Source organism: Punica granatum, chromosome 8 (assembly GCF_007655135.1).
Source record: "Punica granatum isolate Tunisia-2019 chromosome 8, ASM765513v2, whole genome shotgun sequence".
NCBI classification, from domain to species: Eukaryota; Viridiplantae; Streptophyta; class Magnoliopsida; order Myrtales; family Lythraceae; genus Punica; species Punica granatum.
In genome coordinates, this window is record NC_045134.1 from 11033495 (window position 1) to 11105583 (window position 72089).

The 72089-nt window shown below is 35.8% G+C and overlaps 4 protein-coding genes and 1 pseudogene across 4 annotated transcripts; 4 read left to right on the forward strand and 1 right to left on the reverse strand.

The window, feature by feature from the left end:
- Nucleotides 1-4110: 4110 nt before the first annotated feature.
- LOC116188087 (NADPH--cytochrome P450 reductase 2) lies at nt 4111-9807 on the forward strand. The gene is made up of 18 exons (XM_031517224.1): nt 4111-4627; nt 4759-4818; nt 4952-5028; nt 5137-5194; nt 5283-5366; nt 5515-5551; nt 5977-6046; nt 6151-6339; nt 6466-6558; nt 6675-6900; nt 7023-7106; nt 7214-7365; nt 7541-7637; nt 7821-7970; nt 8059-8136; nt 8229-8351; nt 8464-8577; nt 9271-9807. The coding sequence occupies exons 1-18, from the start codon at nt 4280-4282 to the stop codon at nt 9349-9351; spliced, it is 2121 nt and encodes a 706-aa protein (XP_031373084.1). The 5' UTR covers nt 4111-4279; the 3' UTR covers nt 9352-9807.
- A 20991-nt stretch (nt 9808-30798) lies between these two features.
- Nucleotides 30799-38095, forward strand: LOC116189601 (annotated as a pseudogene).
- A 4817-nt stretch (nt 38096-42912) lies between these two features.
- Nucleotides 42913-45236, forward strand: LOC116189046 (tryptophan aminotransferase-related protein 3-like). Its single transcript, XM_031518540.1, has 5 exons — nt 42913-43260; nt 43507-43813; nt 43937-44229; nt 44329-44609; nt 44743-45236. Exons 1-5 carry the CDS (start codon nt 42959-42961, stop codon nt 45054-45056), a joined length of 1497 nt encoding a protein of 498 aa, XP_031374400.1. The 5' UTR covers nt 42913-42958; the 3' UTR covers nt 45057-45236.
- Nucleotides 45237-51237: 6001 nt separating this feature from the next.
- LOC116189291 (carboxypeptidase SOL1) lies at nt 51238-56711 on the reverse strand. Its single transcript, XM_031518889.1, has 15 exons — nt 56284-56711; nt 55940-56003; nt 55740-55835; nt 55518-55548; nt 55369-55425; nt 54977-55072; nt 54768-54890; nt 54329-54433; nt 54105-54151; nt 53452-53577; nt 53158-53260; nt 52461-52523; nt 52189-52272; nt 52005-52068; nt 51238-51725 (listed from the first exon to the last, which is right to left on the reverse strand). The coding sequence occupies exons 1-15, from the start codon at nt 56393-56395 to the stop codon at nt 51400-51402; spliced, it is 1497 nt and encodes a 498-aa protein (XP_031374749.1). The 5' UTR covers nt 56396-56711; the 3' UTR covers nt 51238-51399.
- A 9206-nt stretch (nt 56712-65917) lies between these two features.
- On the forward strand, nt 65918-67765 carry LOC116189225 (40S ribosomal protein S18-like). Its single transcript, XM_031518792.1, has 4 exons — nt 65918-66085; nt 66223-66383; nt 66728-66916; nt 67404-67765. Exons 1-4 carry the CDS (start codon nt 65933-65935, stop codon nt 67507-67509), a joined length of 609 nt encoding a protein of 202 aa, XP_031374652.1. The 5' UTR covers nt 65918-65932; the 3' UTR covers nt 67510-67765.
- Nucleotides 67766-72089: the final 4324 nt, after the last annotated feature.

Sequence of the window (72089 nt, forward strand, 5' to 3'; positions counted from 1 at the left end):
TCATCCTTATACATGCGTGCTAGTATTTCAGAAACCTGGTGTCCAGCAGGGCCATTCGGGCAACAACGGGCAAGCCTTTCTTGTTATAGTAGCTGAGGGCAAGTCTGATTGCGTTGACGTGAAGGTGAGTGTAATCTTGAGAGATCAATTGTCGAGGAAAATCCATAGGGATCTGGAGGGAAACGAGCTTTTCAGCCTCGGAGGCCTAAATCGGTGCTGATCAAATCTCATCAATTGAACGTACTCTTTCACATAGTGAGGGGATTGACGGATTAGATGTTGAATGCTTCTTATGGGAGAGAAAGAAGTCGGTTTAGAAAAGGTAGTGTATGGGTTTATGAGGGATAGGTCAGTGGCGAAATCTTATCGTTCTCATTGAGATAGGAAACCTCATAGAGGGCGTCTTCTGTCCAAGGATTTTCGGAACATGGTTTCAACAAAAAGGTAACATTAGAAGTTTGAGGAGTTTCAGTAGGGGTATTCATGGCGAAGGAATTATGGGCATCAGAGGAGGAATCCTTCAGTAATTCTAATAACAACTAGGCTCTGATACCAATCTTAGGTGAGGCTAGAGAAGTACAATAGAACTAACAAACCTAGGGCTATAAGAAGCCAATACCATACTCTTTAGTGAGCTCTACAGCCTTCCTTCAGCCAATACTCAAGCACGAGCTCTGTATCATCTTCCTAGGCCCAATATAATTAGTACTACTAATTCCCTAGAATCACTTCAGATTGCATCTGAGCAACCTATAAAGTTTGTCTAAGGTTCAGTAAATTATTCAATGATAATATTCAATTTGGTAGTTTTATACGTAACGAGGGCTTATGTGAAAATGAAAACAAAAGAAAGAGAGAAAGTATTGATAACAAAAAGTAGGAGGAGGAAATAAAATATGAGTTTATCATGCAACAAATAGAAGGAAAAAAGAAAAAAAAAGATTAAAGACTATAAAAAAGGAAAACAATAATAAAAAGGGTAAATTACAAAAAAAAATCCAAGTTTTATAAAATGTCTCAATTTTGTCCTAAATTTTGTTTTGTAATAAAAAAAATATAAGTTTTCTAAAATGTCTCAAAAATGATTTTCGTTATAACTTTCGTCAATTTTTGCTGCTGATGGTGGGTCCCTTTAACAGTCCACGTAGGTCACACGTAGGCTAGTGGGTCCCTTTAACAGTCCACGTAGGTCACACGTAGGCAAAAATTGACGGAAGTTATAACGGAGGTCATTTTTGAGACATTTTAGAAAACTTATGGTTTTTTTTGTTACAAAACAAAATTTAGGACAAAACTGAAACATTTTACAAAATTTGAATTTTTTTTGTAATTTGCCCTAATAAAAATGACAAAAGTTGATTGGAGAGTTTTGAATACCAAACAGTGAACACCATTAGACATACCGCTACAACATCAATAAACTTATGCTCATTTTTTACTTACTATAAATTTTTTAATTACGTTTGGGGCTTAAAAACTAAATGCATGAATATGAAGAATTCATTGTTGAGATTCTTAAACGTGTGAAATTGATGATGTGGTAAAATATTTTTGCACGAATTGGGGCTTCTTACTGCAAAATTAAGAGCCGAAATTAAATATCTATTAGATAGACTTATCATAACGTACAGCTTCTACTTGCACAGCTCATTAATCAGGAGGACCGTCAATTATTTATTGCCCAAGATCATACGACGGGATGGGCTCTCCTTCATATTATTATACTAAACAGTTTCTCGTAGTCTCCAGCAAAAAGAAGAAAACAGTTTTTCGTAGTACAAGTTTTTTAATCAATTGAAAATTAATTAATATTCAGAAAAAAACCTTAATTAAAACCCATTATTTAGGTTTATATAATATTCTTTTTTTTTTTCGGTTATAAGGGAAAGTCACGGGCCTAATATAACAAAGTAGTAATCCTAATAGCTAATAAAAGAGCGAGTAGTCATATTGAATATCGAACCTGAAAACTCTCGATTAACAAACGAGGACGTGTGCTACTGCGTTATTTTCTCTTTGATAGATTATATTTTATACATATATATTGTCACTCTTATTACGAAGAAAATTTTAGATAATTATATCTCATGGTAACTAATTAGAGATGAAGAAATATATTATACAGAATTAGGGTCCATTACCTGCATATTAAAAAACATATATTAAATCATGGAGGATGACGCATTTGGCAAATTAATTCTTTCTGAGGCGAAATTTATATCGTTCAAAATAATAAAAGCAACCAAAACTTAGCCCGAGTAGTATGAAAATAAGGCTAAATTTAGTAGCCTCTTCTGTCATTTCCCAAGGTAAAATCACTGATGAGATTTTTTTTCTTAATTTGGAATTGAAATGAAATCTCATCCTTTGAAGTTAATTCAATTATATTCTCATAAGCATCCTAAGATTTCAACTGAAAATATGATCGACAAATAATGGTTGTCTTCATATATATTTCGCGTACTACAATATATTCGTATGTGAAGAAGATATCTTAATCATTTCATAGTAATGTTGTCTGCATACATAAACCTCGTAACAACTGAGTTTATCAATAATAAGTTCAAATACCGAGCGTGAATATGTCGAAGAAAAAAAGAAATTATAAAAGAAAAGAGGGAAAAATAAAATAAATGAGTTGAAACAAACGCCAAAAATGAGTAAAAAACGGAAAGGGCAAAAAAAAAGCGTCAAATCCAAAATGACGTAATAAAAGGATGTTTCACATTGAAAATGAGAAACTTTAATGGGGGCAACTCATTATTGACTCATACAGCCCACAGATTTCATGCTTTGGACTATTGCCAGAATGAGAAGAACCATTCTTGACCTTCAAATTGAACGCGCCAAAGACAGAGACACGGATTCATCATTCATTCATTCATTCATTCCCATTTTCATTACACTATTATTATTGCATTGGTTAGGTTAGCTAGCTCCATGTCAACATTGATTTCCCTACTTTCCCCCCACCCTCTCTACTTGTGCCGACTCAACAAGGACATAAACGAGCATCTTCCTCCAAACATTGTACCTCCTAAACAAAAAAACGATGTGAAGAATTAGAGGTAATCGATTCCACGGAAACCTAAGCATTTGCCGTAATGAGATTCTCGGTGAAAAACATGAAAAATTATTCGACTATGTGTTTTCACATTGAGTGTTTAGGAATGATTATCGTAGGAGAAACGTCGACATTTGGCTCTAAGTGCGGTTAACTGATTATCCAGTAGCTCCAGTTTTCTCGGTGAATGAGAGCAAGCATGATGCTCATTAGAAGCACCGTGTGGTGTTACTTGACAAAGTCATTGTCCCGAGTCTGTTTTCGATGAATTACAACCAGGGAAAGGCCCGCAGGCGTGTTTGGTAAATGGTGAGGACACATTCAATTTTCATGGGCATAAAATGGCAATCCAGCGTGAGCTCGGTGATGCATAATCATCCGACCTTGACAATGGACCTTTGACGAAGTAGATCCCAACCATCATGTGAGCGGAGAGAACAATGCTCAGTACCAAGTCAAAATAGCAAATTTGGGGGCATATGGTTCAAGATTGTTAAACTAAAAAAAAGTGAAGATTATAATTTAATCATCGAATCATTCTTGATTGTAAGTCGAAATGTGACATTGTTATATTTGGTAAATATATTATATCACTTATAATATATATATAATTTATTTTTATAGAAATAATAATTGAATCCCACAATTGTAATCTGAGAATTCCACATGTATCAAATGCAAAGTCTTTATTGATCACGATTAAATTTTAACTCGAAAAAGTGATTACATTCAAACTACGTAAAATACGATACAAACCCCATAAAATCCCAATTTTACATCGGATCGAAAACTGCCTTAATTATTTTTTCTAAGAAAATATTTTTTATTGAAAAAATGCACGACTAAATTAAGACATCAATAAAATAACAAAATAGTTGGTTTTATTTTATTTTTAATATATTTTTTTGGGTAAAAACATGTTGTGGGAATCTAACCATGGTTAAGCGAGGAGGGAGTAGGTGGGTTTGTTTGACTGGTCGAGTTTGGTAGGCGTTTGTTCGTTCGCCGGTCTCTTCCCCCCACCCCCGCCTTATAAACTTCCCCTCCTCTCTCTCTCTCCTCTCCTCAGTCTCTCTCTCTGTCCGACCAAACACCTACTTCCCCCTACAGCAGAGAGAGACTTGCCCCTTCCCTCCTCTTCCCTCCTCAGTTCTCCTCACCTACTTCCATTCCACCGTCGCCGGAATCCATCTCCGACCGCCCCGCTCCGATCTTATGGACTCCCAGTCCTCCTCGAACTCCATCTCGGCGCTCGACCTCATGTCCGCCCTTATCAAGGGGAAGATCGACCTCTCCAACTCCTCGTCCGAGTCCGCCAGCGAGCTCGCCTCCATCATCCTCGAGAACCGCGAGCTCGCCGCCATCCTCGCCACCTCCATCGCCGTCCTCATCGGCTGCGTCGTCATCCTCGTCTGGCGCCGATCCGGCTCTCCCAAGTCCAAGGCCGTCCAGCCCCCCAAGCCTCTCATCCTCAAGGAGCCCGAGCCCGAGGTCGACGATGGCAAGAAGAAGGTCACCATCCTCTTCGGCACCCAGACCGGTACTGCTGAAGGCTTTGCCAAGGTCTGTTAAAGTTAATTCAGCTCCTCCTCCAGCTTGCTTGAATTCCCTCCCTCCATTTGAAATCAAATGATCCGATTCAGTCTGGCAATGACCGTGTTTGACTTATGGATGGTTGATGTTTCTTACTTTAGGCTCTAGCTGAGGAGGCGAAAGCGAGATACGAGAAGGCAACGTTTAAAGTTGTCGATATGGTACGCTCTGTTCCGCGTTCTCTTTGATTCCCCTTCCCTCTCCCGCCTTTTCTGGATACTTTTGATTTGAATTGTAGTTGATATGCATGTGAATGATGTGTTGACCGGTTGAATCTGCTGGAAAATTGACCAGGACGACTATGCCGGCGACGACGAAGAGTACGAGGAGAAATTGAAGAAAGAGAACTTGGCCTTTTTCTTTTTGGCAACGTGAGTGTCAATTCTTTAATTTTCCTCGAGCGACTTTAGATTTTCGTATCTTACATCTGGTTATTGTTGGATCGTTTGTTTTATTTGGTGCTTGTCGTGTGCCCGTAGATATGGAGATGGTGAACCGACAGATAATGCCGCGAGGTTCTATAAATGGTTTACCGAGGTAATTCGTTAGCTAGATATAATAGCGGGTGGTTCAGCATTTTTTCAGCATGAAATGTAGAGATTGATTTGTTTATTGCTGTGACCAGGGGAATGAGAGAGGGGAGTGGCTTCAAAATTTGCAGTATGGTGTGTTTGGCCTTGGCAACAGACAATACGAGCATTTTAACAAGGTCATTCATCACTACCTTCTTTCTCATTTTCGTAGATTTGAATCAAGATGTGTATAGCATTTGCCCATCTGAAGATCTCTTTCTGGTGCATTGTTAATCTTGCCACACTATGTTTAATTTGAATTTTCTGCTTTTTCTTGTTAAACAGGTGGCTAAGGTGGTAGATGATCTTCTTGCTGAGCAAGGTGGGTTGTGCAATCCCAGTCTGATACCTTTTAAAGATTCAATTTTTTTTTTCTTTGAAGATTTGTACTGGTTAAATTGTTGTTTAAACGAATGTAGGATTATTTTTTCTACTCTTGTTTGCAAATCCTACTTAAAGTTTGACGCAAAATGCGCAGTAATCTATTTTGTGGAATTTCATCTGCTGCCTCTTTCATACTGCTTTATTTAATTAGTTCTGAAAGCCATAATAAGCGAAAAATGGACCTATATCTCTGGGTTTGTTTTGTCAATTCTACAATATATTCCTTCCTTTATAATTATTTTATAGACATATTGGGTGAAGTAGAACTAGCATAATGATTACTACACGGAAATGATGTACTCTTACTCAGTCATTTTCATTTTGGTTGTGATGTATCATATTACATATTTGTCTCATCTCCAGGTGGGAAGCGCCTAGTGCCGGTGGGTCTTGGAGATGATGATCAGTGCATTGAAGATGACTTCACTGCCTGGTATTAAGAAGGCTAAACTTTCTTTATGCTCAGCAACTCTCTAGTTATATGCAGTTGTGATGCTTCTTGGAAAATCTAATGGTTTATACTCTTCATGATTGAAGGCGAGAACTGCTTTGGCCAGAATTAGACCAGCTGCTTCGGGATGAGGATGATATGACAACTGTGTCTACACCTTATACTGCTGCTGTTCTGGAATATCGGGTCGTATTCCATGACCCTGCCGATGCACCAATTGAAGAGAAGCACCTCTCCAATGGTCATGCAGTTATCGATGCTCAACATCCATGCAGGTAACAAAGAATTGAGTTCTTTTTTAAGTGCTATGTACAAGAGTGGATTTCTCTTCCTTTTTTTTATTATATATATATATATATATATATTTTGCCTGTGTATTCTGATTACTTATTCTCCTGAAGGTCTAATGTTGCTGTAAGAAAAGAGCTCCATACTCCTGCATCTGATCGTTCATGCACCCATTTGGAATTTGACATTTCTGGCACTGGACTTACGTAAGTTGTTCAGTTGGCTTTTAATTTCGAATTGTGACGGAGAAAGTTTACTAGTATTCTATATGCTTTGCTGCTAGGGGCAAAATAAATTTCACTAAACCATCGGTTTCTTTCAGATATGAGACTGGAGATCATGTCGGTGTGTACTGCGAGAACCTTATTGAAACTGTGGAGGAAGCGTTGGGCTTGTTAGGTTTATCACCAGATACTTACTTCTCCGTCCATACTGATAAGGAGGATGGAACACCACTTAGTGGAGGCTCCTTGCCGCCACCATTCCCACCTTGTACTTTGAGAACAGCCTTGACTAAATACGCTGATCTTCTGAGTTCTCCCAAGAAGGTGGGTCCTCTACCTAGAGGGATTCCCTTAGTTGTTTAATTTGGAAATCTCACTTCATTTTGTTAGTAATTAGTTAGTTAACTTTCTTCCTAACTTAATTGACTTGTTCAAATGTTTCGCAGTCTGCTTTGCTTGCCTTGGCCGCTCATGCCTCAGACCCTATTGAAGCTGACAAACTAAGGCATCTTGCATCGCCTGCTGGAAAGGTTGTGAATAATCAATTGATAATTTTTCTTTTATTCCTATATTTTATATATTTGTTAGAGTACTTAATGTGAATTCAATGTTAATATGTGTAAATATATGTTTACAGGATGAATATGCGCAATGGGTCATCGCAAGTCAGAGGAGCCTTCTCGAAGTGATGGCTGAGTTTCCTTCCGCCAAGCCCCCACTCGGTGTCTTCTTTGCGGCAGTTGCTCCTCGTTTGCAACCCAGATACTATTCAATCTCATCTTCCCCCAAGTAAGTTTTCTGTTATGCCTTCATATCTGTTTTCCTAGGCTTGGGCAAATTATGAAATGAGCAGCCTCAAATGCTTTAATTTCAAAATAAATAAAGAATCCAATATGGTGCATCATAATATCTTGCTCTTTTCCATACGTTGCCATTACATATGAGTTTCACGTGTATTCCCCAGGATGGCTCCATCCACAATCCATGTGACTTGTGCACTGGTTTATGAGAAAATGCCAACAGGAAGGATTCACAAAGGAGTCTGTTCAACCTGGATCAAGGTATTTCTTCTTTATGATATGTTCGCTTACTCCTGGACCTTCCCTTGCCGATACCCTTGAAAATACTAAGTGAAAAATTGTGAAGAAAGAATGGCCCATTTTCATCCTTAATGAAATGGGATTGAGAGAAGGTGCTTACCACTTCAAGCCCACTTTTCTTTTCTTTCTATGCTTGTTCTGCAGAATGCTGTTCCTTTGAGCAAGAGCCAGGATTGCAGTTGGGCACCCATTTTCGTGAGGCAATCAAACTTCAAGCTTCCTGCAGATACTACAGTTCCAATCATTATGATCGGCCCTGGCACTGGATTGGCACCTTTTAGGGGTTTCCTACAGGTTTATATAAGCAGAGTCTTGTATACTTTCTCTAATCTGCATATCTTCATGTATTCAAATACTGATAGATTTCTTTCCACTTTTCCAGGAAAGGTTTGCTCTGAAAGAAGCTGGTGCAGAGTTGGGACCTTCCTTGCTGTTCTTTGGGTGCAGGAATCGCAAAATGGTTAGTAAACTCCCTTGGCACACATCCTCTTCCTATGCTGGCAGAATTCCAATGGAGGAACTGGTCTGAATATATATTCATTAAATTTGCAGGATTTTATCTATGAAGACGAGTTGAACAACTTTGTCGAAGCCGGTGCTCTATCTGAGCTAATCGTCGCTTTTTCACGGGAGGGGCCAACGAAGGAATACGTGCAACATAAAATGATGGAAAAGGTAATGTCTGTTCAACTCCACCTAACCCAGTTTTTGTCACCCGCAATTTTTTCTTGTTTTGGTTGAAACTATCAGCTGATAAAATCTCTTTATTTATTTGTCCTTTGTGTAGGCCTCGGAGATATGGGACCTGATATCTCAGGGAGCCTACATTTACGTCTGTGGTGATGCTAAAGGAATGGCCAGGGACGTCCACCGAACCCTTCACACAATCGCGCAGGAACAGGTAATATCCACATCAGTGAGTTTCAAATGTCTAATTACCTACCAGATTGTGATACTTATGGCCAACCTTTTCATTTTTTGATCGATGACTATATGATAAAATGGGTGGTTTTGATTGGTAGGAATGTGTTGATAAGTTTTGTTTTGATTGGTAGGAATGTGTTGCTGTTGTCATCATTTTTTTTTTAATAAATATAAATAATTTGGTGGATATGAATATGTTGCTTGAACCAGCGTGGTTTGTGTCCACAAGTTTCTTTCTTTCTATTTGTCATGTTTTAGGCCAAGTGATTTAAGATGGTTTACTTTCTCAATCATTTTCCTTACCTAAGCCGGCATGTCATTGCTTGTTTGCTATCTCTTTTGAGTTATTGTGATATTTTTCAATCTTTGGCAACTGCTAGCAAAATATTTGTTCTTCCTTATGCTCTTTATTCTTTAATTAAAAAAAAAATTGGATTCTCTAAAATCTCTTCCGTGTTTCTAAATTCAGGAAGGCATTGCTTTTTAATTTGTCTTTTCCTTGTGGGTCTTCTATAGACGATCCATCTATTGTCCTCTTACCATACGTATTGTCTTTATATCTTTCCTTGTCTTCTATTACATGTTTGCTTTGCTAAAATCTAGCAGAAGTTAATTCAGAGCTGACTATCAATATGAGTAAGTAATATTTTCGTGCTTTGTTTCACCTCAGGGATCTCTCGACAGCTCGAAGGCAGAGAGCCTGGTGAAGAATTTGCAAATGAGTGGGAGGTATCTTCGCGATGTGTGGTAACGAACCCTAAAAGATTCATGGGGCCTATTGAAGGACAAGTAGAAGTTTCTGTAAAATTGCTGAGGCAACGAGTATCAGATAAATACCCGAAGGGAGAAGGAAGAAATTTACGGGGAGGATCGTTCTTGTAATACCTCCCTTTAGCTCTACAGCCTGCAAAGAAGGAAGCAAGCCCGGCTGCAAGTGTGTGGTATTATAGTTAGCCTGATTATATAATTCATTCTTCTTCTTTTTTTATCCTTTTTTTTCTTCTCCTCTTGGTTTTTGGCTTTATCTGCTGAACATGGAAGATAAATTTTTTGGTTCTTGTAATTTATATGTACTCACACTTCTATAATTATATCAATAATTGTGATGTAGCCTATGATGGAAAGAGACTGGAAATTTTCCCTTTGTATGATTGAAGCCTGAAAGAAAGGTCCAAATGACAATATAAACAGGTTCTTCTTCATCGTTCTTCTGTGATTGCTTACATTTATTTATGTCACCACGCCCAACTTCTCGAGCCAAGCTTTTCTGCATTGTACGTATTTAGAACTCGAAAGATGCACAAGACAGCCAGAATCATTTTCATCCGGATAGAAGATCTTATTGCAATCCATGTAAAGTAGGGTGCGGGGCGGGGAGGCCATGGTAACACACGTGAGGTATAAACTGCACCGAGTAGGCTAAAGCCGCTATCATCACTGACAAAGATCGGTGTCTATCCGGTCTCCATTCTCATATCAGGAGATTTCTTCCATCCTTCCTTGGGCCTCAAGTTGTGCTCGATTGATGGCAAAAGGCGAAACTAAATGTTGTAAAGTTCATTGAAGTATTGCATGAGTGAACGCCATATATCAGGAAAATATGTCAATCTACGGACTTTTTCCGTATGGAAAGGTCTCTTGCTTCATTGTACTGCATTAGTACAAGCGCCTGACGCTCAGTTCACCATTGATTCCGATTCTAACCAGGTCGGGTCTTGCCTTTTCAACTGTTTTCGGAAAACTCTCCACAAGAGAAAATCTTCGAACACATACATCCGCAGAGCAATTATCGACTACTAAAATGGGGCAGAACATCGTAACTTCGCTATGTCACCCTATAATGGGTACATCGGGTAGATATAAAACTGAATTTTTCCCGTTTCGAAGGTAAACACATCTTAATCCCAGCTTGCTGCAGGACGCACGCTCCCTTGAACTCAAGAATACGGTTAATCGTCTGCGAGAATGATTCTTGGTCTACGGTTTCACTGGAATCTTCTCGATCGATCGGGAAAGTGACAGAATGTTTCATTCAGCTAGCGACCGCACATCATGTTCCGATCTGTCGATGGTGGAAGCAGAATTGACAGAGTTAAACGTGGTCAGGATAATAATAAAGCAATGAACGGAAGCATTAATTTGTTGGTGGGATGGGGTGGGGTGAGGTTGGGGTTGGGTCCACACACTACAATCTCACATCACATTTGGAGATGTGATTCATTGCAACTGTCACTGGAGAAGTGCGGTGGGTAGGTGAGAACGTGAGGAAACTAATGCTTTTGGTTAAACACCGATCCCGAGCATCTCACGCAATCAAACCGAACCGGCCGCGGTTAAAATATATATCAACCACAACGTCAATTTTAGATATTCTAATTGTGATCAGTTTCTTGCATAGTGTCGTTTACGATCAAGGAGAACTAATAGTTTGGTGGTAGCCGGAGAAAATGACTCCTAAATAATCTACTTGGGAGGTCTTTTCAATGCACACTTTGGTGATTTCATATTTCACATTTTTATTTGTTATTATTATTTGTAGTAATTAATAAAGTTTGTGGCCTCCTGTTGCTCTTCCTCTTAAAGATTTGGTGTAATAATTGAGATCAGTTTACTTGTATAATTTCTAATATTTTATATCGTATATCTTATATCTTATATCTTATACTATAATCATTACTATTGAGATCAGTTTCCTTGTACGATTTCTAATATCTTCTATATTATATTTTGTATTATTATAATTACTATTATTATTAAAGAAAATTCCTCATATCATAACTTTTTTTTTTATAGTTTTATCTTATTATATAAATCTTCTCTAATATATTCTCCTACTATATATATAAAAAAATCCTATATAAGCAGCAAGAGCTACCATCCCACTTTTCTTGCTTTCGTAGCCAATCTATATATATGAAAATAAAACCCGAGCCGAATTCTCATGCCGCCACATCATTAAAAATATAAACGGAGCACTGCCACATCATCGCCTATAGATTAAGGAAATTTTTTATATTCTTATATCATGAAAATATTCTCATATATAAATTGTTCTAATTGAATATATTCATAATATTTTCTTATTTAATTATATAATGGAAGATATAAATTATATCCAAATATAGTCGGTCGGATTATATATAGAGTATAATTCAATCAACGGTTATAATATATAAATAAATATGATGACATTTACATTATAATATAATAGAAGCCGTTTATATTTATATACATTATAATATATTCTCCTAGAGAAATCTTAGATATGCATATTATATATTAAACTAAGAGGAGGACTTCTTCCATCGTGTGGGTTTGGGCAAGTACAACGGGGGTCAATATGGAGGGTTACGACTGGGTCACAAACAACAAGGCCAGTTATTTTGAACATTGATTTGATTGAACAAATTTAGAGTTTGTAATTGACTTCGATACCGATCTTCTTCTCGCAAGATATAACTCTAATGCTTCTTTGTTATGATAAGGTGATTGCGATTTTGGAATGGTAAGTCATTTATTTGCTTATTGGGCTTAATTCAAAAGCAACAATATTTTATCTCTTTTCTCTATTTTATTTTTAAATTCTTTTTTAACATTCATTTTATTGAATAAATTTAGAGTCTATAATTGACTTCGATATCGATCTTCTTTTGACAGACTTCGATACTAATCTTCTTCTAGCAAGATAGAACTCTAATAAATCTTTATTCTGATAAGGTGATTGAGGTTTTGGAATGGTAAAAAATTTATTTGCTTATTGGACTTAATTCAAAAGCAACAATATTATATCTCTTTTTTCTCTTTTTTTAAATTCTTTTTTAACATTGATTTGATTGAATAAATTTGGAGACTGTAATTGAGTTGGATACCGATTTTCTTGTGATAGGATATAACTCTAATACCTCTTTGTTCTAATAAGGTGACAGCAGTTTGGGAATGGTGAGTTCAAGATTTTTACCTTCAAGTTCCTTAGTAATTTTGTCCGCGCAACGCGCAGATTTTCATCTAATTTTTCATTAAAAGTAGGTAAAAAGAAAAAGACAGTTCTCCATGGCAAGCGGGAAAAAAAAAGAAATAAAAATATCAATATTATCAATTATCACGAGGGTTGCAAAATAAATATTGGAAGACCGAAAGATATAGCATGTGCAAAATGAATGAATTCGAGATTTCAATTTACTAAAATACGAAAGGAATTCCGCATGCACGGCGGAGGACCAGTGTGTGTGTATATACCTACGAAAGAAAACCAAATCATAATTATATCTTGAGTTCCTTCTATGTGAAAGATGTCATTGAATTCTATACAACACTACATGCAAAAACCTACCTTTTCTGGCTCTGCCTTCTTCTTTTTTGGTTTTTGTCAGGTTTCGACTCCCCAGTGCCGATCGTTGATTTGAATTGATCAAGAAAGCCTAGCTACTTTAATTTGATTATTCTAGAGATTGAGTTGTTTAGGGTTAGGTTGATTGAGTTAGTCTAAAGGTTATGGTCTGTAAAAGGTTCATGCTTTGGATACCGGTTCAAGACTCCTCTTGACTCTGCTCCTTTGTTTTCACTTAGTAACAATCTCTGTATAGATTACGTATAATTCTGCTTCTTAGTTTCACTGGGTCCATACAAAGTGTAGTTGCAAGACGTCAAGAACATATCTACAATAACTGGAATTATTTTTGCAATTGTATCTGTGCTTATTTGATGTGCTTTTATCACATTATATTTTTCATTTCAGTAATCTAGGTGGATTTGCTCTATTTTATTCCGTCCCTGTAAATATTTCTCTCGGTCTTTTTACGTAGCGCCCGTCTTTATCATCAATGGGTATTCATTAACTACCAAGAAAAAAAATCATTCAATTCTATCTCCTTTATATATATATATATATATAATCAACTGGAGTACATTCAAAAAATTGTCATCATTGTTCCGTATGATTAGCGCATATTTAATATGTAGTAAAATTTCTCTTGAATGAGACCCGACTGAATCAAGAAATTTTGAATTCAATTCTCATCAGTGAGACTTGAATTTTATTTATTTCGCTTAATTTTATATTCTTGTATTAGGTCATGGACTTCCCCTACAACAAAAAAAATAAATAAAAAATCTCTTGAATAAAATATAATATAATTCCAACTCAGTAACTTAAAATTTTCTTATTATAATATGCACAAAATAAGCTCAAACCATCGAGGACCTAGATTCCAAATACTTCTATCTAATCCTTAATATTTATGTTTACATATTTTCGAAATGCGTTATGTGTATTTGCGGCATTAATAATTTGGAGTAAGGTATACCATTTGTTTGTTAGTTAATAGATCGATCTACAATATAATAATTCTTCATGTGTATAATGTTTTTCTAAATTAAAATGGGCCATATTTTTTCCACAGTTATGAGGGAGGTCCATGTATCTAATATAATGATAAGAAATAAAATGAAATAAAAGGACACACAAGTCGTATTGGCAAGGATCAAATCCAAGAACTCTTAGTTCTGAGTGGATGCTTTGTGTTAGATCCGATCGAGGGGATGGTGTTATATGGTTTTCTAACAAATCAGAACCTTATTATTCTACCAGCCCATGGTCCCTGGACACATTCTCCTTAATTATAAAATTTTCTTTATTTGTTGGTCGTGGTACCGGATCTTCGCGGTCGATCTTGCCAAGGGTTCCATTTTTTCAAGAAGAGAGAGTCAATCGGTCATCAGAAATGACCTAAATTTCTTCAGATGTCAAAGATAGGATATTGGATGCGATTATTACAAAGGTTTGTTATGGATTCACTTCATCTATTATGCGTGGTAAGGGAAAAAAGAAAAAAAAACCATGAGAGTTATCCATAAGAGTCTTCGAATTTTGCAATCATCTTGCAGATTACACATATGGGAAAAATGGGAGATATATGCATGTCTTTTTTTTATATACGGAAAATAGCCCTTTATAGTATAGTTTTGACCTTATTTTCACTTCCTAACACGTTTTTAAATGTTATCATGCTCTAACACGAATTACCATTTAATTCCCAAATCCAACACATCGTTAAACTCCGTCTAAAAAACTTAATGACGTCTTATAACACCATCAAATGTTACTAACGGTGGGTCCTTCTTTTTTTTCTTCCTCCTCCTCCTCCTCCTTCATGGCTCTGCCTTCCCTACTCCTCTAGGGTTCCACTAATTTCCTCCTCCTGCGGCCCTCTCCAACTCTTTTCCTCGGCAATCTTTGCCCCCATCTCTTCTCCCCTCCTCGCGAGGAGTCTCCTTCTCATCCCTTTTATCTTTCCTTCGATTTCTCCACAGCAAAACCCTAGAAATCGAAGAGCAAATTGATAGGATAAATCCTATTTAGTTTCTCCGATTAAGGGAGAGGAAGTGGGTTCTGATCACAATCATTTCTTGTTTGGGTTGGTGGGGTTGGTGTTTCGAAATTCATTTGTCGATTGTTTGAGAAAGAGGGAGCAAGTGGTAGTCCTGACTTGCTTTTATGTTTGATTGCGAGAGAGGGAACAGGCGATGGTCCCAACTATGAAACTTTGGAGAATCGGATATCGAGATCATCAACTACCAATCATCCAATCTAATGCAAGGAATTCTAGCAAGTCATCAACCAAAATGCCAACCCATAACATCAACTTAAACATGAAACTAAATCAGCTCCAACACAGAACAACAAAGCTCAAGAACAATGTCATATAAGATTGTAAAAATTCGATCTTTTTTCAAATTTTTGAGCTAAATTCGAAATGGGTAGGTTTGAATACTTCGGCAGAGGAGCATTACCCGGTGAAAACATCGAAGTTCTGAAGCAGCAGCTTGAGAAAGCTTGTAATCCCCGACCTAGCTCTCATTTTTGGTAGAAAGATTCGAAATTGGAGCAAATTTGGGCGATTCCCTTCTCAATTCATACTCATGATCCATTCATTATATCCATAGACAAGTTTTACACCAAAAAAATACATCATATGCATTATATTCCATCTTAACCCAACAAGTACTGCCACAAAAACAATCTAGCTGAATCATTTTTATCAACACAAGATTCCCAAGACTAAATATCCTAATCAATAACCACAAAAAGAGCAAAAAAGTCCATCATCAACTGTGAAAGAGCCTACATAAAAAACTACAAGCTCCAAGCTCAATTCTTCTTCTTCTTCTTCTTCTTCTTCTTCTATTTCTTGAATCTTCCAATATCAGATTGGGGTGTGCCACTGCTCTGCTGACTGCCATATTCTCGTCCGACACCAAATATTTTCAGTTGAGCCCTTGTTATGGGTCTTCATTGCTGTTGCACTTGCCTTTGTTGCTTCTGTTGTTGTCCTTGCAGATGAGGATATGGTTGGGTTTGAGTTGTAGCAGTGAATTGCCCTCCATACTCACCGATATAAGAGATCCTCATTGGTTGACCAGGCATATAAGAATAACATATACCCACATCATTAAATTGTACAAAGGTGTTCAACCTATATTAAAATAATAATTGATAATTTTTGTACAACTTACACAGACATAAGTATTGCAACTATCTGCAGTAAGGACTTCACAACCTTTCTTAGCTAAAGCAATTTCTTTAAATATTTGTGCCTCAGGAGTTGGTGCAATTTGTTTCATTTTTATCTGCAAATAGAATTGGATGACTAAAGAGCAAGTAGTGAAAGTTGCATAGATTCCATTAACGTAAAATTTATCCAACTTGCCTGTAACTTTGGTGGTCTAAAATCATAAACACAACAATGTCCAATAGAAGGAACCTCTGGGACAACAGGACGTTGTTGGTCCCGTGTAATCACCTCATGCATAGAAGGTTGACTCATGTCTCCTATCTCAGTATTGTTCCTCTTTTTAACATGTCCAACATGCAGAAATGCATTCAGGCTTAAACAAATCATAAAATGAACATATTCCACCAATATAATCTACTACCAAAAACTTACCTGAGTTGTGAAAGATTCAGCTTGGTAATCTTTTTTTCTTTTTTCCTTTTTTCCTTTCTTTTTATGAGTTGTGGAAAGTTCAGCTTGGTTGTTTTCTTTCTTATTGCTTCTTCTTCTTGTAGGTTCTTTTTCACTGGCATCCTTGTTTAGAGAATTCTTTGGCCTCCCTGGCATTCTTTTCACTTGTGGAGGTAACACTAATGGATCTTGTACTTTAGCCCACAAATTCTTACCATTTAGGGGTTTAAGTGGCTGCTCATATGCTTTCAAGTACATCTCTTTTTTAAAGTACTCATGCGCATACTTCTCAGATTCTTCTATATTCCAATAAACAATGAAACTACAACGTGTAGGCAAGGAATGCCATTAAGGTTCCACCTTCTACAAGTACATGTCATTCTGTTTAAATCAATCACATAACCTTCCCCAAGATCAACAACCTGAAATTTTGATTCCTCAGCATATACAATGGCACAATGCCTACTTAGTTCCCTGGCCTCCTCAACTTTCTTTTTCACCCTTGGGCACAACTCATCAGTAGACCCAATCAGTAACTGCCTCTTCTCGACCATTATTTTCATCAATCTAGTTCTAATATCTTCCAACATATCTATCAACGGTTTAGCCTTCGCTTGCAAAATTTAGGCATCAAAGCACTCACATATGTTGTGAACAATTTCACGTTCATTCGATTCACTAATAAGAGCTCTACAAAACTTCTAAGGACTGACCTACATAAACTGATCATATAACTTCACTGATACTGCTCTCATCTCTTCCATTATCTTGAAAAATTTGGCCTCAATTGTGCGCATGATTGCTCTCCTAAAAGGGACTTCAGAGCCATTTTGCTATTGTTTTTTTTTTTCCAGTTAGCATAAATATGTCTAGCACAGTTTCTATGTTTTACATAAAGTAGAAGTGCCGTTACTGCCATCTCAAGCGCTTGCACAATTTAAAAAATATATAAAAAAGAAGAAGAAGAAAGCCACTGAATAATGGTTATATGGCAATTAAACTCAAAGGAACTATCAATTTATATAGAAATGATTACATTTTGCTGATCACTGATGATTGTCCATCTATATCCATCCTTAATTCCCAAATCTTTCATTAAAAGATCAAGAAACCATCTCTGGAATTTCTCATTCTCTCATTCCACCACTGCCCTTGCAAATGGGAACATTTGATTATTCTCATCTCTACCTATAGCACTTAACGGTTGACCCCCTAACTTAGAGTTTAGAAAACAACCATTCAACCCAATCACTGATCTACAGTCTTCTAAAAATTCCTTTCGTAAGCTATCAAATCATACGTAAAACCTCTTATATTTGGCTGCACCATCAGGACTCCCTCTATCGAGCACAACCTCAAATGTGCTAGTCCTATTCACTTTCTTCAACTCAGCTATGTAAAAGGGCATCAAGTTATAATGCTCTTCTAAGTTCTCTAGAATCTCTTTACGTGCTAGATATCTAGCTTTATAACATGTACTCTTAGTAGTTGTGATTCCTAATTGCACATTCACCGCTCGTATAAAGTCTGGAATTCTCCAATTCAAATCAACTCGAAACTTTTCTAAGAAATGACTTGCTAACCACTTATAGGTTTTTTGGCTATTCTTTGAGGTCTTGGAATAAACGTGATTCCCCTCAAGTTTGTTCACATCAAAGCCTTCTTTCTTGAGAGTCCAATAGCCATAGATTCTCCATGTGCATTCTTTATTCTTGCAAATAGCCTCAATCTTCGTATCTCCTGTCCTCTTCCAGAGTATGTTAAACCCTTGGAAAATGGCATAGCCTTGCACGACTTTCTTAAATTGATCAGGGCCCTCAAATATCAAGTTCTCTGAAACTCGACATTATCAATGGGCTTGTTGGGCTTAAAAGGTTTGTACTTTTTCTTCCCCCTTTTCCTTTTCTTCTGTCCCTCATCTCCACTATTGTTATGAGTGAGCACCTTATTGTCTGAATTAAAATAATCACCGAAATATTCATTATCAGTTCCCTCTTCAGCCCAATCATCATAATTACCAACATCAATGTTACATGCTCCCATCATCTAGGTAAGAACCATTTCTTCATTATCTTCTTCACTACCTAAGTCACTCAAGCCATCATCAACATTTGTGCTTCCATCATCGTCATGATCTGAACTAGCAAGTTGAGAAGGATCATATTCATCCTTATCATCATCGTCATCCTCTGCTCCATCATTTTCTCTATAAGTTTTAGCTTTTCTATCAACTTCAGTATATATATCCACAATTTTATGCTTCATCCCATACTCAATCATCTTCCACCATTCAACATCAATGTTCATGTCACACAACCCAACAACCAAACTAGTATTAGGGATCAAATACCACATCTTTTTTGGTTCCTTATATACAAATTCACCATGTATACTTCTTAACTCGACCTAAGACACCTTATCAACATTTAGATGATAAATGGTTGATGAACCACCAATGTACTTAACTTGTGGCCTAAACACCATATATCCTCCATGGTGTAGTCTCAAACCAAACTCAATTCAAACCCTGCAATAGCCAAAGCATATAAAAATTATCAGCACAAATTTATTGTCATGAAATAATCATAAAAGATAAAAAAAAATCATTAGTTAACAAACAATATAACTAACACCTTCAACTAAAGTAATCATCATTAATTATCAATAATCAAATAAAGTAATCGGTTGTGAACAATTGAAGTAATTGAATGTGTTTAGCTTACATTGTTTAACTTTGATTTCAGAAAACAAATGAATAAATCGACAACTTCAAGCATGCAATTTAAGGCCACATGCAAAGTAAGAGAATAATCTAAGTCATTTGTCTTCTTCGATGTAGTAAAGAAGTAGGCCCGAACGCAATAAAGAAACGAGGAAAATCGCATATAATAATAGTAAAGAAATAAGGGAACTTACTAATGATTCTCCAAAGTGTCATAGTTGGGACCATCACATATTCCCTCTCTCGCAATCAAACATAAAAGCAAGTCAAGACTGCCACCTGTTCGCTCTTTCTCAAACAATCGACAAATGAATTTCAAAACACCAACCCCACCAACCCGAACAAGAAACGACTACGACCGGAACCTGCTTCCTCTCCCTCAATCGGAGAAACTAAAAAGGATTTATCCTATCAATTTGCTCTTCGATTTCTAAGGTTTCGCTGTGGAGAAATCGAAGGAAAGAAAAAAAAGGATGAGAAGGAGACTCCTCGGAGGGGAGAAGAGGCGACGGTGAAGATTGCTGAGGAAAGGAGTTGGAGAGGGCCGCGGGAGGAGGAAATCGGTGGAAACTTGGAGGAGCTAGGAAGGCAGAGTCATGAAGGAGAAGGAGGAGGAAGAAGGACCCATCGTTAGTAATGTTTGATGGCGTTATAAGACGTCATGAAGTTTTTTTAGATGGAGTTTAATGATATGCTAGATCTTGAAATAAAATGGTGATTCGTGGTAGAGCGTGACAACTTTTAAAATGTGTTAGGAAATGAAAATAAGGTCAAAATTATGCTATATGTGGCTACTTTTCCTCTTTTTTAAAGGATTTTTTTTGTCATATAAGTTTGACATTCAATCAATTTTGGTCTTATAAGATTTAAAACTACGTAATCAATGCTATACCTTTACTCTATAAGACAATTTTGGTCATATAAGTTTTTTTAAAAAGACATTTTTGGTCGTATAAGTTGCCTTTCAATTAAAATGTGGTTCTATAAGTTTTGAAAAAGAAATACAGTTTCGGTCCTATAAGTCATGAAATGGACTAGAATTGCCTGACGAATTAAATGTATAGAACTAATTCGGCACTTTTAAAACTTAGAGGATCAAAATTACCGTAGGCTAAATTTATAGGATCAAAAATGTCATTTTCTCCCTTTTCAAATGGCCGAGCAAATTCTATTATTGGATTGGATCTTCTCTAACTAGCGTTAGTGTTTTTGTTCCTTCTCTAAATCTTTTCCGGTGAGATCACGGATATTCTCATCCCATATATATATTTATATACAAAGACTAATTGTCTTAAATTATGTAAAATTAATGCTCAAAAGAATGATTTTCTTAGGCTTATCTTAATTTCAAACTAACATTTGGGTAAAATGGTTTAAATATATTTCCTGAACTAAAAGATCAATTAATTAGTGGGGATTGCATATATATGCCGAGAAGATGATGAAAGGGCCACAATTTTTGGTTCACTTCTCCACCTTTTCATATTCTTTACATATCATAGCTTTTCCTCTAAAATTCAGCATATCATACCTACCTATATGTTCTTGTTGAAGAAAAAATGGCAAGTTGCAATTGCTGGTGGCCATTTCCTTTTCTTTCTTTGATATATATTGACAGATATAAAAATCATTGACTTGGCCGACATCGATTAAATTCTGAGTTTGCTGATGGCGACTCATATAAAAATTTTCTCTATAAATTAAATACAAGTATATCGTGGTCTAGATTCATATACGTATTCCCAATAATGATCATAAGAGTCTAACTCCATCCAAAGTTTTTCTACATCATATAAGATTTTGGTATCCAATTGAGAGAGACGAAAGGCACGTGTAAATTAATCTTATGTTCTTATACACAATGTGTACATATATATATATATATATATGTTTTATAGTTAGGTTCTCCTTTTTGCCCTTACTAAATTTTCGGTTCATTCAACCACAAAAGGGAGGAAAGACGGGAAAAAAAGAAAAGAAGAAAATCATTTCCCCCTTGTAATGAAGCATAAATGGTTAAATTTGTTATTTTTTTAACGAAATAGTTCGATTTAAGCGATTCGGCACTTATTTTCTCAAATAACGTTTCAAGTCCAAGCCTCATAAATAGAAAAAATTCATGATTGAAAGAGTTTTATCTCTTAGTAGGCCGGTTTAGTTCGAACTGAATTAATCAGAGGGCAGTAAACTTCCAAGTAGCAAGGTGCATATGGAAAAAAAAATTGTTAATCTTTTATTTGGTGTTCAAATTCAATAATCGATTTAGTTAGATGAGGAATGGTTCCCTTTGTTTTCTCGCGCGTTCTTGACGTGCCATCAAACCCTCTACTTGCTACAGGCACGTGCAAGAACACAATAATTCGTACGATCTTCAGATCAATAATTAAAAAAATCCAAGATTAAATTATCCTGAAAAGAGTCTGAAAAGCAAAAGAAATTATTTATTTATTTATTTGTTTGTTTGTTTATTTCGTCTATCGTTGCACAATCAAATGACACCAGTGATTCTCATTAGTTAAAGGAGACAATGATTACTCAACGACTACATTACATCGATAGATCGATATAAACCACAAAGAAGACAATGATTACCACTTGAAATGTGTCACTGACTTATGATCAAGAGAACATGTCTATTCTATAATGATTTCCTGATTTAGATCATGATCACCTCAATTTTCGCGAACAATCTATACCATGTTCTTATACTATGAAGGCTATGATTGCTCAATGAATGTTTCTCCGACATTTTCTTTTTTCATTTATAATATTTACTATTTTAAAATATACTCCGCTCTTGGTCGAAGGTTTCACCTGGGCCAAATATCACTGTGGTCTGTCTAACCTTGGTGACTACTGTAGACGATTCCCGACGTAAACCATCAGGTGCGAAGCCTCTCAAGATCTACTACGAAACGTACCTAGGATTTCAACTTGGGGGGCGAGATCATTAAGGGGGCTAATAACAAGATCATTTTTCAACGTTATGGGTGCAAATATAAATGAATATTCAAAGAAGTCAATATATTTGCTTAAGGCGAGTAAATTCTAGAGACTAGTTCAGTCCGTCATTGATTTCTCACATCGAATTAAACATCAATAAACAGTCCATAAATCCATCCATACATATATACTACGACGTCCACCTCTTGATCTGTTCATATTCATGCTCTTTCATCCAGTCTGAGCTGATAAATAATTGACATCCCACTGCAACTTTTATCTCTTTCTTCAACTTGAAGGGATGCTCGATCGTGCGTGATGGGCCTGTGGGCTTTGGCCCACATAAGAAATACCGTGGAACCCATAATGAGCCCATGCTGACCCATAAAGGCCTAGGCCCGTTACTACTAGATCGAACCTCCTCCGTTGATGTTTGCGTACGCCGCACTACACCAAACCACCCTCCCCACTATTATAAACGAGGTGCCCCTGCGGCATAACATCCTCAACTCTCTTAAATTCCTTCGTACTCTTGGCTAATTTGGGCATTGGAGGGGCATCTCAGGCCGAAGCCCGAGATACTTTCTTGTGGGTCTTGGAGAAGCGGCTAGAGAGAAGGGCGACCTCAATGGCCCATCTTGGAGAATTAATGCACCATCAACGTAGCGCGCAGGCAGGGCTGATATTGTAAGGGCCACGGAGAGCCTCCACCGCTGGAAAAGTACAGTGGGTGGACCAATAATTTATGGGAGGCCGAGGTCCATTGAAGAAGGAATTTTGGTTGAGCAAACAATAATTCTACGAAAACCATTTTTAATTAGCTATTGTCATTGAGCCCATTGGGCTAAGTGAACGGCCCAGCCCACCAATTAAATTTGCCAACGACATAATTCAATGGCAAAAATTAGCTTCGTAAATTGCTTTGAGAATTAGATCCGTAAATTACTTTCTTGGTCATAATAAACTGTGAGAATCCATGGAGTGCAAGAGCTTAAATCAAGATGAACTATATGAGGCCATGGTTCTGGAAGACGAGATCCGGAAGAAATCTCGATATAAATAATGCCAAAAAATGTTTACATTTGATTAGAATCGCACTTCCATTAACTCTAAATAATGAAAAGAGACGTAACATAATAGTGATAAGACCAACACTATCATCAACAGAGTTCTAGTGCTTGATCTCTTCGCCATGTGGTTCCGATGCTTCTAATACATCTCGGTGCAGACGATGTTTGTATTTTCCTATGAAGCAGCTTAAATGGTTGTTTCAGCTTCAATGGCGGTTTCTGCTTGACCCTCTACAAAAATCCTCTGCTGTATTTGACTATCTTCACTTCCCCAGGCGGGCGAAGAAAAATCCGGCAGACTTTTTAGTTGTTTTTTGAAAATTTTGAGATCGCTGTATACGGCAATCACTATGAGGCGTGCTTTTCCGGCTATCACATCTTGATTGGATTATGACATCACTTGGCAACGATGACGTGGTGGCACCGCTCCATGAAGACTTCTTTGGCTGAAGACCGTTCATGAACCCAATAACATATTAATCTATTAGCTAATTCTAAATAACAGGGATGAAGGGGGACGAGGTGTCTTCTATTTTCTGGATAAAATACACTCTTATCAAACCCTTGATGTTTTCTGAATGGCTCTCCACTCTAGTGACAAAAATTGACACACCAATCCTATCGGCCATGTTGGCTTGGCAAGAAAAAATCTTTTGTATAATCCCTAACCTTTAAGTGCTTTCACTTTCATCTACCTAAAAAAAAAGGTGCTTCCACTTTCAACCTAATTTAGCTTCTTTTTATTTTTATTTTTCCGGGTACATCCTAATTTAGCTTTTGTTACATCATATTCTAAATGTTACATGGATTTATCTACCTTGATGTTTGATTTTTCGATAAACTTATTATTGTGCAATAGTTGTAAGAATATATAAATTTTGACAAAAGGAATATTTATAAGAATATACAAATTCACTTTGTGTTCACTCTTTATTGGGTTTGAGAGTTTGAACTTGTGTTTATTGCGTTTAATTATATTTATATTGTATGAATATGTTCATTTCAGGTAATTGAGTTGTATTGCGTCAGTGTTTATATATGTTCACATTTAGACACACATAATCAAAGGGGTTAAGTGTGTCATGCTTGTGTCAACCACGGTGAAAGGGTTATGTCCGTGCTATCATATCTTGATCCATTTAATAGACGTGTCATGTTCGGGTTTAGGCATTTCTGATACGATCTTTTTTATGCACAATTTGCCCAAATATGGTACTGCGTGCATTGCCACCCCTACTTACATGCCGATGAGCCGGACATAAATTCAAACAACAAGACCAAATGTCAATTTATTGTGACAAGTTGAGGACAGTATTGAACAAAATAATTTAGGATGAAATTGAAAAAATAATTAAAAATTTATGATTATAAGAATTTTATTTTATGTTAATATGATTAGTGAAGTGCAGTGTTAATTTTTTTTGAGTGAATTAGAGGGCGAAGCCCAAGTTATTTTTTTTTAATTAAAACTAGCTTTTTTAGCCGCGTATTATGCGGGCGCCTTCTTTTACGTATTTTAGCTAATTTTTTGTAAAATGTATAAAAAATGTAATGAAATGACGACTTACAGTTCAATTATTGATATTTTATAAATTATATTCACAATTTTATTGCTTTCCAAAAATCTACAACCATATTCTATCACTATCGGGTCTCCTTTTACATCTAGTATGTAAATTGACAAAATATATTCTCCATATCATTCTATCATCCATGTTTCTTCTAGTCCGTATCGATGTTCAAGGAAAAAAAATAGGATTTGGAGAATAATTTTCCTTGATAATATCTTAGTGTACATGTACATATGTATACTCTGAAGAATGAGTGATTCCTCCCTACTTTCCTTTCAAATGAAAACTTCTTGACAAAGAAATGAAAACAATCAATGGAGAGATTTGAGGAAGGAGAAGGAATTAATAAAATATTGAAAACTTTCTTTCACCCATGCATGCAACGTTTCTCCTTCAATTTTGGCTTTTCTTTGAGGATTTTGATTGCTAGCTTTCCTTGATCAGAGAATTTGATTGTAGTGGTAATTCTTCAATTAAGGCTTTCCTTGATTCAGGCTTGCAATAGACATAAGGAATTACGATCATAATTTCAATTAATATCTTAAATTAAATTCATGAACATTAATATAATAATCTTTAAATATCACATCATCATAGAGAGCATCCAAGCTTCTAACAGGTAAAGAAACGCACACTGCATCTCCATCAATTTGTTCAGCATTATTATGTTCACGTCTCTAATCAACTATGGATCCACCCACTGATTAAATCATCAAAAATCTGAGTATAAAAATTCATCTGAAACTCACAAGGATACACATATTTGGAAAACTGCAAGCATACCTTCCTGCATACTCTTTTATTGGAACAACATTTACACCATAGTTACTGTGGCTTGGACCTCTAGTGCTATACTCACTCGATTCATTGCCGACATAAAATACAATTGGCTCCCAACTTGTATCCTGATGTATAAGTGTTTTCCATTAACAACCGCCATTCAGGATGTTTCAATGCATAATCAAATATTTTAGAAAGAAAAAAGTAATCAGCATGTCAACTATTAAAAGGAAAATTACAACAACATACCCCAATTGCCGGACTTTCTATTCCATATTACGCTCGATAGAGCTTCATCATATAAATCAGAGACTCAAGGGCTAGATAGTGCACGGACGTCGTCCCCACTCACAAATTGACGTACTCAAGCAGATCAATTGATGTGAAAGACTCGATAAGTTCCCTCAGCCAGCCAATTTGGAGGTAGAGATCCAACGGACACTGAAACCAAAACAACCCCACAATCTTTATTTCAAAACAAATGAATCTATTGGGTGAATGATGTGATGGCTAGATTAGTTGGCGGTGGTTGTGGTTGGCTTGGACGGGAGTTCAAAGCAAAACGTGGTGGTGATCACACTGCCGACCACGATGCAGAGCAAGCACTGCTTGGAGCATGTAATGGAACGGATGGGTAACGGCTTGTCGGTCTTCGCCCATTAAAAGTCTAGCATGGAATGCATACCACAGCCCTGGCTACTCTGGTCCCCCATAATTCTGATCCCTAAGATCAAATGGAAATGTAACGTCACAAATAAGAAAGGAATAATGGAGATTAATTTATTTCCATATGAAAACGGGGGAAATAAATTGTTCTAATATTGACGAATAATTTATGTTCATATGAAAAACCAACGAAATAAATTCCTCTTTACTGCAATAGATATTTCCATATGAATGCATTCGAATTGACTTTCAATGAGGAGTCAAGAAATGAGTGAAAAAGCTGACATGGCAAGTTAGTATTGAACGAATGGTGGCGTCTCATCCCCCGAGCTTTCAAGAGCCAACAATATAATATAAATAGATGGGACAAAATTTCCTTTTTTTACTATTAATAGTTGAAAGTGTCATTTAATGATATCTCAAGAGAGGGGAATGTAATTCTTTTTTTTTTTTCTCTCCTTGTCTCATATGAAAAGTATACACCATTGAGTACTAAAGAAGGTCTTGCTGACAATTCGAGCAAGAGGTGTTAATGATAAGAAGATCTTTATCTCGGCAAATTTCAAATTAATTTGAAGAGCATAACATTAACCTCAGAAGACGCGAAAGTAAAGAGGATGAGAACTCAAAGAAAGTGTAAAGTAATGACGCACGCTTTCACCTGATAACTAAAATGTTATAGATTCGATACTTATTGTGAGATTATCAGTGCCATATTATTAGCAAATTAGAATTTTATTTTATCGTATTAAACTCATGAATGGTGATTGAAAAATGAAAAGACGAGAAAGAAGCAAAGGATCCGAGGATAACAAAAGGAAATCGCATCCTTACTTCCATTGGTTATCAAATGGGATAGTCAAGAAAATGATATGTATCTATATATGTCTCGTCAAACCCCAAAAAAGCTATTATAAAGGGGGGAGAGAATTATATCTTGTTGAGATGATAACTACATGATCTATAATGGAAGGTGGTTGTAATTATATCAGTTTGTTTTTTTCCGTAAACAGTATAGTTTTTTTCCGTAAACAGTATAGTTTTGTTTAAATTGAAGGTTAAAGATAACTACATGATCTATAATCGAGGTTGGTTGTAATTATATCAATTTCAAGCTATGTTGCCATCTGTTTTTCTTTATGCTTATTTCAATCTGACAATGGAAAGCAAAACGTACGCGGCAGGTTTTGGCTAATGTTGCTATTTTGGATCATATTTTTCTTACTATAGAATTGCAATTGCAATCCTGTGCACGGCTATAATAACGCCAGAAATTAGAATTGCCATTTCTATGGACATTTCACTAAGTAGATTCCCTTAACCTAATTGATGCTTCCGGATGTCCTTCTATTTCTTTGGGTCAGTGGTTGAGTAATTATTTAAGAGCACGTTATATGTGTAAGCAAGTGTAAATATGAAAAACCATATTTGCCGTGTCAGAACGGGTTTTGAGAGTCAAAGGGATATAAATCCCACGCTAGCCAGAGAAGTTGCGTATATAACAGGGTTGGGGGCGACTGCCTAAAAGTTAAGAATAAGTTTTTGGAATGGACTCAATTGCTGGTAAGTCTAGTAAAATTTTATATGGTGCTTGAGTGCAAGTTCAGTAAGTTGTGCAAGCGTATACCTCATGTTTAATTAATTTCACGTGATGACCTTCACGAATATTCAAGGCCATACATGATGGCAAGTGTAAGACTTAAAAATGTAAAATTTCAATTGGGCCTATAATAGATTGTGCATATCTCCAATTCAAAATTTTAAACTAATAAATTGTGGTACTCAATCTCTCATAAACCCATTAGAATTTTCATAACTTTTCATGTGGGATTTTTACTCCCAACGCCCATCTTCAAGCGACAACATATAGTCTTTCCTCATTTGCCATTACGTGTCATATGCCTTTAAACATCCACCCTCAACAATTGATCACGAGTTGGGCTTTTGCACTCGGGCAAGGAGGGACACTAACACGAGGCGCACTTTTGGCTTCTCTTATATTTACAAAAAATCTTACATAGTACCATAGTGCGTTACACAACCGTGTGGGCTCACAATACAATAGGTCCAGTGTTTATTTGTTGAAGGTAACCGAATTGCACGTGTGTTGTCCAGTCTCTTAAAACTCAAAGTCTATTATTTCGAGTGTGGAAGAGCAAGCCTCCTCATAGCTAGTTAATAAGCCACTTCTTCTTGCCCTAGTGTGGACGAAGAAACCAACTTCATAATTATAAATTCAAACATGGAAGTGGAAGTATGACTCCCAGTTAGTTGTAAAGGGCGTCTGTTCAAATCCATATAAAATGTGTGTGAAAGTACCAAATCCACGTAATGCTACATGAGGGCGAGTGGTAGCTAAAGTTGTTCTTATATTAGAAAAATCAGAAACAAGATATTGAGTATATAAGATAATTAGTTCACCATTCTATGAGTCCGAGCTCATGGGATTGACATGGGTCCAACCACTTTTTTCCCCATTTTATAAGTTTTGCAAAAGCCTTTTCATCACGTTCTTTTATATTTTGTTGGGATGGTAACCTCTATTTTTTCTGTGTAAATCTTGATATTCAAAAACCCAATTGGATCCCTACTAATTCAGTCGAGCCGGGTAAGCCCATTCAAGAGTAAAACTCTACCAGTGTGAATTTTTTGTATTCACAAGGACTCGAACCCAAGATCTTGCTTAAGCGGAATAAGGTGAACCGCTTGAATCAACTCACGTTGATTGATAACTTCTTTTTTTATTTTTTTGTGTCTCAATCTTAAGAAACAATTTCTTTTACTTATAATATTATTTTCCATCATTAATTTGGTTATTACTGTCCATCATTATTTTCCATCATTAATTGGAGTAAGCTTGTCTGGGAGCCAGTCATGTGCTAGTTGGAAGTAAGCTGATGTTGAGTGTCCATACCAAGTATTAATAGAAAAAGTATTTTGATAATTTATTTTTGAATAGGAAAATAGTGAAATATGCATTATATGAATGTCTACTTTGCAGTAAAGCTATTGCTCCTAGAATTTTGACTAAAAATAGTTAATCCTCAGCATCATATGGCTTGCAGCTTGGACAAATCAATTCCTCATGATTACATAAAGTATGTTGAACATAACTTTTCTATAACAAATATAATGTTAAGTTATAACTACCTTTTGAATATAATGACAACCTCTGGGAGCAGTTATAATATTCATTTCGTAAGGGATTATCCACAAGAGTATTAGTATGAGGTGACAATTGAAAAGGTAGGAGTCGATTCCAGAACATTAACATACTTAACTGAAGTAGCGTGGTCTCTATTTTCCTCTCTCTTTTTGTGCACCTTATTATTTGAAAGCCCAAAGAGTCCCGGCCAATCTAATTCGAGTAGAGTCGGTTCATCAAAAGATAATATTTTCTCATCATGAATTTTTTTCATTTACAAGACTCGATACTATTACGATAAAACTTCATTTCGTAACCACCATTTCTATTTATTAAAGTTATATTTTATTATACACACTAAATGCTAAAAATGTCTCCTATTTTCAAGAAAAATATTGAAAAATAAAAAAAAAATTTAAACCCCACCACTCTATTTAGTATTTCCCCCAAAAAAATTCCTCCATTATCTCTAGTACATTATCTCAGAGAATTAGTACATATCTTTATTTCACATTTACGAATTTCTTTCTACATCGTTAATTATTCAACTAATAAATATTTTTATTGGATATGTGCTTCATAGGTAGGAATTTTTGGCCATTTAATTGCCAATAATGCTGGAGGGTGGGGACACAACACAGATTAGGAGATTTATTACAATAATGAAATTTTTTCTCGCTTTGAAACTGAAGGGGTCTACGTTTTGATTTTAAGTAATAGGACTTTTTATACCTCCTTAATTATCATCCCTTTTCCTATCAATTTCATAACTCATCTCTTCCATTAATTCATTCGCCCGGCCCGCAATTCAAATAAAGTGTACGTGACATAAACGTGGATAGAATGATGGTAGTCGAGAGGGACAGTCTCCTCCCCCATAAAATCTTGATGCTTAATAAAAATTTACTTATTATCTTCAATCTTTTATGAAATTAGGTATATTTACCTCCAATGTATTGAAAACTTTATACGTTCCCTAAAGAGCCCATCCCCTTGATTTAAATCCTTTCTCCGTCCTTGTACATACATGTTGTAATTATAATTAAAGACAATGTTATAAAGAATAATTTTTTTTTCTGTATTAACTTTGGCATCTGAAAGCCCAATTGGGGCCCTGAATAATCCAGTCGAGCCGAGTTAGCCCACTAAGAGGTAAAACGCTCATAGCGTGGATTTTTTGCATTTACATATAATAACTCGAACCCAAAACCTTATTTAAGCAGAATAAATGCTGAACCGCTTGAACCAAACCATGTTGGCTAAAGAACAATTTGAAAGGGGACAGATGGGGGATGGCACGAATCCAAGATAATTTACTAGATTTCTTATGTTGTATAAATAAATATAAATAGCCTCTCAAGATACAGGGGGGGAGAGAGAGAGAGAGGCGATCTTGTGTACCTCAAAAAATGTCAAAAACCAAGGATAACTCAAATTACGTTTTGTTCATAGCATCCTCATCTGTGATCCTCAACATTGTACTTTGCATGAAACTGTTTGGGAGCCGTGGCGGGGATAAGAGTGATGGCTTAACTTGGAGCAGAAAAGCAAAGGAAGAGGCCGAGCTTGCTTCCTCCATGGACTGCTCCGGCCAACGGGAAGCCCATCTGCCAATGCAATCCGTGTTACAGTGGGCCCGACTGCTCTCATTTCTCTCTCGACTGTCCTGCCGATGCAAACGAGTAAGTAATGTGCTTCCACGCAATGAATAATACTATAGAGGGTTATGATTTTCATTAGGAGTGCATAACTTTCAGATTTGAACTGACTTAGTATTTTATACAACTTATAAAAGTTGTTCTTCCTGATCTTAGTTAATCTACATGCATTTGTTCTACACAACTTTGTGCCTGTCAAGGACGCATGGTCTCCCTCTTCACTTCCATTTTCTTTTTTCAGTGCGTACCACATCGTATCTAAAAGTCCAATATGTCCATGACCAATTCAGTTTTGAGCTTGGATCGATCCGCTAGAGAGAAAAACACATAATTGTTGATTTTCTCCATTTGCATGACTCAACCTCGAAATAGGCGTCAAATCACCTGAAATGGTCATTTCCATTTTCTTTGAGTAAACTAAATGTTATGAATCTGGAGAAAGCTAGGGGTCGCAATTAACCCACCTCCTCATTTTCTTTTTTCTTCTTTTTGTTTCTCTTATCCACCATGCATGCGCTAAGTACGCAACCATCACAGGAAAATTTAAGTATGATTTTCAATTTTTTTTAATTAAATTATCTTGTTTACAACTTGATTCGGATGGTCTCTCTCCCTATATTGAAAAACCATCCTATATAAAAATAGAAAATACAGGAGGGCATGATGATGATGGCTTTTTTAGTTTGTATAATTTTTTATTTGAAAGTCGAATGAATCATGACTAATCTAGTTTTGTGCTGAACCGATCTAGAGTGAGGTCCATGTTATTTTGCAGCTCATGACCAAGAAAGGAAACTCATGTGTTTTGATAACATTATTATTACTACTACTACTACTAATAATAATAATAGTTTTTTCCACTTTCGGTGTGTACTCTGATATTCAGAACCCCAATGGGGTCTGACTAATCCAGTCGGGAGATCGAGTATTAAAGGTTATTCTCCCTCTCAACAAGTGCGTTTCCCGGGATTCGAACTTGTGTTCTCCTCCTTACGGGGGTGAGCTGCTTACCACTCAGCCAGCACTTTTATTGGTGCTTTTTCCACTTTCATCCTAAATATATATGTTCAAAAATGTTATCCTATTAAATTTTATGTCAAAATAGTTTTTGAATAAAAATTATTTTAGAAATCTTTTATAAGATAAAGATAAATAAGAATATTTTAGAAACTTAAAGAATATATCTAGATAAAAAAAAAATCCAAATGGCGCATAAGAATTCTATGCATGCCTGCTCAAGGATGCTGCTGGCAGGGTGGAGACCTTGCTATCAGCAGCCATCCACGCGGTTGATGTTTGAATCTCATAAAGAAAACCCACATGGCTGAATATTTGAGCGCACGATTGAGACTCCAATTGGATAGCATTTGGAATGGATGGAATGGAAAATTATAAAAATATTGATTTAGTTTTATACCCCTTTCATTGTTATTATACCTCTTCCATTTGGTAAGCTTTCTAAGTGGCAATTATAATATTCGATCAACGGTAAACTTTCACATTCAATTCCTTCAACCGTTTAAAAACCTTCTTTCCACCCATAGATCACGAAAATTTGACCTCAGCAACAACCATCGATTAGCCGACTGGGTAAGGAGCTGACAAAGAAGTGGATAGGCTTTTTAGGGACGGAGCGAGAATTTGGATTAAGGGGATGGGATCATTAAGGTGGCAAATAGTAAGATATTTTCTTTTTTTCAAATTAGGAGGCAAGTATAAGAAACTTCATTAAAATTAAAAAATTTATAAATAAATTTTCTTAAAATGTGAAAAATTTTAGGGAGATAACTGCATGCCCCCTAGCGGCTACCTCTATCCATCCTTCTTGAAGATTACATTGCATAAGGGTGAGCATGGTGAATAAAAGAGGGGTAAAGACGGCTTTTTACATTTTATTCCTTCATAACCCTATATCGGTAAGAATGAAAAACAAAATGAATCTTTTGGTGTAATGAAAATATGCGTCTTTAGGAATTCATCCAAAATAGAAAAAGGGTCTTTGGGGGTTATGGTGAGTTATTCCATAACCTTTCAATTTAGCCAAATATGGGATGTCTTCATCCCTTTGTAATCCCCATTACAACAATCCAAACAAGCTATTACAGATTATTAATGAATTGGATTCCAGGCTAGCTCCCATCCTTACATGTTTAATATTATGGTGCAAACAAAGACATAGGGAACCAATGATCAGTTATCGTAGACTTAAAGCAAACGTTATTTGATTCGGGACGAATAAAATATTCCAGAGTAGGATTCGAACAAAGTCGATCGGGCCAAGTCACTTCGACCCCCTTAGTGAGGAGGCACCCCTTTCCCCAAAGTTACGGACTATTTCTTTACAGAGAGAGTTGTCTGGCGTCGCACCCCTAGGATTTTTCTATATTTCTTTGATAACCTTATATATCCTTAATTGTTATACATTTCACAGTGGGGACCCGTATTTCATGGAGTTTTGAAAGGAGCATGCTGCAAGGAGCGCAATCCTCATATCCGGATGGCACAGGTTAAGCTACTCTTATACCTTTGGTGATCGGCATGAATACATATCGTACGAGCTGGAGAAGCTCATCAGGAAGCTCCATGAGGTTGTCGGAAATGCGGTAACAGATGGGAGATACATAGTTTTCGGGGTTGGCGCAACCCAGCTCCTAAATGCCGCCGTTCAAGCCCTATCCCCAGACAATCCCTCGTTCCCTGCTAGGGTTGTGGCTTCTGCTCCCTACTACAAAGTCAGTTGATTTTTTCTTTCCAGTTGTTGGCCAATATGATTTCATGCCGATAACATCGTCTTTCATCATATGATGCCACGGGCAAGCTTCATGGAATAATACACATACTGATGATGTTGGAATAGCATATTAAGATGGCCCGACCTAGATAGGGATGGATCGATGGGAGGTCAGGGGTGGCACTTGTCCCCCTAAAGTTTTCACGAACTATAAGGAAATTTACATATAATTCTTTAAAATTTGATGAAATTTTTTTTTATATTCGCCCCACCAACTTGAAAACACTATTTTACTATTCGTCCCGTTAGGATCTCGCCCCCTAAGTCCAAGTCCTATTTCCATCCGTGCACGTACAAGTGTGGATTCCACGAGTTCTATAACGTGATAATCTGTGCTTTTGGCTTAAACGTTTAAGAGCTGCAGAAACTCTACTTATTGGAAGATAATTTAAAATTATATTATTCTTTTACATATTTTATTCTTTTGAAAAGCCTTAAATTTTGTTATATGAACATGGCTTTGGATATATATAATCCTATTCAAAATCAAATGATATCAAAATATAATAAATATCAATGTCAGACATAAATTAACGTTTTCCGTTGCAATTGCAAAGGGTGACATATTTTTCTTCCGAAATTAATTTAATCTTGGAGTATAAATTACTATAATATCATATGAAGTGACGAATTAAAACTTATTAAAAGTCAATGTGGTTTAAACTCAAACAAAGAACTGATATTAAATCGGAATTTACTTTCACCGTTGTTCGTTTATCGTATCATAAAGAAAAGAACTGGGACGTATTGTTCTTGAAAAAAATATATATATACACACAAGTACATAACTTATGACAAGATTACAAAGGAGAGGGAAATGTAAAAATAAATTCATAATATTTTGAATTACTTATATCAATAAAATAAAAAAGAGCTGGCATGAACGGCACACGGAAGGTTTCTTACTCGCCCTCGGAATTTTTGAAGTGGACCAACAATATTCGTCTACTTAAAAGAAAAAGTAAGATGAGATCCTTCTTTCACTTCACGAACGATTTAATACCGCCAGTTAATCTTGGCGTGATTTTGGGTGTCAGGCTTATCGAACCCAAACCGAGTATTTTGAATCCAAGAGGTTCAAGTTCGAAGGAGAAGCATCCATTTGGGTGAACAGTTCCGACACGACAAGGGACATTATCGAGTTCGTGACGTCCCCAAACAACCCCAATGGGCAACTCAAAAGGCAGGTCTTGACTGGCCCAAATGTAAAGACCATTCATGACAGGGCCTACTATTGGCCCAATTTCACTCCAATTGTTGGCCCAGCCAATGAGGAACTCAGCATCTTCTCAATCTCCAAGCTAACTGGCCATGCTGGTAGCAGATTCGGGTAAATGATACATCTCAGAACTACCACATCATTTTTTCACAAGCATGCAATCATAGTTAATTTGTTGGATCAATTGCAACTTTTACATGAATGTAAGCATATTAGGCGAGAAGTACAATTAAATATGGAATATATCAGCCAAATAGGTTGAAATCTAATGTTTGATAGCACATGTAACCCTTTCATTATGGCATTAAAACCAAAATTCGACTCGTCCATTCAAATATATTAGTATTCTAATGCATGTGCTATTCACTTTAACCTGAAAATGTGGTTTTGCCCATCTTTTAAAATTAGTGTGCTATTATTACTAATGAGCCTCTCCCGTAACCGAAAAGAAAAAAAAAGTGCGTTATTTGAAATTCTTGTTTTTAAATATCAGATTTTATTTTCATATGCACATAAATTTATGTAATCAGCAAGATGTAATAATTTGTATATATATGCTTAATTAATTGTTTTCAAGTAGTAATTATTCTAAATTCTAGTTTCTTATTTACTTATTGTATGAATTTATTGCTACAATTTTAACTTTAAATGTTGCATTAATTAATAGATTTTTTTTTTGCAAAATGTAGTGAATTTTTGGTATATAATAGAAAGGAAAATTACAAAACCCTCATTGTGATTTAGAGTCGAGACAAATTGTACCGTGTGCTTTTGTTAGGAACAAGCTCCCGTGTGATGTACTCAGTTAGCCATAGAGAATTACGATGTTAATTTTTTGTCATTTCTAGTCCTCAATCTTTAACCTTTTAATCATCTTGGTTATAAATTTTTTTTTATCATTTCTATCCTCAACTTTCTATTTTTTTTTCATTTTAATCCTAAAAAGAAAATTGAAAGTGAAGGAGGGGTCGGGGCTGCCAAATCGGCGGCCCCGATCCCTCCACCGAGGTTACCGACGTCCTTCGTAGGTACCAGCGACCTCAGTGGAGGGGTTAGGGTCGGCAATTGGCAGCCCCAACCCCCAAATCGACTAGGGACTCCGAGTCGAAGTTCCCGATTGATTCACGGGCTGGGGTCGCCAATCGGCGACTGTGACCCCCCCCCCCCCCCCCCCATTGAGGTCGCTGGCGACCTCCGTGGGTACAGGCGGCCTCTGTGAAGGGGCTGGGGTCATCGATTGGCGGCCCCAGCCCGCAAATCGATCAGGAACTCCAACTTGGAGTCCTCGATCGATTCGAGGGTTGGGGCCACCAATCGGTGACCCCGACCCCTCCACCGAGGTCATCGGTACCTTCCGTCCCTTTCGATTTTTTTTCTAGGACTAAAATGAAAAAAATGAAAAGTTGAGGATAGAAATGATAAAAAAGATTTACAACCAAAATGATTAAAATATTAAAGATTGAGGACTAAAAATGAAAAAAAAACTAACGTTGTAACCCCCTATGGCTAACGGAGTATACCACATGTGAGTTAATTGTCCATAACAAAAATACATGGTGCAATTTGTTCCGATCCCAAACTACAAGGGAGTTTTTTTGTACTTTTCCCTAATAATAACAATAGTAATAATGATGATGATGATTAGATGAAGTGAAAGAGCGTGTCTCTGTGTGTGAAAATATACACTCTTTAGCATTCTAGTATGCACATGGATGAATTGGAGGGGTGTGTGTTGATGAAAAAGGTTTAAATGGAATTATGAAAAATCAAGATAACAGTCTATTAAACTCCATAGATTTATAGTTGTAATAGATATAGATAATAGATCAATCATGAAGTCTACATATTCTTAATATGTTGCTACTATTAAGAAAAGCACTTTAGTGATTCGAAAAGCATTTTGCTAACAGATGGGCACTAGTAAGAGATAAAAAAGTGTACGATAAGATGACCAAATACGTGGCCGACAACACAATAGGCGTTTCGAAGGACACTCAACTCAGGATGTTGAAGATATTCAAAGTGGTTCTTGAAGATAGAGGCAAAGGGATGTTTGAGTTCGCGCACGGGATAATGAAGAACCGATGGTACAAGCTGAGGAACGTGTTGGCTCAGACGGATCGGTTCTCTCTCCAGAATACTTCGGCCTCTTATTGTACATTCTTTCACAAAGAGCGGGAATATACTCCAGGTGATTCTTTTTCTTCTCTATCTGATCATTTTGGTCCAATTGTATGAGTGTGTTAATGCACTTGATAAAATAAAGTGCATGAAACCAGCCGGAAACTGATGAATTTCTCTTTGGTGAACCGATCTCAAATGTTATAGTTTCTAATAACAAGTTTCAACTGGTTGCAGCTTTTGCTTGGTTGAAATGCGAGAAGGAGGAGGATGAAAACTGTTATGAGGTGCTTAGATCAGGCAACATCATTGGACGAAAGGGCGATATCTTCAATGCCGATAATCGTTACGTTCGACTCAGCCTCATCGGACTAGAAGATGATTTTAATAGTCTTTTAAATCATTTACGAAATTGGTCAGCGCCAAGCCAAAACTCCCATGGAATGGAAATATCAACGCCGGACCTAACGCATCTATGTGTTTGGATCGGGGGATCATTGCATTGGGTGATGCTACCATGGCATCGATCACAGGTGGTCTCCAAAGGGATGAGTGCCCTGCTATGTGATTGGAAGTTAATGCTTATATCCTTGTTAGAAATTGAGATCCTGAAATCCTACTATCACACATGTTGAATCGTCAAGACGATAACGAATCGAAAGCGCACCAGAATCCATTGCGGAAACGAGAGCACAGGTTTACAAGTCTTACAAGTCAATATGTTGCAACTATTATGTCTATTTCTCTATCTGAATAACGTGATTTCAGAATATCGATCTTTTAACGTACGATTTGAGGACTATAACATCTCAAGAGTAAATTGTATGTAAATGCCCGAGTCATTGTAATTTCTAATTTTGCCGACATAAAATTAGAAATTACCTTTTGATATATGCACATTATTGGTCGTATACTCTAACGAAATTGCAATAAAGGTCATTATTTAAAATTTTAGTAGATTACTTCGTGAGGTCAACGGATAAGATAGCACATAATACATAAGTAATTAATATGCATGTTGGGTTATATTATTGAATAAAATTCAACAATCATATAAAAGAAGGGAGGAAAAAAACCTAGGTTACATTACGATCAGATTCTTATACATGATTCTCGGAATAATAACATTAGCTGTTTCAAAATATTCCTTTATCTGCCTCGTTTGAATATTGTGATGTCTGCAGCTTTAATTGTGGAGACGTTCACACTAACAGCTTCTGATAGCGCTCAAATATAATGAATATGATCAGGAAAGTACAAAATGTGAATCCGTAATTTTGTGCGAGGGCAATATCAACATGCTCGAGTAGTCAGTCTCCCGATAAGGAGGTGTTTGATCCGAGAGTATTCTTTACACAGGAATATTAAGGTAACATGGAAAATTTAATTATAATTTTCCAGCTGGTTATATATAAGTAACAAGAAGGCCAAAGGTTGAGTGTGAAAACTCTCCCTTTCAGACCAAACAATGAATCAAAATCGTCCTTTATTATAGGTCATTTCTAACTTCAAAAATAGTTAAGCTATATTATAAAAATCAATAATTACTTTCAAAAAATCCCTTCTTCTTCTTTTTTTTTGCGTCTATAGTTATAATAGTACTCCCAAACAAAACCTCAGTCAAAATAATAAGGTAAGATTGAACAGCCCAGTTTCGAGCCACAATAATAAGGTAAGATTAAGAGACCTTGGGGAAGAACCCAAACATTAATTCAGCCACCGGACTATTGCCAAATCCCAAATTTCAGCCCTTACTGCCCTTGCGAAGGACTTCTCCTGCAGCTCTGATCCTAATAAAGAGCATTTCAGTCCATATTAGGGCAACTCGTAAAGATTAAGGTTATCCTTTACGAGGAAAGAAAGAGAAGAAAAGACAAAAGTCATGTAGTTGGATTACAATATCTAAACCGCAGGCATTGGACAACAGGTAGGCATGAACATGAATTAACTAATCAGCCCATTTCTCTTTATCGCCAATTGACCTAATTAAGTAATTACCATGCATATCAACATGCGTGACCCCAAGTATCCATGTACCTTCGCCATTCAACGTCATCAGATTATATATATTACGAAATTTTAGGCAATAAAAAGGCCAATCTCGTTGAAAATATGAGTTATATACGATTTACACACCGAAAGAACAGTTTTTGAACTTTTGCATTTGACTGAGTCTATATTAATATATGCTCCCCTCATCACAGCTCATCAGCTCACGTCGATCCAAACGGAGTTAAATTTTTCCATCGATTCAACAATACAATCATTACTCTTTTTTTTCTTCCATTTAATAATAAATTTTCACATGCTTTTTCTTATATATTATTATAATTAATTTTTTCATATTAAATTGTTCAACTATTCATTACTTTTTTCCCTCAATTCAATAAGACAATTATTACTTTTTTATCTTCTTATTCAATTTTAGTAATAAATTTTCTTAATTACTTTTATTTTTATCCCATGAAATCAAACTAAATCAAATTAAATCAAACTCTATTCGATTACGAAACGCAACGTAACTTATTGTCAATGAGGATTTTAATATGACTCGGGCAAGACTGTTTCATGAACCCACTGCAGATTAATCTAATACCTAAGTCCTACATAGAAAAACATAGATGGTGGAGGTGCGTCCTTTCTCTTTTTCTTTTTTATTTTTTTTTAATAATTACTCGTGGGAACAAGGAAGTTTCTGAGAAATTATTGAATGGAATACCTCGTATAACGCGGTGAGACCATATATTATATTGGGTATATTGCATTAAAAACCTTGAATTTTACATGAAATTTCAAATTTATTACGAATTTCAACTTTTAATATAAAAAAATTATCAACTATTACTTAAGTTTCACATCTACCATCTATCCATTTTTGCAGACGTGACAATGTACATGGCAAATGGTTTCTATGTGGCAAGCAACAAAGTGAACAAAAAAAATGAACTAATGATAGATGTGAAATTTAATTATTGATGATTTATGGTGCTAAAAGTTGAAATTCGTGATAGATTTGAAATTTTATGTAAAGTTTACGATTTTTTAATGCAATTTATCCTGATTAGACCATGTGTCAATTACATCACATATGCATTTGACAACACGGCAATAACATCACCTAAAATATGCATCAATTATAAAATCATTCAAATATCATTTTAGAAAATAATATTTTATATTCAAAATTAAAAAAAATCTTGTAAAATACTAAAATAAATGGCACAATAAAATCCTAAAATATAAAGTTGGATGTTTTCTCACAAATACAACTTTTGGAAACATCAATGATAATTTCAGTGATATATTCTATTTCACCGTTCATGCTAATTATTAATCAAAAGTTGTTATCTAGATAATGAAGGTATATGCTACTTCTCATACCTCTTCTTTGTGTGTGTGTGTGTGTGTGTGTGGTGCGGGGTGTTTTGAAAGGATAATTTCACTCTCATACATTTTTCTATCCATTACCTTCTATAATTACTTGAACTAAGGTTTGACTCCAATATGACTTTGTCTTCACCTTTTAGTAGGATCTAGTTCCGGTCCATGGATTTGGTTAATGGGAGTTTGATGATCAGGAAATCTATCTATATATATATATATATATATATATAGATATAAAGTTGTATCCCCATAATAAATTGAGTTAGAAATGTAATTTTATATATAGTATAAGGTTATAAAAGTAAATATCTAAATAAACAATTGTAAATGTATATATATACATATATATATATATAAAGTTTTATCCCCATAATTAATATGGTTGGAAATGTAATTTTATATATAGTATAAGGTCATAAAAGTAAATGTTTAAATAAAAAATTATAAATATAAATTAATAAATGCATATAGATCATTAAATAATTAATAATTTTATTATATAAGCACATTCTTGATTTTAAAAATGTAACCTCAAAATTTATTTAGAAAAAATACACAATTACTTAAAATAACTTATATGTATAAAAAACTTTCAACATAATTAGCAATTAAAATAAAAATCTACTGATATGCAACAATCATATTTTAATATTGAACATTTTTTAAGAAGAATTTATGATGATAGATGATTTGCACTTTTTTAACAAAATATAGGGAAGTCATTTATTACAATTTTTATTAGATTTAATATTTAAGAAAATGTAATATGTTTTCTAAGTATAATATCATTTTCTTAATCCATACTTGGTACTATAAGAGAAAATAAATGTAAGAAAAAGGAAAAGATGAGAGATGAAGGTCTAAAGTACTAATCATCAAGCAAAAAAACCACTTAATGAAATAAGTAAAAAATTTTGAATTAATAAAATAAGTCATTTTCACTTATTGGTGCTCTTTATCCCTCACAAAATTTCTCTCATCCTTATTCATTCATCCATCATTCCTATACATTTCTTCTCTTAACTAATTAAATACTACATTTTAAGCACTTAATTTATCAAATACCACCTAAGTCCCTGTAGTTCGATTATAATATACAAGGCACATGTGATATATATTATATGTGTGTATACATACATACATACATACATACATACATATATATATATATATTAAATTACATTACATATATTGAGTTTCTTAATTAGGATGAACATTATATATATCTTATGTATGAGCGGCTAACTTTAATTTCATTGCATATGGCAGGGGGGCCACAAGTATGACCATGAAGATTATAACTACTAAGCCTGCTTTTCATTGTCTCTAATTGACCAAATTAAGTAATTGCCTTATCCAAAATACCAATTATCAATGCACCTTTGCCGTTCAACGTCATCAGATTCAACGTCATCAGATTACATAATGGAATAGTAGTTTAAAAAACAAAATCAATCACGTAGCAAAATATGCGTTAATCTAAAAGCACGGGTGGTAAACCGTCGGTAATCCCTCTGTATTTTAGTTTACAGATGCATGTATTTATGTGTACCCGAGCTGCTATCACCAAACCTCGGAGGAAGGGCAGCTGCAGATCGAAGAGGGAGAGCTCGGGAGACGGAAGACAGAGGGCTCGGGCCAGCCAAGGGAGCTCAGCAGGGGACAAAGGGGAGGAGCTGCCCCAAGAAAGAGCAGCAGGGGCGGGGCGCAGCGGGCTAGAGGACCTCGAGGCAGGAGCGCATCGGGCTAGAAGAGCTCGAGGCAGGAAAAGACAAAAGAAAAAAAGAAAAAAAATTCATGCACCCAGGTGCAGACGTAAGAAAGAGAGCAAGACGTGTGCGTCATATATATGTTTTAGTATGCGCATCGTATATTTATTAGATCCTACAAATAGGGCCAATCAACTAATATATTTCAGAAGAGCAGCTCATGAGAATATGGAATTATCTACTCCCCTAATTTTAATCTCATCCCCACTAACCGTCATGTGTATATATTCTATCTAGTTACGTGCAATGTTTAAGTATCTTATTTATAATATTCTCAACTGGGGCAAATTAAAAACGTGTTCCGCGTATAAACGTGTCCCATAATAAAAAATTAACTGCGCGAATGACCAGTCCCAGGTTTCCCAAGCGAAGCTGCTTTCTAAGTTCCGAGTCAAGTGGCAGGTAGGTTTCCAAGCTGCCGATTTCTGAATTCATTGTTACTCTCTACTTCTCTATATATATCTCAAACAAGCGCACACACACAGACAGTGAGAGGCATACACAAAGAGAAAAAGATCGAAGAGAGATAAAGGGACGTTCTCTTTTGTTTCCTCAGAAATGTCGAACGCCTTAAAATACATTCTACTGTTCGTTGCATCCTCTTCTATTATTCTCAACTTGTTACTCTGCATTAAACTGTTTTCAAGCGATGTTGGGAATAATCAGAATAAGGACCAAAGTTGGAGCCGAAGTGCGGCTCAAGAGGCAGAACTTGCAGCCTCCATGGACTGTTCTGGCCATGGAAGAGCTTACCTGGACGGCATCATCATCGATGGGAAGCCCGTCTGCGAGTGCAACCTGTGCTACAGTGGACCCGACTGCTCCAATTTCTCGCCGGACTGTCCTGCTGATGCAAATGAGTAAGTGAACCAATCTGATTGTGTAACAAACCCATAACTGAGGCTCAGATGAAGAGCATTTTTTATCCCTAGGATCTTTTTTCTTTTTTTAGTCATTTCCCAAAGACTTTAACGCCGTTGACAAGCCCTAGACTGCATTATATAATTACTTCCATGTCAGCATGTCCTTCGCATGTTATATACATGTGCTTTTTTTACATTTGCACAATAACTGATTAACTCAACTGGTAAATATATATATTGCAGTGGAGACCCATACTACTTGGAGGAGTTCTGGAAGAAGCATGCCGCAAGCAGCGCAGTTATGGTGTCCGGATGGCATCGGATGAGCTACTCTTATTCCTTCAGCGATCAGTACTGTCAGATTTCAGAAGAATTGGAGAAGCATATTAGGAAGGTCCATGAGGTCGTGGGAAATGCAATCACGGACGGGAAATACATCATTTGCGGGGCTGGCGCAACCCAGCTCCTTAATGCTGCCGTCCATGCCCTATCCTCCAACAATCCCTCTATATTCCCTACTAGGGTTGTGGCCACTGCCCCTTACTACAAGGTTGGTTATTTTGCATAGTTTCCCGTTCAGTGGTGATATGATGAAACATGAGAAACAATATATAAAATTAGTGCAAACACGGGATATCTCAAATTTCTCATGCATGTATATATCTATTGACAGGTCTATCAAACACAGACGGAGTATTTCGAATCAAATAGGTATAGGTTTGAAGGGGAAGCGTCTGCTTGTATGAACGGTTCCGACACGACAACTAACATTATTGAGTTCGTGACGTCCCCGAGCAACCCCGAGGGCCAATTCAAAAGGCCTGTCTTGAGTGGCCCAAATGTCAAGACCATTTACGACAGGGCGTACTATTGGCCTAATTTCACTCCAATTCCAGGCCCAGCTGATGAAGATCTCAGCATCTTCACAATCTCTAAGCTAACCGGCCATGCTGGTAGCAGATTCGGGTAAAGCAACGAAGAACTCATCATTTATCAATTATTCTTCATATGCTATGTCATTCATCACATTCCAAGAGCATTTTGTAATAGCCTTTTTGCTAACAGATGGGCACTGGTGAAAGATAAAGAAGTGTACGAAAGGATGACCGAGTACTTGAATGAGAACACAGTGGGCATTTCGAAGGACACCCAACTTAGGATGCTGAAGATTCTCAAAGTAGTTCTAGAAGATGGCAGCAAGGAGATGTTTGGGTTTGCGCATCGTATAATGAAGAACCGATGGGAGAGGTTGAGGGACGTGTTGGCTCACTCCGACCGCTTCTCTCTCCAACAAACTCCTGCTCAATATTGTACTTTCACACATGGAGTGCGGGAACCGACTCCAGGTGATTCTTCAACTTTCGTTGTTTCACATAATAATAAGTTAAAGCAGTCATATAGTACTACGAATATATTGACATGTTACGTGATAAACACGATATTATTGGTTCTAACAAGTTTGTAATTGTCCCATGGCAGCTTATGCTTGGTTGAAATGCGAGAAGGAGGAAGATGAAAACTGTTCCGACGTTCTTAGATCAGCCAACATCATTGGAAGGAAGGGCGACCTTTTCAATGCAGATAATCATTACGTTCGGCTCAGTCTCATCAGAACTGAAGATGATTTTGACAATCTTATAAATCGTCTACATAAGATGGTCAATACCAAGCCAAGAGTCCTTGACAAGGAAAAAGACCACGCCAGGCCAAGTGCATCCGTGGCTATCGAGCGGCAAAGCATTAGATTCGGCGATGTCTACCATGCATATCGGTCAGAGGTGATCTCACAATGAATGATTGCACACCATGTCGGTAGAAATTACTTTCCAGGATCAAAGAAAATTACTAGCTAGGAATTTTTTTTGAAAATTGTAGAACAAAAGGACTCAGATTGTACCGGATCTCACAATAGTAATGTATAATATACTTTAGCACAATAACAATTGAATTTCTTTTTAATTTGAATACTATAGTATTTGTTATCCGCTATCATCTCTGCTCTGTGATATACTTATTCGCCCTTGAAAGAAAAGAGATCTCGGAATATGGCTGGTGAGAGTGCAGCTGACGTGCTCACTGTTGTTGAGTTCCAATCTTCTTCGGTTGTGACAGCTGCCCTGCTAAGTCCGCGGGAATCTATGGTAACCTGAAAATTAGGATCGATGAGAAACTGCAATTTATCAATCGGCAAATTCAGTTTTATATATGCTTGAATGAAAGCACATGTAGACGGACTGCCTTTCTGTTTCTGAAAGACAATTTCAGTCCATGTATAATTATACTATATATAAAAGTATGAAAATTTTCTCTAATTTTTAATATTTCAGAAATGTCCTTATATTTTCGTGACTTTTCCTCATACATTTTCGGTTCATGACTTTTGGTCAAATATTTCCACTATATATATAAATTGGCTCTTTTTATTCATTGTACATTTTCGACGCTTTATTACTTTGCATATCTCTCAAAGGAGTTAGTCTTTCATCACAGATATGTTTGTTATATTATTATTTTATAATGATTTATAGTTTAAAAATTTCGTTACACCATAAGTTCGTTTTCAACATCTGTTGTTCTAACATGTTCATATATTCTTTGTCTCATCACGATGAATCATGTAGTTGTTTAATTTCCTATTTTTTCAATTTTTGTTCCAAAAAATACCCTGTGTCATTCATAGATTTCCACCTCTCTTTTCATACATTTTACTCCCACACTTTTGGTGTGCTTTGTTAGTATGATTTTTTTCTCACACTTTCAACTCTCTATTCATCCCTCATTCTTAACATTCGTTGCCTCACATATCCTATTATATATTGCCTTAGCCAAGTTAAATAATGTAAATCTCTTTTAAAGTACGACATTTTCCAAAGTGTTTCTCCAATTTTTTTTTTCTTTTTGTTCCTTGGTAAATTAATAATGTTACTATTTTACCATTTACCCAAATAATACGAATGCTACTAAATATCACATATTTTCAATAGCATGTCATCTTTTCATTCGTTTTGATAGAAAAATAACTTTTACATTTTCGTTCCCATGATCTTTTAACTTCAAGTCACCATTTCATACTTATTCACTATAAAAACTACCTACTATGTTATTTCTCATAATTATTCACTCTGACGAACGCATCAAACATGAAATTACTTATCCATTCAACGCTCACGGTTCATCTATCCCCTTTCCTATTTACGTTTGTATTTTTTCTATTTTCTCTTTCTGTTTTTAATTATTTCTCATTTTAATTATTCTTATTATTTGACTTTACTAATCGTTGGAAAAAAATTTCCTATATTCTCTTTTTTCGACCATAATCCTTTATTTTTTAAAGTTTCAAAAACCAACTTATACTTATTCTTTCTAATGAACTTTCGATTTCAAGGCACTTTCATACATTTTCACTATAAAAACTATCTAGTATATTCTTTCTCATAATTAGTCACATTGATGAACATATCAAATATGAATTAACTTCTTCATTCGAGACTCAAAGTTTCTCTCTCCCCTTCTGATTTACATTGGTATATGTTCTATTTTCTCTTTCGGTTTTTTATTACTTCTATTTTTTAATTATTCTTATTTTTTTGACTGTGCTACTAGTTGAAAAAAATTCATATTCTCTTTCTTCGACCATAATCCTTTTTATTTTTTCAAGTTTCAAAAATCAATTTAAACCCATTCTTTCGCATGACCTTTCGATTTCAAGACACCATTTCATAATTTTTCACTATAAAAACTACCTAGCATGTTTGTTTCTATAATTATTCACTTTAACGAGCGTCAAATATAAATTAACTTCTCCATTCAATGCTCGAGGTTCCTCTCTCATGTTTCCTATTTACATTTGTATGGATGGATTTTCAAAATTTATATTAAGAGTTTTTAAAAATTATTTTGTAGATGGACGTTTTCTGACATATAACCTGTGATTAAAAAATTTACATTTTTTGACCAATTTTTCAAAATTTATATTAATTAATTTAAAAAATAATTTAAGACATAATGCCATCGGTAATTTGTTTTAAATGTCCCAATCAATTTTCTTGTTGGATTCTATGGATATAAAAGTACGCATTTGGGAGAATAAAAAAGAAAGAAAGAAAAGAAGAGTTTTAAAGAAAAGAAATATTATATCATTAATTTCTTTTTTCTTTAATTTTATTTTCTCTTATCTATAATTTTTTTCTTTTCACCCTATTCTTATTCTCTTTGTTTTCTTCTATTTGCCATTTTATCCATTGCCACTGTAGTGCCTGCCGCCACCACCTGCTAACAATGTTGCACAAGCTTAAAGTTTTCATGCTGTCAATGTCCTCCTTCACGAACTCTAGGTACATTTTCATTGTTGCTCATTAACAGTACGTGTGTAAAAAAGAATAGATAAGTTGCTTCCAATGTAAATCTAATATCAATTATCAATATAACTTATCAGCTTGGAATTGAAATTAAATTTACTCTTGTTCCTTATGTGGGATTTAAAGTGTATTATTTATTATTTATTTTATTTGTCAAGTATAAATTATAATATATAATATGAATTATAAAATAAATTTATAAATAGATAAAATCGGGTCTGATCAACTTCATTTCAATTTTCTTTCTTTACAACATAAACTCGACCCTTAAAGTCTTTAATTTTCGAAATTTTTAGATCGATTTGGATCGGATTTTTTCTGAATTTTCGAGTTATGGATGTCATTGCAAGACTATTCATGAAAATAATAATTCTATTAATTATTTTGAAAAACTTTATTACAAATTTAAATTTATTTCTCTATCTTGTCTTTGGGATATTATATTGAAATGAAAGATCAAGTCAGAAAAATATATCAACTGAAAAATTTTCTTGAAATAAATTATTTTTAAATTGCATTAATTTTATTTTTTAAAAAATTATTTCCAATATTTTAATCGTACTTATCAAACTTTTATTATTCATACACTGAATTCTACACCAGTGCTACACGTAGTATAAAAAACATTATACCATTTGTAAAAAAAAAATTAACTTAGGTTGAGATAAAGATATAGTGGGGGTTGAAGAGAAATAAGTAAAAAGTAGAGTGGAAGATGACCACACGTGAATTGATGGAAGAGTGAGAAGATATATGAGTTCAAAATTTGAGCAGTTTTATAACTTTATTATTGCATTCAGTTTTACTTTTCTTCAATAGAGTAAAAAATAGTGGGGATAATTTTGTAAAATTATACAAAAATTTATACATATATTTAGATATAGTGGTTTGTCATTAATATGTTAACTTTCTATATACTTTTTTTATGTTACACTTATGTAAATAATAATATTAATATATATACATATACATGTTTCCATTGAATTAATATTATTTATTTATTTTAAGGGATATTTACTTAAAATGGCTCATGGTTTGCCCGTTTTGTCAAATCTATCATATACTTTTTTTGTCAAATCTATCTCATGATTTACTTTTTGCATTAAATCTAGCTCGGCGTTATCTTTTCCGTCGACATCTAACGGCCGTGCTGACGTGGCGCTTACGTAGCAAGTGTGGCCTACTATCTCTCCACATGCCACGTCAACACGGCCGTTAGATGTTGACGGAAAAGATAACGCCGGGATAGATTTGATGCAAAAAGTAAACCATGGAATAGATTTGACAAAAAAAAAGCATATGATAGATTTGACAAAACGGACAAACCATGGACTATTTTAGGTAAAAAAACCCTTTTATTTTATTATAAAATTAAATGAAATATTTTTGTGAATATTATTAGTTCATAATTTTTATTTTAAATTTAATATTTAAATACCCCAAGGGTCCACTTAGTAGATTTCCATGTGCCATGTCTACAATGTTAGTGCCATCTTAGAAAAATCCGTTAAAATTGACAAAAAAGTGACGACACTTTATGCTTGATAAGAAACTCATAATTTGTTATTTTTTCAATTAAAAAAATTTGTGCTAGAAATAATAAAAAGGCCAATTTTTTGCTTTTTTAGGTCATCAACCCTCATAGATATTATTAACTATTTTATTTTATTTATTTATAAATTAAAGTAAAAAAAGATTTTTAACTAGAAATGGTCACAAATCCATTCAAAATGAGATACTATTAATTTACTTATAATTTTTATACTTCTTTTTTATAAAAAAAATCTTATATATTTTGCCGTTTGAATATTATGTATATACAGGTCAACTTGTAAGATTAAGTCATCCATTGCAAGACACGGAAGAAAAGAACAGACAAAAGTCCTGTAGTTAGATCATAATATATACATAAACTAGTAACGCATGTGGGTGTACAATATGATTGAGCTTCCTAGGATGGATGAACATTGTATCTTACTTATGAGCGGCTAATTTTTAATATCATTGCTGATAGCAAGGAACACAAGTTTGAACGTGAAGTTAACTAATATTCAGCCCGATTCTCTTTATCTAATTGACCAAATTAAGTGATTACCTTGTAGCAGCATGTGAGATACCAAGCTGTATCCATGTACCTTCACCATTCAACAACATCAGATTATATAACGACATTATTTCAATAAGACCGATCATATTTTAAAATTTGCATTATTTGTTCGTTTACAAAATTAAACTTCAGTTTACTTTACTTTTTCATTAATTCAACAATACAATCATTATTTTTTTATCTTTTTTCTTCAAATTCTCTCACATACTTTTCTCAACTACTTTTGTCTTCATCTCTTAAATCAAACTAAATTTAATTTAATTTCATTACTAAACGCTATAATATAGGCCAAATCTATTGCCAAATAAAATTCATATTATTTTGGAATTCTTTTAAATCTAATTCTCTATAATGACAAGCTAATGAATAATGTGAGATTTTTTTTTTCTGGTAGGAACTGGGATAATATTTAGCTAGTAATTCTTAGAAGATAATTAGAATGATTTCCTTATTTAATTGAATAACAAGAAAGCCACCAAGAACTAATTAATGGTGTTAATTTCACGTTTAAGTTGTATGGACATGTGGCATGATTTTGTGAGCAACCTGTGGAGTATGTGATTCCATAGGCAGTGCACAATATAAAAATTCAAATTTATTTATAATTGATTTTTGAGAAATCCAACCACGAGAAAAACAAAGCTATCCCATGAAGAATAAGAAATTAATTTAAATTATCAATTTTTTATTCCTATATATAATGTATCTAAATTAGGAAATTCGAAACTTGTTTCAGACAACATTTTCTAAAAGCTATCATATTGTCAATTATATTAGTTATTTTATAAACTTATTTTAGGCTTAATTTTTGTCAACATATGTTTTAGGCTTAAGTTTTAGTAATATATAAATAGAAAGTTGTATATCATGATTTTTTATTTTTATTTTTTGTCATTATCGAATCTACGTAATCTATATAATAAACGAAACTAATTCCCGCTGCAAGGCATAGAAAAGTAAATTATCCTCTAGCTAAGTATGTAATTAGCATATCATGATGACAATTTGCAAAACGAAGAGTATATTATCCACCGACAGGTTGGGAGGAGAGCTGAGGGAGTCGGGGCCCTAAAATTTTGATGCTTTTAAGGCATCTTACGTATTGTTCTTCACTTTTTTTATAACAATATCAATATTCGACCCCAGAGCATCTCCTCCCTCCAGCCAAATCCAAGATCCATCCCTGCTGTTATCGTACATCTTTACATGTTGTCATCCAAATCAAATTCTTTCTTCTTTTTTCTCCATTTTGGTTTTCTGGTTTTTAAATTTACGCAGGCTCGATTTTGTTTCATTTTTTCTTTTTTTAGTTTTACGCGAGGCTAGCTAAGATTGATCGACCGGAATTAGGAGTTACTGCATTTAAAGTGACAGCCACTGCTCGTTTAAAGCATTTGACGACTCGTGGCCCCAGAATGTCCATTTCTTCCAAGGCGGGCTATCAACGTATGGTCCTATCAACAGCCTTATTGCTGCGAAAGTTAAAATAAAAACCGGAAACTCGAGAAAGAGCTAAAATTATACCATTGGGATCTTTCCGAAATTCTCTCTGCATTGTTTTCAATGCGATTTTTCGCAAGTCTGACTCAGACAAAAAAAATAGAAAATGATGTAATTCTATAACAGCAGAGACGAGAACATCATATAGTACAATATACAGAATTTCCAAATCTATGCCACGACAGCCCTTTTGGGCCCTCCTCCCTGTTGTCTACTATGCCTTAGAAAACTCAACCTGGCTCTTTTCCTTAACAACAAAATGCAGACAAACGCTAAGACGATAACCAGTACAAAATAGACTTCCAAGTGGGAATTCCAAAGAAAACCCATCACTTCGAGCCCACTCCCGCCGGTCGTGCAGCTGCAGTCGCACACACTCTCGAGTCGATGTTCTCCATTGGATACTTCAGGGTCAAGAATGAAGTCCAGGGCCATCGGACCTGCTTCTAACCTGATGATCGTGGTCTTCGACTTGTAGCCGGTCATCGTGGCCATGACTGCAACAACATCAGAAGTTAAAATCAGAGGTTTCATTACCGGGTAGAGAAGAGTACATATGCGGGATGCAAATCCTGAATGTAATGTGCGCGGTGGAGGTCCTCGACCCGTAAGATTTATTTGGGACAGCTGGATCGTTTCAATTTAATACAAGTGAACACCCTAAGATTGAAGGACATTACGCTGGCATAAAAACATCAACTATCTACTACTTTTATTTGGGTAAGACAACTATCTACTACTTTTAGCACTAAAAGAGGGATAGATTCTCGTAGTACCTTCATACTTCTCTGCAGGGGCCAGTAACCGATGGTAATCGGCGAATGCTCTGCCAGCTTTGACCTGTTAACCAGATTTGGACAATGAATCACATACCACATGCTGAGAGATGAGAATGAAGGCAGATGAAGAGGCCAACACATCATAACCACATGCAGAAATCGAGGGCCAGTTTGAACGCACCGTGTGATTGATTCCCTTAATCATGACAGATCCAGGCAATGGTCTTCCGGTTTCTGAAGAAAATATCTTCCCATGAATTCCTGTCTGTGAAGACACTCATCAAACAGAAGAAATGTCTCAGATTCAACATCTGAAAAACAATCATTGGATAACAAACACGATATTGAAGAGCAGAATAGCTGAAAACTTCTTCATCTTGTGGAATATTACTATACATTGAGATGAATTCTTCAATAACAGCACAATTGATTACGGAAGAGGGATTTACTTACCTTAGCGACACTTGAAATAAGATTGAGCATACTCTTCCTATTATGTTCCCATATGGTAGGAAGCTACAAAATACAAAAAGCAGAAGAAACAAGAACCTGTGAGCAGTACCCAAAGATCTCCTATTGGATTCTAAAATTAAAATGTCAACGAGATAGATGAAGAGTTGCAGCATCCAAAACCACAATAAGATTGTGTGCTCTGTGAGAGACTAGCAATTGCTCTAAAGAGTATTATTTTATAAGAAAAGCATAGCACAGAATTTGCAGGAACCACAATATTTCCACCCGAATTCTTCAATGGAGTTGACCGGAGCATGAAATCACGTACGCTCTAAGAACAACTAATAACTTTTCCCAAATATCTTAGGAGGAGGTTTCCACCAACACTAACAAAGAATTTCAGACTGCATGGTAAATCAAATACCAAATGCAAAATGCAAATCAATTCAAGAATTAGACTGGAAAATTTTAGAGGTGGTTTGACACCAGTGGCTTATAATGGATAGAACCAGCTGCAAGTTTCAATTAAGAATCTATGAGGGACCCATGTCCTATGCGGAAGGATGTACACAAGTTATATGGAATATAGTGGCAGGAATTAGACAATGAAACCCTAAAAACCCAAAAAGCCTAGCGGAATTAGACCATGAAATAATCTCTTGTAACAGAGCAACTGAATCAGAGATTCGAATCAAACCTCATTGGCAGGAGGCCATTTGTTATCACTAACTTCCAAGGTCAATTCAAAACAATCAGCATGGATGTAGTTCCAATCTTGCATGGCGCCATATATGGGGTACCTGTACCAAGTTAACAAAATTCATAAAAAGATATGATGTAAAAACATTTCTTTGCCTGGATCCTTTTTTTTTTCCCCCCACATCTTTGCCTGGACATATAAATTGCTAATCACAACGAAATCAGAACTAATCACCGTTAAGGACAAAAAGAGAACTTTTGAACATAAAGCAGATAATGGAAAATACCATACCAAGCTGCTCCATTTGTAATTCCTCCTTCGAATTCTTTACTCAGAGACATGTTATGGTGAGAGCGGCTGTATATACTTGCCATGAAACGGAATGTTTCATCATCGGGACATGGAAAGTAAGATCGCCTGTAATTGTGAACGATGAGAGATGGTGAAATCATAAAGTAATGCCAAATTTGACGAAAACATCCATATCATGATAACACCACCTGATGCAACATAAAGTCGCTGAGAGAATTTTGAGCCACAATAGGGACATGTTTAACACAAGTTGACACAAGTACACAACGTGACCTGCTCTAGACATAAATCAGTTGTTTTACGTGTCCACAAAATGGCTTTATCACATCAACCAAATGAGAGAATATTTACATGAATCTGATACAGCAACATAAATTTCCACCTCTTGAGCCATGAAAGACAGTACAAGTGGTGAACCATGTTGTAATCTCTTCAGACTGGTTTGGGATACGAAATATTATATAAATGTTCCGGTTGGCTATTGTAAGTGGGAATTATGGGCAGGCAGAGATTTCATGAAACCCATTAAACTAGCCAATATACTAGATCAAAGAACAATAGAAACTGAGGAAGAAAGAAGAACAAATGCAACAAAACAATCCACCGTAAGACATTACATTTTGAGTTATTACCTTCTATCCTCAGTGCCATCCCATGGATAATTTGCAACTAGGGCACCCTGTGATGGCAAAAGAGGTTGTCAGTACAAACATCTTCTGATTTATCATCCACAAGCTTCTATGATGAAGAGATGTAGTGCACTAATAAGCATTGCAGACTATTCTTAAATTTATGTTAAAAAAAAAAAAAGGAAGAAAGAGAAAAGAGATAAGTAGCAATAAACGAAAATTAGTACCCCGTGCAAGGAAGCAGAGGCTGTGAAGCGTATATCTCTCAGCCAATTCATAATGGCTCGAGTTTCGGGTTGCCGCCTACCCATCTCATTGTTCACTGAAAAGAACTGCCAACTAATATCAGTCTATATACATTCAGAATGGAAAACTAAAATAACACCAAACCAAAAGGAATAGTAAAATATTTTCAGGAAAAGCAGAGGCAAAAACTAATAAGCTGTTCGTTGGGGGCATCATGAGCTAAGTGGCTCCAACTCTACAATTAGGAAGGGATTGTGAGCTTTCCCTGTTTGTTCCATTTATTACCAAGCAAATCTATATTGTCTATAAAACCTTTAGACATGAGCCATTCATTTTCCTATTTTTTTCCTTTTCATAAATCCCAAAACAAACAATTAAGACTTCAAAAACAGAAGAACAACCGTCAGATAGCAGAGATACCTGGTCTGGAAAGTCACGATTTAAATCAATGTCATTTGCATTGCCACGCTTTCTTAGAGAAAATCCATCAGGATTCATTGATGGAAGGATGTGGAGATGAACCTTATCTACAATTAATTCAGCCTGTAAAGAGAGTGCTCATTCACATGTACACTATGGGAGGAGAGAGAGAGAGAGTTGGAGAGGGATGAGGAGAAAAAGATAATTACCAGGGGATCCTTTGGATAGTTATCACATATCCAATTTGCAAGACGCATTAGAAGCTCACGGCCAACAGGCTCATCTCCATGCACATTCCCAATATACTGAGACATTAAAAAACGAATCACTACGTGCTGCATCGAATTAAATGGCCAATTTATTTTATGCAACACAAGAAACTAGAGTTCTACTAAGAACCCAAAACCTGCAAAGTCTTTACTCTTTCTTTCAACTTTATGGCCTAACAGAAGAATTATGTGCTACAAATTGCCTTATGGAGCCCATCCTTATGGAGCCCATCAGGACAATACACCAAAATGTATATATGCTCATTCAACTTGTGTCGGGAAAACTTTCGGAGTTACCTTTGAGCCAAAATAAATAAAAATTATCAAGTTACCTTGAATGCAGGTTCAGCTTCCTCCTTCCCAGGATTGTCAGAGATTTCTATTACCCACTACAGCAAATGAATCAGAGAATTTCCCTCTTAATAATGAGTTGCAAAAAGCTAAGGAAAACACGAGTCTTATTCAACAAAGTAAACATTACCAGTGGTACTCCCTTCACACTTTTACCAATCCTGATACCATTGCAGGAAAATCCCTCAAAGAGAGAAATAAGTACCGAGTCAGCTACATAAGTAACATTTATGGAAATTTACTTCTAACACTAATAACACCGCCATCTAAGATCAGTCTGTCCCAAGTCTTGAAATGTCCACACGCTACAGGTATATGAGTATAGAGGGCACAATTACATCACAGAAATCACCTGTACATCCTAGAAATGTTGCCGCATCTTTGAGTGAAATCCTTCATGGCCTTTTCAAGATCGGAGTTTGACATATACCCTTTAGCTAAATCAACTCTGCCGAGCAAAATCAGCCAGCCAGTGAGTTAGATCCTAAACATCTTACTCACGACCCATGTTATGTAAGAGCAGGAAAGAGGAGGCCAGAACAAATTATCCACCTCTTCTGAGATTGTTCCTCTAGCAAACGCTTCCCCGTACGAACATAGGTATGATGTGCAAGACCTGATGAACATGATTCTTGTATCAATAAACTGTATTGAAATGCATATAATGTAATACTCAGGTCCCCAAGTAAAACTCCCATCCTCTATCAACATTGCAGAAAATTAATGCCTTCGTGATCTAAGAAAGTCAACTTTATGGGAAGAAGAAGTCCAATCTGAGACAGAAATACAATTCCAGGACTGAATCAAACGAAAAACCCACGACTGCAACACGAAAATAGAAGGTTATATGCTTCAACCAGAACGGAAAAGTAAAAGAAGGAGATATGAAGAGAGACCTGATAAGGGATGGAGGAGGGGATCCTTCTCGCCGCCTCTGGATTCCACCGGGTAGAGAAGGGAAGGGGAGAGGATCAGGGGGAGAAGGCGCAGCAAAGAAACAAGATTCATGTCCTCTGCTGTTGATTACTGCCTTCAAGAACTGAGATTTGGAAAGTCCCTTCTGGGTTAGATTCTTGAATGACCCAAGAATCGATTCAGGTGAGGAGAGGAAGTTCTCTTGTTCAGCCCTCTTCGTTGAAGGGAAAGAGAGGGGAGTGGGAAGTCACAATGACGAATCAGAGGAGCAAGAAGAAAACTACGATCCGAATCAGGATTGGTCAAATGGTAATGAGAGTTCTTGGCACGTATTATTGATCGTTCCAAAGTGGGATTCCCCCGACCGAACCATGCTTTGCCGGTCTTTGCCTTCTTTGGTTTCGATTCAACGTTAATCAGGTTGACTGCAACATCTTCCATTCTGCTTGTTTTGTTACTTTTTTCCATTTTTTATGCCTCGGAATATATATAGGTTTGACCTAAATTGCAGAACATTTTTTTTTCCTTTCATGAATCTGAGATTTGAGCTGTATTAATCTTTAAGCTACAGTTAGTTGGTCCAATATTTCGTGCCATTGCATTAATTAACGCGGTGTTCAATCTATTTCGATCTGCATTATATAATCGAGAAATTGTCCATCCTCAAAGAGGTCATAATACCATCGGAAGAGTATATATTTTCACGAGCTTTGCTAGATTCTCCAAACTACTTCTAGTTAGTGGCAGGAGTTGTAGTTCTATTGATATTTAAAGTTAACACTTCCTTTACTAAATGTAAACAGAAAGCAAAATTCCAAAGCACATTTATTACTGTGATAATTGGTATCATATTTTCTGTTATACTATATTTTTTTCATGTGTGTTGCATGGAATTTTTTACGACAAGTATACTTTTATTTACATAACTTAAGCTTCATTTTTTGGTTAAATTTCAAAAAAATCATAACAAAATTCCTTCCTTCTATAGCATATAATATCTCCTAATTATAACCAAATATCTATAGGAATTTTGATCAACTCATATATTACAAATATATTGGAGAAGCAGAAGACAAATAGTGTGGTGTAATGTTTTGAAAATTATCATTTTTCCAATACGATAAACAACTATTAACTATAACTTTTATCGTCATGGGTAACCTCCTAAGATATTGATCTGTTTATTGTACTCTACAATATTCTCTTAATTGAGATTTCTGATAAGATATCAAAAAATAAAGTTTTGAAGTTAATTTTTCATTTTTTAAAATCAAATTTCACTATTTATGGTGCTATTCTTACTCAAATCTTATACATTAAATTTTGTGAGTTTGAATAATTTTGGCTAAAATGAATCGGTGATTTCCATCAGAGATTTACTTAAGTGAGCTTCTATAAGATTTGCGATAGTTTTAAACATTATTTGATGACGTTTAAACTCATATAATTATTATAATTTTTCTTTGTATTTTCCTAAAATTATGAATATTTATTTACTATTGAAATAATAATAATGATTCAAATTAATGTATTCTTCATTTTCATATTTACTACTCTTATTTATAATAATATGTATTATTAATTAATTTTTATTTAACATATGAATTACAATACATTTACTATTATATCCCATTTATTATACAACATTGGTGGTAAATTTTACATTGATTTAACATTGGCATTGATGGTAAAAATACTATTATGAGACCATTTAATAAAATAATAAGTAGACTTTATCTTTTATACCCATTTATCAGTATTGGGATGTGAAAATTAATATTTTTTAGTGTCATATTTAACAATTTAAATAATTGACCTTAATTTATTTCTCTCCATACATATATATATATATATATTTATATATAAATACCTCTCCATTGATATTTATATATTGATCGTAAGGCACATATACACTATAATCCATTAATTGTAGTCAAGTCTATGTGTGTGTGTGTGTGTGTGTATAAAGTTAGCTGAAATTTGTATAATTTTAGGTAGAATGACTCAATTATTTTTATGAGAGATAAAAATATCTTTATTTTAATCAAATCTCGTACAATTATTTAAGTTTTGAGGATAAATTTAGAAATTATTATTATTATTTGGATATATAAGAGTATTAATTGTATATATTTACAATTACATCACTCTTTATTTGTATTTAATTCATGTAACTATATCATTAATATAGTATTTATTTTCTTTGTGATAGTATTTTGTAATCCTGAATATTATTTACTCATTTACCTATATGACCTTATAATATTTTAAAAAATTACATTTCTAGCCCTATTTAGTGTGTAGGATACAACTTTATATATATACTAGGCTATTGAACTCGTGCATTGCACAAATTTTGTAAATAAAATTACCATGAAACGTTAGATATTAAAACAATTATTAATATACATTTTTAGTTAATATTAATTATAGAAAAAAAAAATATTCTTACACTCTATAAACTTGAATACGATAAATTTCATACCCACGTTAGATAATACTAAAGAGCTCATAAGCAAATAATTCATGTAAAATATTTCATGGACTTGATCTCAATTATCAATTCAATTTATAAGAAAACAATTATAAAATCCAAAAAAAAAACCTAGTTTATTATCAATGAAAGATTAATAATCATAGATTTTATAAAATTTTAATATTAAGTATACGTAATGGTCCTTTTATCACTCATATTTCATATATAAAGTTTTGTAAATTTGAATAATTTTAGATAAAATAATCATTTCGATGAGAGATTTACTTAATTTAACTTTTATAAGGCTAATAATGATTATTAAAATTAATTAAGGAAAGTTTAATAATTCTTTACGTCTTTAAAAATATTTTATATTTATTTACTAATAAAATAGCAATTGCATATAAAATAACGATAAGTTATTGTAATTCTTCTTTAATATCTATTTTGGATATATCTTCTTTAATTACAACAATGATTAATTAATATTATTCAATTTCTATATAACATACTAATTTATTAAACATTTACGATTCTTCCGATATTTAATAGGGTGAGATACAACTTTATATATATATATATTGTTAGGGACCAGAAAATCGGCCTGACCCATCCAGCTCAACTTACCATCACTGGCCCACCTTGATAAACCAAATAGGTAATAATATCTCGTGGATATATCTCTCATATATCTCATAATATCTTTGATATTATCTCTTGAATATTCTACTGATGTATATATCTTATCTACGAGATATTGTTTTCTATATCTAATATTATATATGACAAGTGCATCTACTTGTTATTTGTCATCAAAGATTCTACACAAATTACGATATCCCAATACAGATGTCATATAAATACTTCTTCATGTACCCCTAAACCCTAAGTTCATTTCTTCTATCTTTCTTCGATACACTCTCATTTAAGCATCAGAGAGGAAAAATTGTGATTCCCTCTCATTCTTCCCATTTCTGCAGATCACTCGAGACTCGTAGTCTGTACGTGATTAAGGTCTAAAAACTGAATTATAATATTGGCGCCATTTGTGGAAAACGATACAAAATGTCATTGGCATTAGCTATTCTCTACAGCACCAAGAAGTAATGATTTTTACAACAAGAACCGAAGCAAAATCTCAACTTAGGAATGGAGGGTTGCATATACCTCAGAGTAAGTTGCAGGAACCGACACGGCAAAGTCACGCAACAAGGCTATCTCGTGAGAACCGCTACTCTCCTCTCGAAAGATATGCAAATCATCTTGAAAATTCAAAAGGAAAAATAAATATTTTTCTCGGGATTTTAGTCATTAACGCAGCCAGATCCCCAACAATTTCTAATTTTGTATTTCACATCTCTTAGGCCTTTAAACCGAGTCATTAAAAAAAAAAGTTCTTTTAGATTTACATTGAAGTCTACTGAGAATCTTATCAATTTTGGTCAATTCCCCTCAATTATTTTGTTACTCAAATGCTCCTCGGAGACTTTCTCTCGTGATGTCATTCTTAATCAGAAAAAACAGCACAAAAAGAAACTTTTGTGTGATTAATATCCATGTGACAAACTTCTCCATGACATATCACGTGTTAGACTCCCACATTACTTGACGATCCACGCATCGCTCGATGATTCCTACTTCAGGCAATTACTCTCATAATGGAAAAGCTCTCATAAAATGCTTAGATAAGTATTACTCTTATTTTTATATTCTTATACACACCTTGCAATGTATTATTGTCAATATTGATATTTATGCAAAAAAAAAAGAGACTCCTATCAAAAGGAGCCATTGCGCCGCAAAGAATGATGCCACCTTTGCTCCTTAAAGTGAGGGAATGCCTAACAAATAAGGGCTTGGAACAACGCTCGACAACCAAGAGTGGAGCCTTCCTTTGCGGAAGTAATAACGTTCGATAAACAAGGACGGAGTCTCCTTGCACGGAAGCGATAACCCGATAATACCAAGGGTGGAGTTTTCTTTTACAAGACTAACCAAACAATGGAAAACTCTCTTAAAATGAGATCGTCACTCATAACACGATGAAAATCCTCTCATAATAAGGTCTTTGCTCATAACGTGATGTTTAAAACCCTCTCATAACGACGTTTTCGCTCATAACGAGGCCATCACCCATAACGTGATGATAAATCTACTCGAAGCAAACACTTTGCTCATAACGGAAAGGAACATCCCTTAAGACAAAAGCATCGCTTACAATGTGATAATAACGGCACGTGACTTTGATCCACCCTTGCAACCTCTTGAGCTTGCAGGATTGGGGGCCTATGTTAGGGACCAGAAAATTAGCCCCACCCATCCGACTTGACTTACCATTACGGACCCATCTTGATACACCGAACCGGTAATAATATCGTGCGAATATATCTCTTCCAGTATTATCTGTCATATATCTCATAATATATTTGATATTATTTCTTGAATATTCCACTGATGTATATATCTTATCTACAGGATATTGTTTCCTATCTCTAACATTATATATGGCAAGTACATTTACTTGTTATTTATTATGAAATATTCTATACAGATTATGATATCCTGATACAGATACCTCGAGACTCTTATAAATACATCTACGGGTACCCTAAACCCTAGGTTCAATTCTTATATCTTTCTTCGATACATTTTCATTTAAGCATTGGAAAGGAAAATTGAGATTCCCTCCCGTGCTTCCCCTTTTTGCAGGTTGTTCGAGACTCGTAGTCTGCACGTGATTAAGGTCCGAAAACTAAGATCCTAACATACATACATATATATATATATATATTAAACAATTTCATTCATTAATTCCATTTATCTTTATTTCTTTAATACACTGCCATATTTTATTCATTACTTTCATTCTCCAAGTAACAATTTAGGTGGCGCTTGAAAAAGATAATTAACTAATTAGGTGCATATACATAGATTATTTTTATGTCCGTTTATTAATTCATGTTTTCCTTTTCTTTTATTATTTTTAGTAGCATTTAGTTTGAGGAGCATTTATTACCTCACGTTAATTGTACTAATGTATAGATAGATATATTTAGAGATTTAAATAGCTTTCTAACACATGCGTTGCGCGAATATTTGCTCTCTTATTTTAAAATATCTTTTGATTTCATAATGTAGTTAGACACGATGAGTTCAAATGGATTTGACTTTTTAAACGAAGTGATCCTCCTTAGCCATTTATAAAATTAAGTAGCATAGTTGCGAGGAAGAGACATTTTCCAGTAATACTATTACTTTTACTCCTTGATTGAACCGTTTCACCACATAACGTAGCGCTGAAAGTTGATCTAATGCCCTAATTTCTCGCCTCTTCACCTTTCATTATGCTTTGTCTTCCTCACTCCCTTCACGTAACCTTAAGACATATATATGCTTCAACGTAGTGCAGGAAGGCATCTAAAGAACCGGTTTCCTCAAGGAGATCATACGCATACTTCTCAGCCACGAAATGCAACATCTCATATCCATACATAAGGAACATATTAATTATGTCACATAATGTTGTCCAAATACAATCATCAAAATTTGAGCAAAAAGAAAAAAGAGAAATGGAAAAATACAATCATCATTAATCGATATCATTTCAAGAGGGAAATTATATGAAACCTCCGATAGGACTGTGACTCCTTGCTGTCTTAGAGAGGGAGCTCAGGGTCATTCTAAATATGTGAAGAGCATAATATCACATTTGCCCAAACTAAAGCCAGCGAGTAATTTTAACCTATTTGAGTCCAACTTTTTCCATATATATATATATATATATGAGGAAAGCGATTGTTTCTCATATTACTTGAGCAAAAATTGATGATACATGAATTTGGAGCAGAAATCTGTACAATTGTTGGTTTGATGATTAAAGATGTGAAAATGATTATTGATAAGAAAATGTAGTTACACGATGAAGTTGGAGACTCGTGAATGATATCTTAATTATGGCAAAAATGCTTACCCTCTTATCAATTATCATACGCATCATTTAGCAATTCTCTCCCATCCGGTTTGATGTTGCTCAAATAAACCATACCAACTATCGGTTCAGTTCAATTTGGCGTGATTAAACTAAGCCAAACTAACCTATGTGAACCACCTTCCTTCTCTTTTAGTCCAAAACAGGAGAAGACCATTTACAGAGTTTGCCCACAGTGATGATCCTTACACATGAAGAAACAAAACATGTGCACCATAAGAATTGTTACAGCTACAGTAGATGTAAAGCATGACAACGGGATGTCAAGGGAGCTAAATATGCAGGAGAATGACTGAAAATACAGAGGCTTGAGATCGTATTCAAAAGGATCTCGAGTTTGAGAAGCTTAACAATATGCAATAGTAGAGAAGAACTTAGGGATAACTTATAATTCAATTCTCGACTGATAGATAACATCAAGAGGAAACTTCAAAATACGGTAAGTTGAAGATATTGTGCCTGCGCTCGAAAAAATTATAAGCAATTGTTCGAATATCACTAGCCTGAGCCTCCAATACAATTTATAAGGCCAAAATAGCTTGATTAAAGTATTCAACGGTTGGATTCATCATGATAAGAGCTAGGCCATATTGCCTGATCTATTGAGAGATAGCTTATTGCAAAACACTGCGAAATTCAGCAAAATCAACTAAGATGCATAAATGAGAGAAGAGCTTAGTTAAGAACTCATAGTAGAAGACAATCACTTAGCCTCACTGTAATTGAAATCCAGCCGAGACAAAGCAGTTGTAAGCAACATGATAGCTTTGAACATTCATTCGATCTCATATACTTCAGGAATAATATACAGGGAGAAAAGAAAAAGGGCATATGATCATATTGTCTGGTTACTCAAATACAATAAACTTGAAACAAATAACTGTGATACGAAGAAATGAATAACCAAGCAGCTACTGACTTTTCCGTATAAACACAGAAAGGCACTATCAATAATAGACATCAAAACTTATCAATTAGTACGACACTCTTTTAGCTACTGACTTTATGAGTCTTTCGAAAGAAGTCCAACTCGATTTCAACATTGCTGCAATTGATAATGAACCTTGTGAAGTTTAAGTTTGCTTGCATCTCGAATCTTGAGACCAAGCTTAGGCTTCATTTGTGCTAAAAGTTTTTGAATTTTGATCTTTTGATGTAGATACGTTTGTTACTTTTGTTATTGAGCACCGATGTTCCTCACAGAATTCGGAGACTCCAGATGCGTACGTGGGCAAAGTTGTAATTAAAAACATAGTGGAGGGCATTTTGAAAACGAGAGACATTCACGGTATATCGGAGGCACGGATTTCGGAGGAAACATCATTTACCTTTGTTGTTATTATTAGATAAGTGTAACTTGTACACAGTTCAATTCTTTGATTAATGAGAAGACTATAACTTTATCCAATCTAATAATTTGAAATTATGTATTTTTCAATTTCAATACTCTAAAGATTAAAAAAATTAAAAGGTTTTATCTCACAACGACTGAAAGAACTAATAAGATTTATTCAATCAAGAACAAATATTAAAGTGACTGGCACCCCAGTTTCATATTTGTAACTGTAAAATTCCTACTAGGCCTATAAGCGATTGGGCCCATCTCCAACCCAAAAGCAGCTCGAGCTAATAGGTTGTGGTACACAATCTCTTATAAACTTGTGGAATTCCTTTTATATTTTCGATGTGGGACTTAACTCTCAACACCCTCCCTCACGTGGCAATGTGTGGCTTTGACACTTCACCTACACGTGCCACGTGGAATTGAACACCCACCCTCAAGAACTGACTACGAGCCGGGACTGGACTTCCATGCTCGGGACTTAACCACGAGGTGGACTTTTTTCTTACACCTCGGGTGAAAGGAGGGGGGATAATTGATAATAATGCCACACTTGGGCCGGACTAAGATAAAGCGTACTTTGGCTACCTTGAAACTAGACTTGGCGTGATGTGAGCCCACACGTGTGCGCGAAAACGTAACCTGCTCTGATACCATGTAAAAATTCCCACTTAGGCCTACATGGACTTGAGCCCATCTGCAATCCAAAAGCTTAAGCTGATAGGTTATATGACCCAAGCCTCATATAAGCTTGTGGTTTCTTTCTCAATTTTTCGATGTGGACAACATATCTCAACACCCGCCCTCACGTGGCAACGTGTGGTCCAACACGTGCCATGTGCCTTTAACACCCGCCCTTAACAACTGACCCGAGCCGGGCATCCTCTTCCGTGCTCGGGTAAGGGGGGACAAATACCAAACTAGCCTCGAACTCCACACTCGGGCCTAACTAGAGGTGCACCTTTAGCTACCTCGGAACTGGACCGGACCACTCTTGGACCTGATTAACATGAGGCGCACTCTTGGCTACCTCGAAATCGAATTTGGCGTGGTGTGAGCCCGCATGAGCTCGCGGAAGCGTAACTCGCTCTGAAGTATCATCGACCTCGACTCGCCTCATGTTAGTGTCCCCCTCGCTCGAGCACGGAAGATGAGCTCGGCTTGAGGTCAATTGTTGAGGGCGGGTGTTTAAGGGCACGTGACAACGTGTAGGTAGAAATAGACCACATGTTGCACGTGAGGGCGGGTGTTGAGGAGTAAAAATGGGATAAATCCCACATCGGAAAAGAAAAGGAAAATCCATGGGTTAATATATGACTTGGGTACCACCACTTATCAGCTTGAGCTTTTAAGTGGATATGGGCCCGAGCCCGTATAAGCCCAATAGAAATTTAATAGTAACAATTTAGTCGGTAGTCTCTCATGTCAAGTAGCGATGTAAGATTCCCGAAAAAAATTACAAATGATAAATGGTGGCCAAAGAAAACATTCCTGAGTATCATCGACCTCGACTCGGCTCATTCAAAAAAAAAAAAAGTTCAGCTCGAGCTCAACCAGGCCTAGTCGAGTTCGAATTATCACCGAGTTGATCTCAAGCAACTCACAAGTTGGCTCGTCTCGTTTATACCCCTACATCGGCCTACAACATATATATATATATATATATTTCCCTATTATATAGGCCGACCCGACACAATATGTAAAGAAAAACGGGTCAATGATTGTCGATCCGAACCGCCCGAGTCAGATCAGGGCCAGTGTCTTCGCAGGCTGGGAGGCCCATAAGCCCCGAATAAAAGAATCATTGGAGGGCAAAGTAGTCACATGAAAAAATCGAATCCCCAAAACCCTAATTATATATATCAGCTGACAAACCCTAGACCGCGCTTTGCTTCCTCCTCGCCTGTCACTGCGTACGAGATTCCCCTACGCCCCTTCCTCCACTCAGCTCCTCGGAGCAGTCTTCGCGACAAAATGGTAACGGCCCTTTGATTGCTCCTCCATGTTTCGACTGACCCATTTGTTGTTTCTGCGATTAGATTTCTCCTTACTCTCCTAAATGAGCATCTATGGTGGAATGAACTGAGGATTGGAATTTTTTGTGAAATTTGCAGTCTTTGGTGGCAAACGAGGAATTTCAGCACATTCTGCGTGTGCTGAACACCAACGTCGATGGTAAGCAGAAAATCATGTTCGCCCTTACCTCCATTAAAGGTATCGGTCGCCGGTTCGCCAACATCGTCTGCAAGAAGGCCGATGTCGACATGAACAAGAGGTCTGATACATCTCTCTCTTCCTCCTGTTGCATTGCTGACATAGCCATGGCGACTTTGATTGTGAAGTTTGAGAATTTGTTAGCAAGGAAAAGTAGGATGTAGATTTGTTGCAAGTTCCACTACAGTCTTTGATTGCTATTTTGGCATTCTTTGGAATTCGTAAAGATGGGCCTTTGGTACAGAGTCAGATATCCGATATTGGAAATTTAATGAGCAAACCTTCCATTTCTTGTCTCACTTGTTTAATTAAAGGAAATTTAAGCGGTTTCTCGTTGTTTTTGTTTTCATTGTCTAACAGGGTATGAAACGGTTGTGTTAATATTTCATTATTATTGTTTGTCAGGGCTGGTGAATTGTCTGCTGCAGAGCTCGACAACCTCATGGTTATTGTTGCCAACCCAAGGCAGTTTAAGATTCCCGACTGGTTCTTGAACAGGAAGAAGGATTACAAGGATGGAAAGTACTCTCAGGTGGTCTCTAATGCTCTTGACATGAAACTGAGAGATGACTTGGAGAGGTTGAAGAAGATTAGGTAACTTTGACCGAGCTGATTTTGTTGTGAGTTGGAGACATCAATTATAAGCCCATTTGGGATGCATGTAGCTTGAGATCTCAGTACATGATAGGATCAAGTATAGGAACCAGTTGCCTTTTTGTTGAAGGAACTGCAGAATTTAGTTTTGTACGGAAAAATGAGTTGGTTGATTCATACGACTACTATACTCAAACTTAGGTAGCTAGAAGGGCCTGAAGTGCGTTTGGTTAGCTTGTTTAGTTGGCTGTTGTCATACACCAGTCCCTGTGTAGCATTTGAGAACCAAACACCACATTAAAGCCCCTAGGCCATGCCAGTCATTTTCGGCTGCATTGTATTCACTGTTGTCACATTTGGTATACAAGAAATTGCTAGAGTTAGGTTTTTGAAAATCCTGTGAGGCCCGTAGTACAGCGTTAGTATCTGAAATTTTCTCTTTTTAATATGAGTGTGTGGTAATGTGCTTACATATTCGATAATGCAGGAACCACCGTGGTCTGAGGCACTATTGGGGCCTCCGTGTCCGTGGGCAGCACACCAAGACCACCGGTCGCAGAGGGAAGACTGTCGGTGTCTCGAAGAAGCGTTGAGCTTCCATCCTCTTTTATGTTCTGGAACGATCCACAAATACTTTGGTCAGTTTCTTTTGTTTTCAAGAATGTCTACTGCAGACCTTCTCTAGCTATATATTTTCCTTAGTCTTGTTTGGATTGGTTTTTGATATTTTTGCATGGATTAGCCCATTGAATGGATATGCAGTGATGCTTTTTATTAAATTAAACGTACCAGTTTTGTTGCTATAGTTTAGCATGACAATTTTTAATGAAGGCCCTGTTGCACTTTTAATTTTTGTCCCTCGATGAGTGGTGAGACTCACCTACTTTTCATTTCATACAAATGAGTACAAGGGAAAACGGTCAAGACTACAAAGTTACAAGAGAGGGAGACATTGAACAAATCCTCAAAATTGGATCTGCATAGGTGTGTTTAGCTGACCCTTTGTGGATATGCATGGACCTGGTCAAAATTGCGAAGGAGATTACTAATTCATATAGTATTCGTGTAGTGCTTGTGCATCCGACAGTGGCATTTTAGGCAAGCACCTCCAGAGTAAAACAGGAGGGTTATGTGGCCTACTCGAGCACTCAAGGGCTCTCTGCAAGAACCAAAGTCGCTAAAAACTATCATCACAAGATAGTCTGAATGAGAGAGGTCTAGTAGGACATGAGCTGCACTGGTTGATTCCATGACTAGATGCCATGACTGATCAGGCAGTATCTGCCTCTCTTAAGTCACTGGAGAGTATGATCGGTATCGTGAGATAGAAAAAGCACCTTATTGGATCGAATCTGAGTATATATCCAAATATATGTAGTGTTTCCAAAGCTAAGTAGATCCTCGTATTAGGAGCCCTGCCGTGAGGAGAGCCAAGATCATATTGCGAAAGGTGTGGAGGAATAACTGCAGAGGTAGAGGAGCAAGGACAGGGGCGGACCTATGGACTAGCGGATTAGTGAGTGCAGAGGTGCTTTATTATGTCCTTAATAATGCATGAACTACAATTTCGTATCAATTAACCAAGATGTGATTCCTGGTCCCAGAGTGGGGAGTTTTTCCCTACTCTCTGTTTTTCTTTTTTCTCTTTTAATCCCAATTTCTAAAGTTTTCACTTTATAAAAATTCTCTTTCTTTTTAATTTTTACTTTTTTAACCCCTTTATTAATTTTAAATTCGACCCAAACAAAATAGCATATAATATGATTAACCCGTCGAAATAAAGGATTGAGTCATCATGACCATATATTTAGAAGAATATTTTTTTTCCCTTGACCTTTGTCTAGAAAAATCAAAAGAAACTTCATATTGGAATTACTAGATATACAATTAGGATATTGAACTTTTCTTTTAAATTTGTGATGGAAACATTTTCCCACTCTTGGGCGTTCCTTTTTTCTTTGTTTCCATGATTTTACAGTTTTTAACTTTTTTTTTCAATATTTTTTTGAACCCAACAAATAAGGTAGCAGGTACCTCAATTGACTCATTGGGTCAGTTGACCCGATAGTTATGATCGAACCAATCATTCCTTAAAAAAAATACATTTTTTTTTCCAATCAAATAGCGATTGCACCGGAGGACCAGATATTTTTTCCCTACTTGTTTCTTAGATGGTTATTTAGGTTATAATCAAATAGCGATTGCATCGGAGGACTAGGAGAAGACGACCTTCACGTTCCTCTATGCAATTCTCCTGCCACGTTTCAACGATGGCCAAATTCTCGGACGTAGTAGAACAATGTTTGGAGGTATTTATGGACAACTTTTCAGTCTTTGGTACTTCCTTTGATGATTATTTGAATAATTTGGCATCCATCCTTAAACTTTGTGAGGAAACTAACTTGGTGCTAAATTAGGAGAAATATCATTTTATGGTCCGAAAAGGGATTGATTTGGGTGACAGAATTTCTAAGGAAGGACTAGAAGTGGACAAGGCAAAAGTGGAGGCAATGGAGAAGTTGCCACTGCCTACAACGCTTAAGGCCATTCGATGCTTCTTCGGACATGCTGGATTTTACAGAGCTTCATCATAGACTTCTCAAAAATCTCCAAGTCACTTTGTAATCTCCTAAAAAAAGATAGGATTTTCATCTTTGACAGTAAGTGCATGGATGCATTTCTTGAGTTTAAGAAGAGGTTAGTGTCCGCACCTATTATTGTTGCTCCTGATTGGTATTTTCCTTTCGAGTTGATGTGCGATGCTAACAGCTTTACCTTGGGTACTGTTTTAGGGCAAACAAGAGATAAGGTTTTTCGATCCTTTTATTATGCAAGCAAGACTTTAAATGAAGCTCGACTGAGCTGTACAATAACAAAAAAGGAACTTTTAGCGGTGGTTTTTGCATTCGATAAATTCAGATCATATCTTATTGGTTCAGAGATTTACGGTTTTCATTGATCATTCGGCGATTAAATTTCTCATCTCAAAAAAGGATGCTAAACCTCGTTTGATAAGATGGGTTCTGTTGTTGCATGAGTTCGATTTGGAGACTGTTAATAGGAAAGGGTCCGAGAATCAAGTTGCAGGTAACCTTTCTAGATTAGAGGGAAAGACACCATGATACAACAATAATCAACGAGTCTTTTCCCAATGAACAATTGTTTGTTTGTCGATCCAGGTTACCATGGTATGCAGACTTTGTTAATTATATTGTTGGTAACACGTTTCCCCCTGATCTTTCCACACGACAGAAAAAGAAATTCTCGCATGATGTGAGATTTTATATATGGAATGAGCCCTTTCTCTTCAAGCATTGTGCAGATCAATTAATACGGAGGTGGGTGCCCGAAGAAAAAATGGAGAGCATCCTCGAGCAATGCCATGCATCTCCACATGGTGGCCATTTCGGAGGTGATCAAACCGCGGCTAAGGTGTTATAATCAGGTTGTTATTGGCCGATCTTATTTAAGGACTCTTACAACTTTGTTAAAAATTGTGATCGGTGTCAAAGCGTCAAAAATATTTCTAGGAAGAATGAGATGCCCCTAAATAATATTTAGGAAGTCGAAATCTTAGATGTTTACGGCATTTGACATCATGGATCCCTTTGTCGATTCTTTAAAAAATCAATATACTTTTGTGGCGGTTGACTATATTTCAAAATGGGTAGAAGGGAAAGCTCTACCGACTAATGATGCTCAAAGTGTCTTGAGGTTTTTGAAATAGTTTTTTACTAGCTTCGGGACACCGAGGGCCATCCTTAGCGATGGAGGGCCTCATTTCTACAACTCTAAATTCAACACGCTCTTGAGTAAGTACGGAGTCAAACACAAGGTTGCGTTAACTTACCACCCTGAAACCTCTGGACAAGTCGAAGTTTCGAATAGAGAAATAAATATGATCTTGGACAAGACAATGTGTCCAACACGAAAGGATTGGTCGAGTTAGTTGGATGATGCCCAGTGGGCATATCGTATAGCATTCAAGATGCCCACTGGGATATCATCGTATCAACTTGTGTTTGGTAAGGCATGCCACTTACCAGTTGAATTGGAGCATAATGCATACTGGGCAATTAAGAAGTTGAATTTCGACCTTCGACAAGGCGGAGAGAAACACCTCCTATAATTGAATGAGCTCAATTGATCTCGTCAGCAAGCATATGAAAATGCAAGAATCTATAAGGAGAAAACGAAGAGATGACATGACAAGAAGATTAAACTGGGACAGCTCGTGTCGTTTTTAAATTCAAGATTAAAGTTTTTTTCATGAAAAATTGAAATCGAGATGGCTCGGACCCTTTCGGGTTACAAAAATATTCCCCCATGGAGCAGTAGAAGTGGAAAATCTAAGATCGGGGGACAAATTCAAGGTGAGCGAGCAAAGACACAAGCCCTATTGGAGCGGTGAATTCGATTGGCAAAAGTCGTCGACTCTCATGAGGGACCCGTGATTGGATGGCGGTAAAAGTCGAGCTGACAACTCTAAACCTGGCGCTTATTGGGAGGCAGCCCGAGTTTCCTTTTCTCGTGTCTTTTTGTCTAATGAGTGTTTAATTTTTGTTCAGTTGCTTAACGTGTCGGATTCTAAAATTCTTCAAATTTTCGCTTGATTATTGATAGTAGGGACTAAAAGGAGATAAGAAGAATGGAAATTGCAACTCAAGGAATTGAAGTTGCAGCACCAAAGCTACTGACAAGCTCGTATTCTTAGTCAGTACGGTCAGAGTTGCAACTTCTACATATCGCAGTTGCAACTATGAGCGTACGGTGATAGGCCACCATTTGGGGTCATTTTGCGCAAAACAAGAATTAAGGGTCATTTGTAAGGAAAAAAAAATTAATATTAGAGTTAGGGCACGAAACGTATGTGTATTTGGTTTTAGAATTGAATTAAGTTGAATTTTAATTTTAATTGGATTTTAATAATTGTGTTATTAAATTACGAGAAAAAATATGAAAAAATAATAAATAATTAAGAGAATTTAATATTAAAAATTAACTTAATTATAATGGAAGTGTATGTAAATTTATGTATGGGTTAATTATTTTTTGTTACGTAATGAGTAGCTGGTAGAGTTAAAATTGAAGATAAAAATTGATCGTGAAATCAAACGGAATAGCCGTTCTCTGTTCTTCTTCTCTTTCGTTCCTCGCTGACTCGCACACCACA

Bases quoted from the DNA above. Each gene is read 5' to 3' on its own strand.
- LOC116189291 (XM_031518889.1), bottom strand. From the start codon at position 56,395: ATGAATCTTGTTTCTTTGCTGCGCCTTCTCCCCCTGATCCTCTCCCCT. The intron at 56,004-56,283 runs GTCTCTCTTCAT...CATGTTCATCAG, and splicing joins CCTCCTCCATCCCTTATCAG to GTCTTGCACATCATACCTAT. The intron at 55,426-55,517 runs GTAATGTTTACT...CATTTGCTGTAG, and splicing joins GTGTGAAGGGAGTACCACTG to TGGGTAATAGAAATCTCTGA.
- LOC116188087 (XM_031517224.1), top strand. From the start codon at position 4,280: ATGGACTCCCAGTCCTCCTCGAACTCCATCTCGGCGCTCGACCTCATG. The intron at 6,047-6,150 runs GTATTAAGAAGG...TCATGATTGAAG, and splicing joins GAAGATGACTTCACTGCCTG to GCGAGAACTGCTTTGGCCAG. The intron at 8,578-9,270 runs GTAATATCCACA...GTTTCACCTCAG, and splicing joins ACACAATCGCGCAGGAACAG to GGATCTCTCGACAGCTCGAA.
- LOC116189225 (XM_031518792.1), top strand. From the start codon at position 65,933: ATGAAAAAATCGAATCCCCAAAACCCTAATTATATATATCAGCTGACA. The intron at 66,086-66,222 runs GTAACGGCCCTT...TGAAATTTGCAG, and splicing joins GCAGTCTTCGCGACAAAATG to TCTTTGGTGGCAAACGAGGA. The intron at 66,384-66,727 runs GTCTGATACATC...ATTGTTTGTCAG, and splicing joins GATGTCGACATGAACAAGAG to GGCTGGTGAATTGTCTGCTG.
- LOC116189046 (XM_031518540.1), top strand. From the start codon at position 42,959: ATGTCGAACGCCTTAAAATACATTCTACTGTTCGTTGCATCCTCTTCT. The intron at 43,814-43,936 runs GTTGGTTATTTT...ATCTATTGACAG, and splicing joins CCACTGCCCCTTACTACAAG to GTCTATCAAACACAGACGGA. The intron at 44,610-44,742 runs GTGATTCTTCAA...GTCCCATGGCAG, and splicing joins AGTGCGGGAACCGACTCCAG to CTTATGCTTGGTTGAAATGC.